This window comes from Panicum virgatum, chromosome 5K (assembly GCF_016808335.1).
Source record: "Panicum virgatum strain AP13 chromosome 5K, P.virgatum_v5, whole genome shotgun sequence".
NCBI classification, from domain to species: domain Eukaryota; kingdom Viridiplantae; phylum Streptophyta; class Magnoliopsida; order Poales; family Poaceae; genus Panicum; species Panicum virgatum.
In genome coordinates, this window is record NC_053140.1 from 51081750 (window position 1) to 51150220 (window position 68471).

Here is a 68471-nt window from a genome sequence, read left to right on the forward strand (position 1 = left end):
CTCATATTCACGCCGGTGAGTCTCGAAAAGTCTAGCCTTAACCTGAGGTGTGCCCTCGTGGTAGTTCTCAAGACACGTCCAAATCTTGTGGGCTTCCTGAAAACCCTGGACGCATGAAAACTCCACACGAGAAACGCCAGCGAATAAGGTATTGACAGCCTTGGCATTAGCCTCGTGCTCGGTCAATTGAAGAGGAGTGACCCGAACGGCAAGCACCTCGTAAGCCTGGTTCTTGGTTATATCCCAAACCTCGGCTCCCAAGCTCTTCAAGAAGGCCCGCATGCGAACCTTCCAGTAGGCATAGTCCTCGCCGGTAAACACAGTGATCTTACCAAGACTCATGGTCACCAAATGGTTTTCGAACCGGTTAGGGTAATGAAAACCTTAACCAAGCTCTGATACCAATTGAAGGACCGAGAATGCGACCAGAGGGGGGGTGATTGGGAGCAAATTAAAACTCAAAAATTCTCGCGGAAGCACAGTATATATCACCGGTTGATCCGACGAGGATACATTTGTTAACGTCGGTTCAATCGGTGAGACAGAGCTGGCAGCACAGAAGAACAACACAGTACGTATCACCAGTTGATCGGACGCGACTAATCTTGTCCACGTCAGTTCAACCGGTGAGACTAAACAGTCAGCATGAGAAAAACAACACACCGGTTAAACCGACAAAATCCAACCCAAACGCCGGTGCAGTTGTCCAGAGAGACCTAAAAACGACTCAACGAACACCGGTTAAACCGATAAAATCAAACTCCATCGCCGATGCAGTTGTCCAGAGAGACCCCAAAACGACACAACAAGCACCGGTTGATCCGATGATCAAAAGTCAGAAGCTCAATGCACCGGTGTATGCAAAAACATTATCACCGGTTGATCCGACGCAGTGAAAAGCGAAGATTCAAGAAATCAACCGGTGCACACGCAAGGAACCCTGTCACGCTGAGAAAACCCTGATCACCGGTTGATCATTGGCGAACGCCAGTTCAACCAGTGATAAGGAAAAATTCTGCCCGAGAAAAACTGTTCGATTTTCGGTTTGAGAAATCGATGATCGGATGATCAAACGAGGTCCGAAACCCACCAAATTTTGCAGGCACGATCACAAAGACCTTGTGAACATGTCCACCGAAGGAATTGAAGAATCACTCCATGAGAAAAGAGGAATCGAAGAAATACCGAGCAAGAACGGGGTTTTCTCAAGAACGCAAAAATCTCCAATTGAAGGGGCTCGTGATTCCGGGGATTTTAGCACTAGGCTAGATGGATTAGAAGCACCCCAATGAGTCACAAAATCATCTAGAAACTGCTCTCAATCTCATGCACAAAGAACAAAACGTGGAGAACCAAAACTCATCTCATGGAGGCCACAAAGTATGAAATTGATGCAAATTCAAAAGCCCGGAGGGCACAAGGAGATTAGGGCCTCCTTTCCCGACATTTCAATACAAAGTCTCAAAAATCCATTCACCAAAATCCTACTCTAAGGAAGAGAGGGAGGAAGAAGAGAGAGAGGGAGGAGGCGCACGGAGGAGAGGTCTCCAGAAAAGAAAAGCGCCCTCCTTGCTGCTGCCCTCCTCTCCCTTTTAATCTCCTAACCTCCCTGGCTAAAGACTAAACTACCCCTAAGAGCTGAAATTAAACTAGAAGGCCCGTAGGGGCAAAACCGGAAAAAAATACAAGGACTCATCCGACGGCCAAAATTTTTTCTTCGAGTCGAAGTCTTCTCCGCGATGTCCGCCCGTCTTTCTTGATCCAATCACACGTCCGGCGGGGCTCCCAGCAGGACACGCAGGACCATCGATGCATCTGTTTGTTGCACGTCTGCATGCTGAAGAATTTATTGCGGACGTAATACTGTCAGATGACCTGTAGCTTAGTCCAATCTCGACAGAATTTTCTTCCATTATTCTGAAATTATTAAGTTGCAATGCACTTATCCTTGGACACATGGAACTTGACGCAAGAAATTTATGCTCCAACAATCAATCCTCCACTCATATGGAGACTTCCTTACTTTATTGAATTGCATGCACCAATGGCACCAAAAAGTTTAAAGTAATGAAAAAAAACAGGTATTGTTTGCATCAACTGGAGCTTTGACTGTCTTATAGGCCACTGTTAAACATCCAATTGCCCCGTTTATAAAAGCTACTATATAAACTTGTCTTATTGGCCTCCTTAGCAATAGCATACTCCGTACTAGTTTAATCTTGGAGATGGAGACAACCAGGAGTCCAACACACAAGAATATCTTTGCTCTTGGTTCTTACCCGGCGTGCCTTGAGTTTCCATTGGCTGTTTGATCCGGTTGTCTCCTAGTCCGGGCACATCTTGGACGAGCATGCTGCGCAAGTTTAATTTCCCCTAATGATTACCGTTACCCTCACACGTCACGGCTTGACGGAATCGAAAAGGGAGATTATTAGACATGATCTGCTCAACAACAGATGGCGCAGGAGTAGTGGGCACTAAATCAAAAGGCGATCAGATCGCAGCGCACGGCACGATGGGGGGCGAGAGCACAGGCCAGGGCGTCCAAGGCGCCGGGGGACGATGCAGATGCCGGCCTTTCTGCGAGCACGCAAGCCATGGAAGCAACTCGTCGCCCGCGCGCCGTGTCGGCCGCGCGGTGCCGGCGTGCGGGCGCGCACGGGGAGCCCCTCCGAGGCGCCCTTGCTTGTTCAAGCTCGTCGCTTGCTGTTGATGCGATATTTCTAGGGGAAGAGGTGAAGATCCCGATGCTATGTGAACTGTTGCTGAATCCCATAGAAAATCCCGCACTTTTTGTAACTGCTGGAGGAAGCAAGAATGGCAGTTTGACCATCACCTTCTTTATTGTAGTATACTCGGCTACTCGCTACTTAGGCCATGTTTAGTTCTTTACATGTAAACGCAAAAAATCGTAAATGCATTAAAGTGAAATTTTTTTTTGCTAATTTGAAGTACTAAATGAAGTTTATTTACAAATTTTTTTGCATGGATGGGCTGTAAATCGCGAGACGATTCTAATGAGTCTACTTAATCCATGATTTGCAACAGTGGTGCTACAGTAACTATCCGATAATTATTAATTAATCATAGATTAATTAGTATCATTAGATTCGTCTCGCGATTTACAACCCATCTATGCAAAAAGTTTTGCAAATAGACTTCATTTAGTACTTCAAATGACCAATATTCCTTTGCAAAATTATTTTGCAAAATGAACTAAACATGCCCTTAGTGAACACTGAAGAGGTAATAAGCCGGTAAACGACCTTGTGTTTTCTTTGTCTAGCTAGCATCATCACACTGTAAAGCTTCATCGAGGAAGCGCACAATTTCATCGACCAGAATAAGAAAAAAAAAAGAAACGCACTGCTGAAATTAAAGCACGTTATCTTAAATACTACTCCCTTCAGTAAATGATAGCGATGAACAGATGGTATATATCTAACTTTGAAATCTTTTAATGGTACATATATATTTTTTCCATTTTATTTTGGAGAGCACGTCTGTACTAGCACTCCCTGTCTGTACTAGCACTCCCTCCGTATATGTTCTAGCGGTCGTTTTGAGAAGAAAGTTCGTGAAGCTGCGCAAAGGAAGACGCCGGTTGTTTAGAAAAACTAGCAATTTTGTCCAGTCATTAAGCAGTTTGTTTAGAAAAAACTCATGAATAATTAGGAAGTTTATAAGGTCATGTTTGAATCCACTCGAGATTGCGAAAAACATCCTGTACAATAGTCTTAGGTTGAGCCAAACAAGCAGATTGTGGGAACCAGAATACCGTAGACTAAACGGTTTTATTGCAAATCTAGAAAGTTCAGCTGAAAAAAACATATTACACCTATATTAAAAGAGCTTAGCAAGGAGAACTATATAAAACTATAAGTGAATCCAAACAGACATTCCCACAGAACAGCATTGCAATTATGCTCGCTACAAGTCCAGTATCAGGAGCCAGCAGTAGTCTGTAGTACTAACTGATGAGTAGGGCCAGCAGGCGACCTACTAACAGTAATTTGACTGCACTGCCCCTATCCTTCCCTCTATATAAGCCCGGCACAACCACATTTCTCTCGCACACAAAAACACGCCCACACTGCCCAGTGCTTAAGCTAAAGCACCAAATCACACGCCTCGTGTCGACCAGCGAACACCAGGGCAGGCACGAACTGCGCTAGCTAGCACGCCGTACGCACTGCAGTGCCATGCCGGAAGCGCCGTCCCCCAAGACAACCCCGCCGGCCTGCGGCTTCGCCCCGGGGGCTCACCGCGAGGCGCTCGAGTTCATCGAGCATGTCACGGCGAACGCCGGGCAGGTGCAGCGGCGCGTCCTCGCCGAGATACTGGCGCAGAACGCGCCGGCCGAGTACCTGCGCCGGCACGGCGTCTCCGGGGCCGCGGACGACACCGTCGAAGCCTTCCGCCGCCTCGTCCCGCTCGTCACCTACGAGGGCCTCCAGCCGGACATCCTCCGCATTGCCAACGGCGATACCTCGCCGATCCTCTCCGGCAAGCCCATCTCCGAGTTCCTCACAAGGTACGCATCCCACGATCGAAGCTGCTGCGCTTCCGAAATTTGGCGGACATGGAATGGAAACGTGTGTGCTGACGTTCTTGCAATTGATGGCGTGCACCAGCTCTGGCACGTCCGGAGGGGAGAGGAAGCTGATGCCGACCATCGCCGACGAGCTGGACAGGAGGTCGCTGTTGTATAGCCTGCAGATGCCGGTGATGAGCCAGTCGGTGCCCGGGCTCGACAAGGGCAAGACCATGTACCTGCTGTTCGTGAAGGCGGAGTCGTGCACGCCGGGCGGGCTCGTGGCGCGGCCGGTGCTGACTAGCTACTACCGGAGCCGGCAGTTTCTGGAGCGGCCGCATGACCCCTACACCGACTACACGAGCCCCAACGAGGCGATCCTGTGCGTGGACTCGTACCAGAGCATGTACGCGCAGCTGCTGTGCGGCCTCGTCCACCGCGCCGACGTGCTGCGCGTCGGCGCCGTGTTCGCCTCGGGCTTCCTCCGCGCCATCCGCTTCCTCGAGAAGCACTGGCCGCGCCTGTGCCGCGACATCCGCACGGGCGCCCTCGACCCGGAGATCACCGACCGCGCCGTGCGCGACGCCGTCGGGAGGGTGCTGCGCGCCGACCCGGCGCTCGCCGACGAGGTCGAAGACGAGTGCGGGAGGGCGTCGTGGGAGGGCATCATCCGGCGCCTGTGGCCCCGCACCAAGTACATCGACGTGATCGTGACCGGCGCCATGTCGCAGTACATCCCGACGCTGGAGTTCTACGGCGGCGGCCTGCCGCTCGCGTGCACCATGTACGCCTCCTCCGAGTGCTACTTCGGGCTCAACCTGAAGCCCATGTGCAAGCCGAGCGACGTGGCCTACACGCTCATCCCCACCATGTGCTACTTCGAGTTCCTTCCTCTCCGCTGCAGCAACGCCAAGCAGCAGGCCGACCCGAGTCACCGCGACCTGGTCGACCTCGTCGATGTGAAGCTTGGACACGAGTACGAGCTCGTGGTCACCACTTACTCCGGTATGTCTCGGGACTTAATTTGCTTGATGATCCAGCTAGCTACACGAGCACTTGTGGATCGTCGTTTAGCAGTAAGAGTAACATTTTTTTTTCTGCCATGGTGACAGGTTTGTGTCGGTATCGCGTGGGTGATGTGCTGCGGGTGGCGGGGTTCAAGAACGATGCGCCTATGTTCAGCTTCGTCCGGCGGCAGAACGTGGCGCTGAGCATCGACTCCGACAAGACCGACGAGACGGAGCTGCACGCGGCGGTGAGCGGCGCGGTGCAGCACCTGGCGCCGTTCGGCGCGTCGCTGGTGGAGTACACGAGCTACGCGGACGCGGCGACCATCCCGGGCCACTACGTGCTGTTCTGGGAGCTGCGCGCCGGCAGCACGGCCGTGCCGGCGTCCGTGTTCGAGGACTGCTGCCTGTCGGTGGAGGAGGCCCTGAACAGCGTGTACCGGCAGTGCCGGGCCTGCGACAGGTCCATCGGCCCCCTCGAGATACGCGTCGTCTCCGAGGGCACCTTCGACAAGCTCATGGACTACGCCATCAGCCGCGGCGCGTCCATCAACCAGTACAAGGCGCCGCGGTGCGTGCGCGCCGGCCCGGTGGTGGAGCTGCTCGACGCGAGGGTGCAGGGCAAGTACTTCAGCCCCAAGTGCCCCAAGTGGAGCCCCGGGAACAAGCTATGGAGCAACGCCAGGGAGGTGACCTCCAACGGGGACGCCTGCTGAATCCTGATGGTCGTGGTACCATCTGAATGTTCAGAGGCAGCGAGAGGATTAGCTATATGGAATGATGATGACTTAGGGTATCTGCTAAGATCATTTGATTTTTGGTTCCTTTTCTCTCCATCTTTGTAATATGTCTCGTGTAGTCGTGTTCCTTCAGCTCGTGTATTTTGCTATGCACTTTGTGCATGTCAATTACATATACTAAATTATTATTACTCTCTGCTAGTAGTATAGGGATCGGAATGGACTTCTATATGTCAACTATACTATACATGAGGATTAATCTCCAGTAGTTTTAATTTCCCTGTTAGATTTAGACATATCTTTCGAGAAGGTATGGATATATAAATTATTAAACTCTGTTGCAGCGGCCCACCACCATTGTTTGATCCCGGGAAACGTCGTCATGGAAATGGCATTGATGTACAGGAGAGATTCATACTATATTCTAAACGCACCACCAGGACAGGACATGTTCTAATCGGACTTATAGTACGCCTAATTCATTCCTGGGTGTATATAATTTTCAAGTGACCAAAAAACACTACCTCTTAGTTACTTTTTACTCATGCAATAAGCCTCTCTGACAGCTCTCATATAGATATATACTGCAAGTTTAAGCTACGTATAGTAATAATTTCAGGTGCCTTAAAGATAAAAGGAACCGAAAAGTGGAGAAGGTTGTTAATTCTCACTGTACTTTTGAGCCAGTAGGACTGTAAACAAATAGCCTATATGCAGCCTCATAAAGTAACCAACTAGTAGCTAAAATGAAGGATACTGCGTTAACCCCTTCCATAAGCATAAAATATAGTTACGATAAGTTCGTGATCAAGTCTAAAGTTAGTAATAAGTAAAAGATAAGTGGTTCCATATGTTTCATTCACTAGGGTCGAACCACGTCTTTTAGCTGCTGCCTACAACTATTTAAAAAAAAGTATTTTATACAAGTAATGCTATATTTCTACGCATTGGATGATAAAATCCTTCTTGCTAAATAATAGTAGTACAACATAGTATCTTACTATTACTAATTGGAGACTTCTTTTGAAGCCTTCAGGTGAAGCCACTTAAGATCCTAGGTGGACAGTCTGAAAAAAATAGAGAAATCCTATAAATTCTCACAAAAATCAGAAACATTCAGTCGTCAATTCGGCAACTCTAATCATAATAGCCATTAGATCTGTTATATTTTTCTAATAAATTACCAGCTTTGCCATTATAAAAATAGACTAAAGTAACCCCCTAAACATGTATCTAAATTACCCACCTCTGCCATTATAAAAAAATAATCTAAAGTAACCCCTAATTTTTATGTAAATTACCCACTTATGCCGTTATAAAATAATATCAAATAACTCCTTAAATTTTCATATATATTATTTAATAATATCATAATAAAAAGTTAAAATAAATCCCAAATTTGAATCAAAATTATATTATTATAATAAAATCTTAAAGCACGTCCATATAAAATTCTAAATTACTATTTCTATCATCATGAATATATTATTTATTTTATTATTTATATAGAAATACTAACCATATTGTGCGTGTTACCATATATTCATGTATAAGAGAAGAGATAAGAATACCAATTTTTATGTTGTTCACATAGCTGAAACAAAGTGTTCAATTAAATACATATCAAACATATATGGAGATGTGATGCAAAGTGAGAAAAAAATATTAGTAACTAAATCTATCACATTTATTACAATTATATAATGATAAATATATATTTTTACAGTACTGGATTAGAATATTTAATTAGTTAAAAAGAGTGTGAGATTGATAATTATTAGATATCTCTAACTAGCTCGTACGGGAGCACGAGTTGAAAGACTAGTACATGCAAACAAAGAAGCCTCTTCTCTTTTATTTCCAAGGACACACTTCTTTTTTTAGATTATGGAAAAAAAATCCGGTCAATCATTCACATGCGAATGACTACAGCTAAAAGAGTTATAAAAGAGTTCTTAGACTCTTAATTTACAGTACACTTTGTAAGTTATTAGAGTTCCAAGGACACACTGATACATACAATGTGGCTTTGCTCCTTTGTGTAAATTGTTAGAAGCATCAGGACGCTAGAGCTAGGGCTATCCATGGCATGAGCAAACTGCAAATCTCTGTTTGTTTTCACAGCACCTGTCCCACCACAAGGCACTGAAAAGAGTGCCCAACCAAGCAGCCCAAAAGCAACTTTATCCTGCTCCATACCCATCTCAGGCAGACGAACCTGAGACACGGCGTGATAGTAGGGGAACTGTTTCCCTGCAAAAACTTTGGTGGAAACATTTAAGCATGCATGATTCGTTCCTTCATCTTGCATGCCTGTGTTGCCTACAATTATGCCTAAATTATAGGGGTTTTTTGGATTCCTGCCATTACAATTCTCCGACTTTGGAAGAATGCCATTACTTTTCACGTTATTTGAAACTTGCCATTAAAATTTTGCAAACCTCACAGACCTGTCCTGATCTACGCTTGCTACGTCTCTGGGCCCATTGTCAGGGCGCGTTTTTGCGTATGCGGACCGTATTGCCCCTCCTCTTCTTCTCTAAAGCGTCCGGTCGGCTCGAGCCGACCCGACTCGCCTCGCCTCGCCTCCTCCTCCCCAGACTCGTCTTCTCCCTCCCGTTCCCCATCCCCGAGCAAACCACCAAAACCCTAACCCTAGAGATTGACGGCGGCGGCGTGATTCGCGGCGGTGATTGAAGGCTTCCTCGACAAGGGTTGGCGGCAACTGAGAGGAACCCTAACCTCGCATCAATCGGCGAGGATGGAGGCACCCTGATGGTGGGGAGCGCAGGCTAGGCGCCGCCATGCGCCTCCACTGGTGCTACGGCGATGGGGAACAGTGGTAGCAGGTACCCAATCTGCATTCTTCTATAGTCTAGTTGGCGATTTTGGCGTCTGATTTGCTTTGTGCATGTTGTGTTGATTTGGGGATGAATTTGACTTTACTTTTGCCTAGGGATGGGATGTTTGCGGTAGAGGTAAAAGTCGAAGGGTTCATGCTTAAAGACGCGAGTGGTAGAAAATCATACACAAAAGGGCGAGTTTTCAAGTGGGATGTTGAGTATGGGTCACTGACGTTAGACTTGCTGTTGAAACATCTGGCAACCGAGTTGAATCTATGCACTGACCAGTTACCCACTGTTTGGTATTATGACAAAAGATTGAATGAGGATACCAGACTAGCTGATGAGATACAAATGATTGATTTGTTTGAAATGTATAAGGAAGAGATGGCATGCCAGGTTGTAGTAGGTGTATTTGATAGATCTACTTGTCAAGGAATTCAAAGGACTTCATCTCCATGAGCTAGTTGACAGGATTAGAGAGCTCATAATGGAGAAAAGGTACCTAAGAAAGAAGCTGGCACAGAATTGGGGAGATGGAATCCTACCTGGTGTAATGAAGGACTTGAACCTCAAAAGCAATAACCTCAAAGTTGTTAAGGTTAAAGTCAGTGATGATGACTTCGTAGAGGTGACACTGCTGGATGATTGGAATAACCAGAAAAGACACATAGTTGATCTGAAAAACAAGAATTGTGGATGCAGGGAATGGCAGGTAACTGGCAAGCCATGCAAGCATGCCTTGGCATGGATACTGTCCAACAGAGGTCTGCAAATTGCTGATTTTGTGCATGAATATTACTCAGTTGCAAAGTTCAGAGCAGCTTATAAAGGTAGAGTTGTGGCAATGCCAGACAGATCCCAATGGCCAGAAGTTGATCTTGGATTTAAGGTTTACCCACCTTTGCTTGGAATAGCACCAGGAAGGCCGAAGGTTCAAAGGCAAAGGGGATGCCTAGAGAAAAGGGCCACCAAAAAGAAAGTCAAATGTTCAAGGTGTCGAGGTTTTTGTCACTTTGCCAAGACATGCAAACTTGAGATGGTTGGAGAGGATGGAGAAACAACACCAACAAAAAATAAAAGGTAATCCTTGCTCTAAATTATTTAGGATGGATTTTTTGCTATAAATCATGGGTTAAGTCATTGCTGTAAATCCTGTACAGGAAGAGGACTGAAGACACAGCTGGACCATCAATTGTCAAAAAGAAGAAGCCATCAAAGAGGGAGAAGACCCCTAAGAAGAAGAAAACACCTGCCAAGAAGAGACAGCAAAGGGATGCTGCTGCTCCTCCAGCCAAGGTAGTCAGAAGCTTGATGGACCTAATTTTTGGTGATGGACACTGAAGTTCATGGTGATGGACCTATTTGATTTTGGAACTGTGAATTGGAGCTGTGTGTGCCTATCATGGCCTGTAATGCTTGAAACCTAGAACAAGCTTGTAATGCTCCTAATGCTTTTGTGTGTGCCTGTCATGGCATGTGTTGCTTGTGAACTTGAACAAGCTATTTCCCTGAATTTCTGTATGCTATTGTCATGGCTTGTGAACTTGAAATTTGGTTTCAGATTGAATTATCTGTCAGTTTCAATTCGCGGTCCGGTTGAACTTGAAATTCTGTGTTGCTTGTTAACTTGAAATTCTATGTTGCTTGTTAGCATTCATTCAAGGGTTACCCTTCATTCAATATCTCTGTTCAAATTTTCATACAACTGCAAAGATAGAGGGCTACCTAATTGACTAGTTCCAGACTACCACTGTTTGCTAACAATATAACCCAAAGATACACCTAGACAAACTGCTTCTATCACAACAGTTTCCGATTTCAACCTCTGCATTTGCACCTTCAGATCCCACAACCCATCCACGGCACTGTCAACTTTCAGCTTCAGTGCATCTAGCTCTTGCTTCATCTCCAAAATGCGGCATCACAACCTGAAGCGTCCTCTCATAAGAGAAGACTTAAATGTGATACAAACATCAGTCCCAGGAGGCTGATGACACTTATTACATCAGATGGTTCATCACCGTACAGCTCTACGCGGTAATGGGCAGAGAAGCGCCACTATCGCGAGGATTACAACCCACACCCACACAACGGTATTAATTATAAAAAGGGGGTCATCAGAGTCTTGCACCATGCGGAATGTCCCGCGGGTGACCCTAATCCACAGGCAAGGGTGGGTGCAGGACGGTACCCTACTCGACGTCTTCTGGAACAAAGTCTGGATCTTCCCCTGAAAAATTAAGAAATGGGGTGAGTACAAATGTACTCAGCAAGTCCAATCACACCCATGGAGGAGGTATAAACAGAATATATTGCATAGGGTAAATCAAGGATAAGGCTAGGGTTTGTTTTGCGGAAAGCAATATTTTATGCAGGGGTTCATTTGAAAGAAAGCATTTTCCAAAACCATTTTTCTTGTACCGAGTAACACGAGGGGTTGATCCACACAGGATCCAAGTTTTAAGCTGCTACCGGACTCCTCATCCGCCGTAGCACACGTCACAACTGCCGGACACATTTCCAAAACAACTCACGCCAACCCATCCCACAATAAACACTAGTCATGTGACCACACCGTAACTCGCCCAGTACCGTGGGCACGGCTATTTGAATAGATTCTTAACTCTGCAGATGTGTGCAACTTTACCCACAAGCGGGGTACCACAACTCGATCACCTTAGTGTCGGTGCAGATCCCAACAAAGCCATTACCCACCTTAGCTAGACCTGACTAGCCATCACGGGATGTACCAAGGGGTCATTCACCTATCACAGAGGTTGTAACCGGGGCATAAGTCACACAGAGCTAATCCCTTCTCCTTGATCACCCATTGCTCTCAGCTCTCCTGATGGCTATCAGACTAACTAGTGGGGTTTATGCTAAGCCGTTGCCTATTCAACGGTCGAGTGGTTTGCACGATAGTGGAGTTAGGTGAGATGACACACCAACTCGGTCCTTAGTGGTGACAAGATGGATATCTCCCTTCCTTGCTCTGCCACACAGGCACAAGCACACCAAACGGCAAATCACACAGAAATGCCATCCATCCCGTCTAGCCTCATCTTTCGAAAATTTCCACTTTTACACACACACACACATTTTCTTTATAAAACAAGTTGTATTGAGTATGAGATCCTAAGCATTCTAGCAGTGATTAACATCCAAACAACACATTCAAACATTAACCTAGGTGGTCAAACAATGGTTATAACAAATCAAGGGGTGGCTATCCAACCGTGTTTTTAGCAGGCAAAACATATGCAATTTTGTAAAACAGGCCAATAGGTTGTGTTTATAAAAACTAGGACAAAATCATGAATCAAAGGATGAGATTGAACTTGCCGTCTTCGAAGCCTTCGGGGAGGTCCTGGTCGAAGCACTGTCCTTCGGGCTCGGGGTCGCGGAACTGGTCCTTGTTCGCTGGCTCGCAGTACTGCTCGTCAACAGGCTCTCCTTCATTCACACCATGGTCTACGACGCATACAAACAAACACACAATCAAGAAAAAGAAATAAAAGTTTTATCGTTGAGCTCGAATCGGAAATAATTAAGATATGGAGTTTGGAGTAATATTTTCAGGCGGTTTCCTAATGGCATGGACAAAACTATGTCATGAGAGGCGTGGAAAAGTTTTAGTTAGATCCGAGATCGTTTGGCACATGAAATGATAGGTTATATAGAGGTTTAGGGGTTAAATAAGGGTTCATGGCTCATTTGTAAATAGTTTTGGAATAGAAAAGGACTTAGTTGTAATTTCCAAAAATGTTCAGGGCATCTAAAAAGATGTAGGGGCTTATTTAGTATTAGGTTTATAGGGTGGAAGGGTTTAGTTGTGAATATAATGAAGGTTAGGGATTTCTTTGCAAAAGGGCCAAAGGTGGAAGGTCTCTTTAATAAATAAAAGAGAGGGGAGGGGGTTTTGGGCTAATATGCCCCCCTCTTCTTCCTTTCGACCGCAGAACAGGGGAGGGGGCCGTGCGGCGCCGGCGGCGGCCAATCCGGCCGTCCAGGGCCATGGCGGCGGCCGGGAGCGAGGGGGAAAGGAGGAGGGAGGTGCGGGGCCCCGATCCCTGACCGCAGCTGGGCCAGAGGCGGCCCGAGGTGGCCTGGCCGCGACGGTGCTGGGCCAGTGCTGCAGAGCTCGTCGGCGGCCAGGGAGTGGGAAGAAGGGTGAGGAGGAAGGGAGGAGCCCGGTGCGCCCCCTACCTTGGGCCGGGGCAACGCGGGGAGGCGGGACGACGGGAGCGGAGGCGGCGGGCTGCAGTGTGCGCGGCGGCGACGCTGCAAGCTAGAAGAGAGGGAGTTGGAGGTGGCGGAGGTGACTGTGAGGCGGAGGAGCGGCGCAGGGCAAGGCGGTGGAGCGGCGCGGGACAGGTGGCCGGCTAGCTAGCATCGCGGGGCGCCATTAATGGCGCTACGGCCACTTGCTCGTGTCGCGACGTAGCGGCGCGGCGAGGCAGGTGACGGGACACGTCGAGCAGCGGCGAGCGGCGCGGCGGGCGTCCGGGGCACGCGGAGCGTGTGGGTACGGCGCGCGGGCAGGGCTCGGGGGCGTGCATGCGGGCGAGCAGCGCGGCGTGCGCGGACCAGGGTGGCTCGACCAGGGAGGAGGAAGCGGGCGCGCGGGCGGTGCGGCGTCGCGGCTTGGCGCGCCGAGCGCCGCGTGCGCGCGTGCGCGTGTGGCGCGCAGAGGGGAGCGCGACGAGCGGGGCGTGCGGGGCAGGGGCAGGCCGGGAGCGGGGCGTGCGGGGCAGGGGCAGGCCGGGCTGAGCTGCGCTCGAAGGAGGAGAGAGGGAGGGAAGAAAGGAGAGGGAAAGAAAAGAGAAAGAGAGAAAAGAGAAAAAGGAAAAAGGAGAAAAGAACAGGAAAAAAGAAATGGAGAAAAAGAGAAGAAAAAATGGGAAAAGGAAAAAGGAAAAGGGAAAAAGGGGGCGAGCGCGTGCCGGCGGCGATCGCGGCCCCGGTCGGCCACGCGCGGCGTCGGTCACGCGTGCGCGGTTGTGCGCGACACGCGGGACGAGGGCGAACAGAGGGATGTGACCGCGGGGTTCAGATGTCAGGATCGGGTCATTCGAAAGATCGGGAGATCGGGCGGGAAAATGGTTCGAGCTCAACGACGAAAAACTTTTGAAACAATTTTAGCGCGTGATTTATTTCGGTGGATTTTGGGATGTTACACAACCACCACCAAGGTCTCCGAAGTTGGGAGGGATCGACTTCTTCCAATGAGCTGGAAGTTCCCCTCGGACATGATGACGCCGCAGGTTGTTGGGTCATCCTGCATCACATTCAACCCTAGCGGCATGAACACCAAACAAGAGACCTGAAATTGCACACAAATTGAACACAAAACGACTTACTTTAATGTTGTTAGGGCACTTCACGAAGCTTTGCCCATAAGTTTTCGGCTGCTTGCTGACGATCCGAACCAGCTCGATGCAGCAACCAGGGCAATCCACAAGTGCGGGCAGCGGCGGGCTTTGACCCGGCCTCTACGTCGAGCTGGAGCCGGTGGACGGCGGCCGCCAGATCTGCTTCGAACTCATCCTCGACTAAGCAGCCGCCAAATCTTGGAGGCCGTCGGTGGCGAACCCGGCGAGGGGAAGCAGTCCTCGACGGCAATGGCGTGCGGGAAAAGAAGGGAGAAGGGGAGAAGACGAGTCTGGGGAGGAGGAGGCGAGGCGAGTCGGGTCGGCTTGAGCCGACCGGACGGTTTAGAGAAGAAGAGGAGGGGCAATACGGTCCGCATACGCAAATACGCGCCCTGACAGTGGGCCCAGAGACGTACCAAGCGTAGATCAGGGCAGGTCTGTGAGGTTTGTAAAATTTTAATGGCAAGTTTCAAATAATGTGAAAAGTAATGGCATTCTTCCAAAGTCGGAGAATTGTAATGGCAGTAATCCAAAAAATCCTTTATTATACTCGCCACAAAAAATACTTTGTGAAGAAAGTATTTTTTAAAGATAAAATAATCTTGTTTCGCCATTGATGTTGTGAAATGTGAACGAGAGAAGTGACTAAAAACGGGGTCATTATATGCTCTCAACCTCATGAAAGATCAGCTTGGTCGTTAGGTGCATCCATTCTCCATTGATGCTGTTCCGCGATTGCTCTTGTTCCCCCTTAGAATCTTCTTGGGAAAATTTGCCATGGGACACTCTTCAAATGTGGTTTTTGCGACAAGACACTAAAAAATGTGGTATTTGCCCCAAAACACTAAAATTTTGTGGCCATTTACCACAGCACACTAAGAAGGATGGATGAATGGTCTTATTAACACCGTTAGCTACAGTAGTTGAAGGGCCCACCTGTCATCCTCTCCAACGATATCTTCCCCTTATCTTCCCAAGCAACGCAAGTGGCCGTGGCGACTGGTGCCTAACCGCATCTCCTTCCCCCGTCTCCACGCCTGAGCTTGCCGAGCTGCTGCCGCAGGGCCTCCGCCGCCCAGCTCCGTGCGAGCTCGGCGACGAGCGAGCGCACCGCGGGCCTGAGCCCCCTCCCCGTCGTTGAGTGCCCAGCTGCCGGCGGCCGCACCTGACTGGAGCCCCCACGCCCCGCCCGCACTGCTGGCAGGAGGAGGAAGGAGGAGGCACAGCAGCGGTGCGACGGCGCGGCGTCGTCAGGGAGGTGCGGCGCCGCCGTCAAGGAGGAGCTGCGGCAGCAGCGGGAAGGGGCGGCGGCGGGCGGCTCCTCACTGCCGGCAGCAGTCGCACCTGTGGGTGTCGCGAGCAGGAGGAAGAGTATGGAGGCACGACAGTGACGCGAGGGAGACGGAGGGCAACGGCGATGTGCTGTGGCAAATGGCCACAAAATTTCAGTGTCTCTGAACAAAGACCATATTTTTTAGTGTTCTAGAGCAAAAACCACCTTTGAAGAGTGTCCCCCAACAAATTTTCCCAATCTTCTTTGCCTGGCCATCTGCCTTCATCGGCTGGCCGCTCAACCGACTAGAGGCGTCACCGTGTGCAACCCAGCGCAGTCGACACTCGACGTAGCACTGGGCCTCCGAGAGTAGATGACAGCGATCGACCACGGGAACAAAGCCTGACGAAAAGTCCGGCCGTGACCTCGTCCTCCGGTCCGGCACCCTAGCGTAGCTCGCTGTCCCTTGTTCGAGAGAGCGCCGCGCCGCTTCAGATCTCGACGGCCGGATCACGGGAGCACGGTCACTTGGGCGCGAGCCGGCGATCGCCGGATGGAGAGCGGCAGAACACGGGCGGGCGGCACGGGCAGGCAGGCAAAGCCAGAGGCGTCGTGTGCAGCGGAAACAGGCGGGCGAGCTGACCACACCGTACACCACCAACAGCCGGAACCGCACGAGGCGGTCGTAGCGAACAGAGAGCCGAAAAGCTGGGGCGGCCATGTGGCCGGCACGGTACAGAGCGGACAGCGCGGTGGCGCGCCTTGGCGGTTGCGGGCGTGCGCGGCTCCTGCTGGAACGGGGCTGGCGCCTGTCGTGTGCCGGGCGGGGGGACCCCGGGGGGCCGAGCGCGGCCAAGCCAAGCGCAGCGCTCCTGTTCACTGGCCGTGCAGCTGCCTGCCGTGCCGATCATTGCTGGCTCCTCATCCATCCGGACTCCCTCGCCGTCCGACCGTTTGACCCGGTCGTCGTCGTCGTCGTGTCCGGTCCCGTCAGCAGAACACGTAGCCCAAGCCCGGCAGGTCTGGTCAACAACCAATCAAACCCATACGCTCTTGCGCTCAGTCAGATTACTGTTAGCTGCAATGGCTCACCCCGACTGTTCATTGCTCTGCCGCAATCAAAAAAACAAAAAAAAAACTTAACAAGCTGGGGTCTTGATAAAGATCCTGCTATAGAATAGGCTTATAAGCGTCAGTAGTTGGGGTTGGGTGGGCGTTAACACTAAAAGAAGCCGGGCACACGTGCAGCAGGGGGGGACATGTAGCCGGCCGCGCCGGCCCCATGCAGGGTTTGAAATTTCGGCGAAATTTCGCCGAATTTTGGTGAAATTTTTCGTTTCCGCTCGTACCGGGAAAAAATATTTCGGTATTTTCGGAAAATTTCGTTTTGAAAATTCAAAATTCAAAAAAATTCGTCCGAAATTCACCGAAATTCGTCGAAATTCACCGAAATTCCGGAACGGAATTCCGTTTCCGCCGATCACCGGGATTTCACCGGAAAATGAAATGGTTAACCCTGCCCCCATGCCACCGGGTTAGTGCCGGGGACGGTGGCGACGAGCCGGTGACGGGGGGCAGCCTGGTGGTGGCTGGTGCCCGTCTTGTCGCTGCTCGACGTGGCTCGCTCCGCGGCCGGCCCATGCATAACCCCGTCGCCACACCCTCCACGCTTGCCGTCGTCGCCGGCCGGAGGAAACGCGCGGCGCGTTCCCGGCTGCCTCCTCCCGGGTGCGGCCATTGATGGCCTGCCCCCATGCTGCCTCCCCCCGCGCCTTTGATGGCCGGCCCGGGCTACCAAAGGCATATTACGACGCCGGATCGGTGAACAGGGGGGCAGGAAGTCAGAGCGCCATTGAATCCCTTGTCTGGTAACGTCTGTTGCCACTCCGGCCAGCCGCCCCGGCCGGGGAGGGGAGGGAGAGGGGCCCGTTTGATTCCCAGACCCAGCAAGTACGCGCCAAAAAGGCTTCCCTTTCTTCCTCCTCGCTCGCTCGCGATGGAGCGATATAGTTGGACTGATAAATGGGCGCGGAAATCTGGTTGCCGCATTACTCCGCGCACAGCCAGCGATGGCTGATCACGGATGATGAGTCGGGGACGGCGAAGCCCGTCGAGTCGCCAGGCGCCGGGCGGGGGCATGCCATTGCCTGCCGCTGTGCGCCGACCGCGACGTGGCGACGTGGCTCAAGGCTTTTTTCCGGCATCGCTGGTGCGGTGCATCGGCCCGTGGGACGGCGACGAGGCCGGGGACATTCCCATCTACCGGCGGGGGCCCGGCCTCCATCTGGTCGCTATCCTACCGCACGCGCGCAGATGCGATGCCGGCGCGGTGTCTGGCGACCGCGAGCGGCCCAACCATCCGCACACCCCCGATCCAACTGTCGAGATCGCCCGCTGCTGTGTCGTGAGGCGCATGTGCACGAGGGCCAACAGTGGACGACGCGCTGGTGGTTGCGAATTGCGAGAAGTGTCTGGCCATTTCTCCCAAAGAAAAAGAAAGGACGGAACACCTTTTTGCTTCACCGGCGATGTGTTTTTGTTGTGCCGAGCATCTTCTTGTTTTTTCTCAGAGCTCACCTTGGGACTCCTCAGCTGTCTTTGTGCGTGTGTGCTCTAGCCTTCTAGGCCTTTAGGCCCAATATTGGAATATGGACTGGACGTTTGGCTACCACTTTCAACATGGGCTAGCAAAAGAGCAGACCATAACCTAGCGAGACAACACAACCTTTATTGAAGTGGATAGAACATGCAAGAACATACTAGACATGCAAAAATTAATCTTGAATGCAACCTTTTATACAGGGTGAAACAAAAAAAATCCTACATGATAAATTAGCCTCGCATGCACCTAGAATCCTACATGCTTGCATGTTGATTAGGTACTGCCATGTTTGATATCATGGTACCATTAAACCCATTAGTATCACTGGACTTCTAACCAGGGTGATGCCCTAAAGGTGCACGAAAAACTTCATGTATAAATAGATAGCTTTTGTATTCATCTACATATATGCAAAACTAGAGGCTGAACTAAGACTTGCGGAAGGAGATTCTGATCCGAAACCCCACTTCTATGCAAACTTTTTTTTTCTACTTGCTTAAGTTTTTATTCTAGCTCAAATTGTACATACACGATAGATAATTCCATGATCTATCTATTCATATTTTGGTTAGAATTTTACATGCAATTTGGTACACCACCCACCTTTTCTGTAACTTGGTCACTGTTAACAACCAAAGCAGACAATTTTCTGAAGCAAGCTTATATAGGAGAGTCACTAGATGCTGCAAGACTTGTATGTTCTTTTTTTTTAATAAATACTGTTCTTATTGGTTCTTTTTTTTGAACAAAAATAATGTTCTTATTGGTTCTCGAAGTTCATGGCAAGCTACCAATCTCTGTCAAGGTTTCTCAAACGATAGAACCATGGTAAAAGCGTGGCACATGATCAACTAGACGACTGTTGTGCCCCCATGTAGCGTAATCAAAATATTCAACAAAAAGAAAATCAAGAGAACCCGGCCTCCTCGGCGCCTACTCAGGCGACTTCGACATGCTCGTTGCGGCATTCCAGGTGAGGTGATCGCGTCTTCACATCCTGCCGTTATCGGAAGCGTGTAATCTTACAGCACACTCATCGTCGGAGTGCTGTGCAGGAACCCGGCCTCTCGGCCGCCCTTGATGTCATCCCGCTCATGGAGAAGTGCGGTCTTACCCCCGATGAGATGACTTTCAACACTCTGCTTGATGGGTTCAACAAAAAGTGTCGCTTTAATGATGCTGAGAAAGTCTGGGAGATGATGAAGGAGAGGAATGTTGAGCCGAACACAAAGAGCTATAACGCAAAGCTGCAGGGTCTGGTTGCCCAAGGGAGGATTGAGGATGCAGTCGCTGTAATTGAGATGATGCAGAAGGATGGGCCCAAACCTGATTCAGTGTCCTACAATGAGCTGATTCGAGGGTATTGCAAGGAAGGGAGGGTGAATGAGGCCAAGAAAGTATATGATGATCTGTTAAAGAATGAATGTGCTCCAAATAAGGGAACATTTAAAACTCTCGTGCCACGTCTTGTGGAAGCCGGAGAGCTTGATCTTGCTCTAAGTTGCTGCCATGAGATCTCTAGTAGCAAGTGCAGAGTGAAATGCTCATTGCTGCAGGGGGTAGTGACTGCATTGGTTGCTGCATCTAGAGTCGAGGAAGCTACCAGGATTGTTCAGCTTGGGTGGAAGAACAACTATCCTCAGAGGGGTCTGATGATGCCAGCACTTGCTGAAACAAACAAAGATGTAGAAGCTGAAACTGCCTGCGATGATTCAACACCGTATGAAGAGGGGAGCAAGGAATAAAAGGAGTTTACAATGGCCCTTTTCGTTTCAGCTTGCCTGTTTTGAAGGCTCGATTTTGGAAAATCCAAAAGTCAGATGACTCCAAGAATCGAGAATCCAAAATCCATTAACCTTTAAAATCGACTAGAACCTGAAATAAACGGGACCAAAGCACACAAAGTCCATAGTCTGCTTAGGTTGGATGATTCATGTTTGTGCACCGATGGACATTGGTGGCCCAGGCACAGGCACAGGCGCTGGCTGCAAGAAAATGGATGCGTGCTCTACGATAGGATTGCTGTCGAAGTATGGACAGACCATCATTTGCATACCAGGTCCATTTTCAGGCATCGTATCATGTTCTGAACCGGGAAAATTTTTGGAAGGCAAATGGGACTGAAAACCATGCTTGTTGCTCGGTGGGGAACAGCAACCATTCCCAATTTTTATTGCTGCTTGTAAGATTCAGCCAACATTTCCCTAAAAAAGAACAAAATTGCTTCCCTGAAGAAAAAAAAAAGATTTACCCAACAGATCTACAATGTCTTCAGAGTTTTTTTTAGGGTTCCCCTACTGTGAATTGGCAGAACACCTGGCTGAGCTTTTGCTAAAGAAAAACTGAAGGAGGCTGCCGTTGGGTAGGAAATGGGTCACCCGTACCCATACCCACTAATCAACCGCATCCAAATTATTCATCCCCAAATAACATTGATAATACCCGATGGGAATGGATAACCAGTGGGTAGACATATCAAACCTTGCCTCGTCCACTAAACATATCGAATACTCGTGGCTGGAGGAGAGCAAGCGCGCGGAGGAGATTCATGGCGCGCGTGGGTGAGCTGGCGCTGGCAAGACGGGGCAGAACGCGCGACAAAGCTCGTGGCTGAGGCGGAGGTGACAGTACGAGGCTGTCGGCGTGGGACAGACGAGCGGCATGGGCAAGCTCGTGGCTCTCCGTTGCGAGCCTTGGCGCGGCCGCGTGACAAGGGTGGAGGAAACCTGGAGCTCGACCCCGCCGCGGACGGATGGAGCTTGGCCTCGGCGCTGCCGCTGGCCGGCGTCAACAAAGCCGGGGTGAGGGGAGGGGAGGGTCGTGGTGGCTGGTGATCCGGGCGAGCTGAGGGGAGGCCGCGTGGTGGCCGGCGAGAGATCGATCCCCATGGCAAGCTTCTAGCGATGCGACGAGTGCCGGACTGGTGATTCGATTTGGGGGAAGAAGCTAGTGCGAGGGGCTTGATTATAAACGGGTGCGCGGTTAAATGGGTAATTACCTTCCAATATCCTACCCATACCCATTTATGTATAGTATGGGTAATGGATTTGGGTAAGAATAATGGTTAACCAGTGGCATCTTGAGGCCCTGAGATCCGGTCCACGTTGCGACGGGTAGGAAGGGCGCCAGAGAGGAAAGAGGTGCGAGTGGGCGGCGACGGCCGCCAGCCCGCCAACGGCCCGGGCAATCGTTCAGCCCTGCGGCCCCGGCGAAGCTGCCCTGCCAGTAATGGACCGGGAGGTCCAGCTGGGTTGAGCTGCTGGGCTCTAAATATTCCATCACGGCCGAAATAGGCTGGGCTGTTAATATTCCGCACGGCCCAAATAAGCTGCGCAGCAAAACCCTCTCCATTCTCCACCTCTCTCGCCGCCGTCTCGACGAAAACCCCACCCACGCCGCCGTCGCGTTGCGCCCCCATTTGCCATGGCCTCCGCCGCCGCCGCCTCCAGCGCGCGCCGCCTCTCCAGCATCTTCTCCTCGGCCAAACCACGCGCCCGACCACCCAAGTCCGCGCCCGCGCCCGCCGCGGCGCCTGCCCCGAAACCTGCCGCCGGCGAGGCGGAGGCGATACCCAAAAAGGGTCGCAACCGCGACATGCCCCTCGGCAAAGTCGTGCAGACCGTCATCCGGCAGCGCGATCCGGACAAGCTGGTGTCCCAGTTTGTCGCGGCGTCGGCCGCGTCCCAGAGATTCCGCGACAGGCACCGCGTGTACGAGGTGGCCGTGGCCCGCCTCGCTTCCTTCGGCCGCCAGGAGGCCGTCGCGGCCATCCTCGACGCCCAGAAGCCCTTCCTCGAGGCCTCCACCGAGGGATTCGCCACGCGCCTCGTCCGCCTCTACGGCCGCGCCTCCATGCCGTCCCACGCCGCCGCGACCTTCCACGACCTCCCGCCAAAGCACAAATCCGTCATGACCTTCAACGCCCTCCTCGCCGCCTACGTCCACGCTGGCGACTTCGATGCGCTCGCCACCGCGTTCCAGCAGATCCCGGCCTCGTACCCCACCATTGTCCCCACTGTACCCTCTTACAACATTCTCATCAGCGCGTTGTGCCAGAAGCCGGACCTCTCGGCCGCCCTCGACGTCATCGCGCTGATGGACAAGCGCGGTCTTACACCCGATGAGGTATCTTTCAACACTCTGCTTAATGGGTTTTACAACAGTGGTTGCTTTGATGATGCCGAGAAAGTCTGGGAGATGATGAAGGAGAGGAATGTTGAGCCGAACACAAAGAGCTATAACGCAAAGCTGCGGGGTCTGGTTGCCAAAGGGAGGATTGAGGATGCAGTCGCTGTAATTGAGATGATGCAGAAGGATGGGCCCAAACCTGATTCAGTCTCCTACAATGAACTCATTCGAGGGTATTGCAAAGAAGGGAGGTTGGATGAGGCCAAGAAAGTATATGTTGATCTGGTAAAGAATGAATGTGCACCAAATAGGGGCACATTTCATACCCTTGTGCCATGTTTTCTTGAGGCTGGGGAGCTTGATTGTGCTCTAACATGCTGCCATGAGATCTTTAGTAGGAAGTGCAAAGTGCAATTCTCGTTACTGCAGGGGGTAGTGACTGCATTGGTTGCTGCCTCAAGGGTGGAGGAGGCTAAGATGATTGTTGAGCGTGGGAGGAAGAACTCCTATCCTCGGAAGGGTTTGAGGATGCCACCACGTACTAGAGAAGACATGGGTTTGAAGATGCTACCTACCGGCGAAGACATTGATGCAGAAGCTGAAGCTGACTGGGAAGATTCTTCACCGGATGAAGAGGGGTCTGAGGAGGGAGGTGTGTCTAAAAATGCTTGATCAGGATATCCCATTTTAGGTTAGGCACTGATGTGCTATGGTGATGCAAACAGAAGCTGCACTACTGTTTTGCCTAGCAGGATATAGCGGAATTGCATGTACAATTGTTATCATGTACTACTTTAATAAGAAAGGGTTTCTTGCTTCTCTGCTGTAAATTGATCAGTAAGAATACCTCTGCTCATCTTACATGACATTTACATCAAACTTTTCTTCCTACATTTCTGGCTTTGGCTTGTTTGTCACATGGTATCAAAATTGTTTGTTATATTTGTTTAAATGCCTTTTTCTGTTGTAATCATTCCTGTGCAAGTTTTGCATATACTGGTCTTTGATAATGCCACTGTTTGCTTTTGCAAGCAAATAAATATATAACTCCTGACCTGTTAACTTGATTGGTTACGTCAAGTTTAAAATATGGAAATTTATATCTTATGGGAGATTTAATGTCAGTCTAGATCACAGCCTCCGTTTTCTTAGAGATAGTGTGTCAGGCTAGAAGTGGATAACTCCAGAGCAGTTTCGGCTTTGTAGTCATGTTTGCCTTTTGCCTACCTCATTGAATACATTATCTTGCTCGTCAGACAATTTACCAATAGAAAGTGAATTATCTAAAAGAAAAGATATTACAGGATAATGAACTAACAATTTGTAAAACTTCAGAGTTCTACTTTCAAGTATATGGTAGAGGTTGCTATGGCAGAAGGTGTCTTCTTTGATTCAGAATACGTGAACTTAAGTATCTAGCACTGGCAGGTTGACTGCAATGTACAATGGCTGGCTAAGCTTTGAGATGGTCTTCAGCGCTGTTTCGAGAGTTAAGATAGAATCAAGAATGAAGGCAAATGAGTCATTATCTGATGAACCAAAGGTCAAACGGATCAAAAGGGGAGGTCCCAAGATCACGAATGACAATGGCAGGCTTTTCTTTTTCATTCTTATTTTATTTTTGTTGCCAAATAAGTTTATAAATTTATGCCAAATCTGGTGTTTAAATGCCACAAGGAGACTACTTCGCTCTACATATCTACCAAAAACCAAGAAAACAAATTGAAGTTATTCCGTAATTCAATGCATCAAGTTTCATGATAATCGCCCTTCCCTGTTTACTAGTAAACACACGGCAGAATCTGAAGCTATTCAAGATTAATTCCTAGATTAAAAGCTGGCTTAAAACTCGTCTCAATCAGTATTTCCGCTAGCAATGCTTACCGTTTGTGTGTTGTGGGTGGTTAGAATTGCTATCATATATCTGACAATTACTTCGGATACCACTTCTGTGTCCATGCCAAGCACTGGAGATAAATTGGTGTCGGATCCAGAGTCTAGAGATAACCTGGGGTCTTTTGCTTTATCTATAGGATACTTTCAGTTTTCTTTACTTCTGGTTTCATATGCCACAGCTCAAGAACATCTTACATATGTTCAGACTGTTCATGGGAAGTCATTGGAAACTATGAGAACATCTCCGCAATTTCGTGACACAAGCCTTCAGGTGAGCTCCCTGATCTATCATGTCCAAAGCCTGTGTTCTAACTATTATTGTCTCATCCTGGGTAGTGTTTGTCATCTCGAATTGCCTGTCACAGATAAGCTGACATCCTTTGTCGGTTTAACTACGCATTGTTTTCTCTGTAGCATCTTAATATAATCCATTCATCTCTACAACTACATTATTTTGCTTTTGAATCCTCCTAGTTGCAGTGTGCAAGAATGATCATCAAACTTCTGGCCTGCTGTATTTGAAAAGATTAATCTTTAGCACGAAGCTTATGTCTAGATAAAGAACTCAACTAGAGATTTAGTCACTCCGCTTGCATGCCATGGCTCACTGTGTTCGGCTGGCTGGTGCTGATTTTTTGTGAGAGAAAAGTACTGCTGGCTGGCTGGTGCTGGTGACTGGTGCTGGTTTTGTGTGAGAGAGAAATACTATTGACTGAATGCAGCGAAGATGAAGCGAATAAAGTGGTTGTGGTTCCCGCAAAATAGAGGCGCGGAGGAACTGAAAGGGTCCGATTGGATACAGGGTGCTTGCGTCAAAACTGTAAGGATTCAGTTTAAGTTTTTGGATCAATTACCAAAATTGTAAGGTCAAAGCTGTTAAAACCTTAAAATTTACTAATTCAGTAGTCCAGTAACGGCACTGAGGCTAAGCTCATCTCTGCACCTGAAAACCCTCTAGACAAATGAGCACCAGCGGGCAGCCTGACTGCTACACGACGCAACAAAGCGCCGCCCTGCGTAGCCTGCCTCTGGTTCCTCGTTTGCCTTCACGGTGTCATACGTAATCAGCCGAAGCTTCCGCCGGTCAACAACAAGCAGTTAGGTAGGCACGTACTAGACGCGACTGAACAGAAACAAAGATTGCTATACTAAGGCCCTGCGAATGAATCTTCCCAATTTGAAGTACTAAATGAAGTCTATTTATAAAATTTTTTGCACAGATGGGTTGTAAATCGCGAGACGAATCTAATGATGCTAATTAATCCATGATTAATCAATAATTAGCGGATGGTTACTGTAGCATCACTGTTGCAAATCATGGATTAAGTAGGCTCATTAGATGCGTCTCGCGATTTACAGCCCAACCATGCAAAAAATTTTGTAAATAGACTTCATTTAGTACTTCAAATTAGCAAGATTCTTTTTCACTTTAATGTGTTTATGGCTTTTTTGCGTTTACGGGGTGGGATCTAAACACACCCTAAGTGAAGTTTATTTATAAAAATTTTTTACGAATGATTATAATTTTTCGCGATGAATCTAATGACGGTAATTAATTGATGATTGGCTACAGTGATGCTACAGTATCATCCTCTAATTACGGAGTCAAAAAAAACTTTATTAGATTCTTCAGATTTTCTAACTCAGGGGTTCTAAAGTTAATTTTATAAAACCAAACATGACCATTAACTCCGGCGCTTAGCACTAGGAAGTGTGTTAATACGGCGTCCGGTCAGACAGGTCCGTCGTTTCATGAGCCGGTAAAAAATTACTACTCAAATTTTTATACAGTACTACCAGACCCCGTGACGCTAAGGCAGGTTCCCGGTAACGTTCACGGTCATCATCCCGGCGGCAGGGGGCCCCGGAGGGCGATGGCAAGAGAGAACAGACAACCGGGGACCGAGCTGGGGGCGGTGTCTACAGCAGCGGCAGGCTCTAGGCTGGCGGCGAGGCTGCTCGCTGGCGGCGGTTTGAGCGGGGCGACGGGTCGTACCATTCACGAATTGCGCTCGCGCTGCAGGCTTGCGCCCGTCGCGGGAAAACGCGACGGGGGCCAGGCGGCCAGGCCCATCTTGACGCGCCAGGAACAGGAAGCCGGCGCGGCACCGGCGCCGCCGGGATCCGCCACTGTTGTCGCAGACGCCGAGACAAAAAGCGCATTGAATGTTCGGTTCAGGCAGCAGGTAGCCATCGATGCGACAACGACATGGCGTCGGCTCGCTGCCCGGTTTGCGCGCGCAGCACCACTCCGGCACTCCCTTGCTTGGCGACTGCCACGATAAAGATTCGCTGCCTGCTAGTGCTACCCACAGGGTTGAAATCGAAACACAAGCCAAACCAGGACAAAGTTTGAAACAAAAAGGTGTACGATGGCGCTACCAAGCGGCCATTCAAGAGGTAAATGAGAAGCGCATGAAGGCATTGCTAGTTCTACTTCTACCCTGCTACAAATGTTTAGACGCGAAACTGGAACAGGGCAGGCAGTACGCGGGGTGCTTGGTAGCTCTGAAGACGATGGTGAATAGGAAGGAGGCACATGAAGGCATGCACGTACCTACACTGAAACATGGGCAACCACCTCCGATCTGATCGATAGCGACGCTAGCTAGCTGCAAGCCTGCAACAAACGGCAACGAAGTGGCAACCGAGACGCACGACAGAGAGCAGAAGATATAAAAAAGAAAAAAAAAGAATGGCTAATTGCTAGTAGTACCCGCAAAAAAAAATTGCTAGTAGTAACTAGTAACAACGAGGTGTCCCAGCTCTCGAGCTCGTTTAGGCTACGGTTTGCAGATGACCACGAAGCACGGGAGCAGCGCCCTCGGGTTGAGCAGGTACAGCTCCTCGATGTTGGAGTAGGGCCCGACCTTGCCGGCGAGCGAGTCGAAGCCCGTCTGCCCCGCGAACTCCCTCAGGTTCTCCAGCGGCTTGTGCACCCGCCCCGCGATCACCCTGCACACCAGCAGCGCCTTGCGCGCCGCGGCGGCTTCCCCATCGTCGCCGTCGGCGGGAGGCGCCTCGATGGACTCGAACGCTCGGCCGCTGGTGGACGTGGTGAACACGCCCACGCCGACGCCGGCCTTGCCTTCCTTCCTGGCGGAGAAGCCGTGCCGGATGATGCGGCACACGGCGCACCTGTCGGAGGCGCAGAGGCTGCTGCTGCTGCCGCCGCCGCCGGAGCCGAGCGCGCACGAGAGCGTGGCGCCGTGGAAGCGCAGCAGCTCGTTGCCGTCGGCGAGGCAGCGCGGGTGCTTCTTGGGCAGCTTGCTGGCCTTGAGCTTCACGGCCTCGCGGTACTCCTCGAAGCGGGACAGCGTGCGCTGCGTGTTGTGCACCTTGAACACCCGATCGATCCGCACGCAGCTGCTCTCCGACTTGAGCAGGCTCGTCCGGCAGATGATCTCCACGATCTTCCGGGACGAGTCCCCTTCCACCAGCTCCGTCACTGCACACGCATCCAAAAAGAAGTAGCCTGGGTCAGAACTCGGAAGCTCCTGTTTTCTGAAGTTGAAGTTTTCATCAACAACAAAGGAAAAAATGAACAGCAGAAGAAAATGTTCTGAAAACATAATGAGCTTCTGGCTACTGCTTTGCAATTAAGAATCCTAGGAATGGCTCATGTACATCTTAATGGAGAAAAAGCATGGATGCTACGGAACGCAAAATCCAGCAGAATCTGATGCTACAGGCTCGCAGTTAGTATTCAAAAAGGCGCGCTTGGATGAACATGAACACGGAGGTGAAGCCCGGACTCTGTACCAGGGCCTTGTTTGGTTGGTGCTAGAAATCTAGCACCAATGAATAGTAAACAACTTTGACCGTTAATTATGGTGTCAAACAAAGTCAGTTTATAAAACCAACTTCAGAGTCCCCGCGCTAGTGACCTTGAAGAATCTAATGAGACCTTTGACCGCGTGATTAGAGGATGGTTACTGTAGTATCACTATAGCAAATCATCGATTAATTACCATCATTAGATTCGTCGCGAAAAGTTACACCCATCCCTAAAAAGTTTTTGCAATTTGACTTCATTTAGTACTTCATACATGCGAGATTCTTTTTTCGGGAAGTGTGCGTGCTAGAAAACTAGCATTGCCAAACAAGGCCCAGGTAGTTGCAAACTTTTTGGCTAAAGACGCGGCCGGCACTAACTAAAGTGCCACCGCCTACCGCCCGGACGGCGTGAGGATCCACGGGGGAGGGACTGTGTGTAGTACCACCACCGAAAGCTCAACATGCAAATGCGGGCGCAGGCAGATGCCAGCGGCGGCGGCCTCACCTGCATGCTTGGAGAGGTGGTGCGCCTCCAGCGCCTCCCACTTGCCGAACTGCTCGCCGCACCGGTGGCAGATCAGCCCGCCGGAGCCCTTGCCGGCTCCGGCCTTGGCGTTCTCCTCGCAGGACGCGCGGTGGCCGGCCGCCACGGAGCCGCCGTTCCGCTCCAGCAGCACGTTCGGGGACCTCGGCGGCGTGCAGCGCACGCCGCCGCCCCGCATGGAGCCGCTGTAGGGGAGGCCGTGGCCGGCCCACGCGGGGCCCGGGGTGCCCGGGCGGAGCGTGCCGACGAACGACGACACGACGGCGCCGTCGGCGTCGTGCGCGGCGGTCGTCCCGACGGCGCCGAGCCCCCCGCAGCCGCCGAAGCCGGTGATCTTGAGCTCGCAGCGGGAGTTGGTGCTGAGCACGACCTCGTGCGCGATGGGGTTGAGGAACTCGCTGCTGCCGATGGACCGCGGGCTGCAGCTGGGCGGCTGCCCCGGGTGGCGCTTGCTCCCGTGGATCACGTCCCGCAGGTTGGCGATGGAGCGCGAGCACCCCGACCGCGGGGCGGCGCGCGGCTTGGTGGCGATCGACGACAGGTGCCCGGCGCCCGCGGCCCTGGCCCGCGGCACGTGGACCTCCGACGGCTCCGAGCGGCAGTGCAGCGACCTCTTGAGCGCGAACCACACCGTCGGCGGCGGCCCCTTCCCAGGCGCCGCCGCGGCCTTCTCCTCCTCAGTAGCCCGCGCGACGCCACCTCCGGGGCCGGCGGCGGCAGCGGCAGCGGTCCCGCGCCGCCTCCTCTCGCCCATCGCGTCGCGCAGCCTCGTCGTCGGTGGCTCGGCGGGTCACTGCATTACCTGCGGCAGGGCGGCGGCATCCGACGCGAGGGAGCGAGGCTGGCGGAGGCAATTAAATCCTCCTCCCCCTTGCCTGCCTGGGGGTGTCGCTGGGCTGGGCGGCCGGCAGTAAAGGCGCGCCACCAAACCAAACCTGCTCGCGCTCGGCGCTGCGCTGCTGGCCTGCTAGCTGCTATACTGTCCTGGTGGTTTGGCTGGCGTGGTGCCCGCCGGGCCGAGCCCAGCTCAGCTCAAATAGTCGACGAGGGCGGTGGGTGCGCGCGGGCGGCGGCGACCTGTGACCCGGCGGGGGGTCGGTCACGCAGCTTGACAGCGAGGCTAGTTCCCGGAGCCAAGGCCAGCCGTACAAAAAACGAAGCGAAACGAAACGAAACGAAACGGAAACGGGTGCCGCGAGGGACGACGGGGACCAGGCCGACACGTAAGAACAAATCCGTGTGAGGTGAGGGACCGCGCAGTGGGGGGCTGGCCATCCCGTTCGGGGGCGCTCAGGACAGGGGACCCCCGGGCCGGCCGTGGTTGCGAGCACATGAGCGGCGACCGGTAACCGAACGAGATCGCCGAGGCCGTGGTCCGTGCCGCCGGGTACGGGAAACGGCGGCCAGAGGCTGTGGTCGCGTATGCTCGATTTGGTGGAGCTCGGTGATCAGCAGTGGCCGTTCCGAGCTCTCCCAGGGCCCTGCTCCCGTCTTCTTCGCCTTGCATGCCTCGCATGCGTGGCTGTTGAGCTACGTAGCCCCCGCGTACAATTAGCACTATCATTTGCAATGATTACAGTGTTGGCGCGGGAATAATGCAATCAGCAGCATGGGGGTTAGCGGTTTAGCTCCTGCGATTCTGCTTCAGATACTCCAGCCTAGCTCCACGCCACGGTGAATGCATGTCTATAAAAAGTTAAAAACTCTTGGGCACCGGTGAGTGTGAGAGATACGCTATACGCATACTCCGATCAGGGGTCGTGACAAAAACAAGGGCACGGAAAGTGCTGCCGGTGTACGAGTACGACCATGTATACTGCTCGTCTGAAAAGTCAGCAGCCTACCTGTGCAAGGGAAGATCAGATCAGGAGGAAGCCGTGCGAGGGGGCCATGCGTTTCTGTTGTAGTATCAGCGTAGCAGGATACGTACACGCGGCGTAGCTACAACAATACTACAATGGTACGGTCCCCATGGGCTGGGACGCCATCATTGTGTTGGCTGTAACGACAAGTGCTGCAGGTTCTCGCTTGTGCCATCCTCCTCCGTGCCCAACTGTTTGTCTTAACTCGCCGTGCAGTCTCGTACTACGGGTAAACAACCAGGCTCCCGTGGCCGTAGTGTATCCCCGGCAGCGCAACCGGGGAACCCGAGACGCATGCCTCACGCCGTTAACAGTTCTCACAAGTCACAACCAAGGTTAACCTAACCGGTGGGAACCGGTCCGGTTTGACCGGTTACCGGTCAAACCGGTCCGGTCCGGTTCCGGTTCCGGCCGGTACCCAACCGGCCAAAATTCAAATTTTAATTTGAATTCAAAAAATGAAAAATTCCCAAAAAATTCCTAAAAATACTTCAAGGTGTGATGAATCTAATGGTGTCAAATTTTCTCAAAAATTCATTCATTTAGTATAGTTTGTGGGAATTTAAAGTTAAATCAAAAAAGAAAAAGAAAAAAAATGGGCCGGCCCATGAAGGCCCACCGATCGAACCGGTCAAACCGGCCGGTAAACCGGTCAAACCGGTCGGTAAACCGGTAAAACCGGCCGGTAAACCGGTTGCACGGGAGCTTTTGAATTTCAAACCGGTCAAACCGACCGGTAAACCGGTAAAACCGGCCGGTAAACCGGTCAAACCGGCCGGTAAACCGGTCGGAACCGGTTGCACGGGAAAATTTGAATTTATTTGAATTTGGATTTGAATTCAACCGGTTTCCACCGGTAACCGGTCAAACCGGTCCGGTAAACCGGAACCGGAGCCCGGCGGTTACCGGAAACCGGTTGGGAAATAAAATCCTGGTCACAACCCGGGGGGTGGGGGACGGACAGGGGAAGATGGTGAGGTGCCAAACCACTTGAGACTGGGGCGGGCTCGTGTTCTTTTTTTTTTCTTTCAGGACAAGGGGGTGCCGGGATGTTAGCTAGGCCATTCATGCCGGGTTCAATGTGCTCGGTTTTCCCTGCCTGGCGCTGGTACTGCGCTGCGCTGCAGACACTTGGCACTGTTTGGAGGTTAATCATTCGTGAGTGCGAATGAATTGAAGGCCACGCGCACGGAACAGGCACTACTTCACTGGAAAGTGGAAACCGTCCTCGCTGAAGCAGTGCTGCGCCAGGAAGGGAGAAAGCCGATCGCCAGATGAAGGAATTGTAGTTTTTTCAAAAAAAAAAGATGGAGGAATTGTTCAGAGCTTGCACGGACTCCTCGCCAGGTCTGGGCATAGTCGATGACCCATCATAACCGTTCTAGTAGAGCCTAATCCGTCATCATTTGATGGAGTGCTGGAGACAAATTCGCTGAAATCTTTTTGGCCGGCGCTCGGAAAAGTCGAAATCTCCTGAATCAGTGCTCAAAAGCTGTTCCGTTTTTACGGGACAGCGGTTGCAGTATCAGTACGCGGCATCATTGTGCACGCAACTGCAGCTAAACCAAAGGAAGGTTTTGGGGCCGTGGAACGAAAATGCCACGGCGCCACGGTCAAAGACTCAAAGGTCGCCGCCGATGATAAAGTAGTAGTAGTACGGTTAGGACTAATCGACCACCTAAACCTAATGATGTAGTTCTCGCTGACAACAAAGTGGTAAACTCTGTCTGCTCATGCCCTTGTTTGGTTCCAGGGACTTTAGAACTTTTTAGTATTTAGAAGTATTAAATAAATATTAATTATAAAACTAACTACAGAATCTTGGGGCTAAACTGCGAGACGAATCTAATGAGGTATATTAATAGTGAATGATTACTGTAGCATCACTGTAGTAAATTATGAATTAATTAGGCTCATTAGATTCGCTTGCGAATTAGCACTCAGCTGTAAAAAAATATTTATAAACAGATTTTATTTAATATTTTAAAATAATAAAATTTTTTTTGATGTGATAGGGACTTATCAAAAAAGTCTAGGAGCCAAACAGGGCCTCCGAGTTGGGATCTGTACTGAAACGCAAACGATACCGTCATACCGACCATGTGACGCGGCATTCGAGACACGCTCGCCGGCTGGGCAAGCTTTTGCCGCGCAATGATGTGTGTACGTACGGCTTTCAGGTGGTGGAGGACGTAGATTTGCAAAGGCTGTGTTTAGTTCGGTAGGGTGTAAACACAAAAAAATTTTGCGTTTCGAATCTTTCCAATTTGAAGGACTAAATGAAATCTATTTATAAAACTTTTTATATAGATGGGTTGTAAATCGCGAGACGAATCTAATGATGCTAATTAATCCATGATTAATCAATAATTAGCGGATGGTTAATGTAGCATCACTGTTGCAAATCATGGATTAAGTAGGCTCATTAGATTCGTCTCGTGATTTACAGCCCATCCATGTAAAAAGTTTTATAAATAGACTTCATTTAGTACTTCAAATTAGCAAGATTCCTTTTCACTTTAATGCGTTTACGGCTTTTTTGTGTTTACGGGGTGGAACTAAACACACCCAAAAAAAAATCTGTTCGAGCGTTAAATTGTCGCGCGCCTTAAAGGGTCTGTTTAGTTTAAAAAAACCGTAAACGCATTAAAGTGAAAAGAAATCTTACTAATTTAAAGTACTAAATGAAGTCTATTTATAAAACTTTTTGCTTGGTTGGGTTGTAAATTACGAGACGAATCTAATTAGCATCATTAGATTCGTCTCGTGATTTACAAATCATCCATACAAAAAGTTTTATAAATAGACTTTATTTACTACATCAAATTAGAAAGATTCCGACACAACCTCACGAACTAAACACGGCCTAACTTTTCGAAACGCAGAAGTGACACCTCCTCGCATGACTACTGTCTGTCGCGATCCACAAGAGTTTGCTGCCGCAACTGTACGCCCGCCATGATAGGTTGCAGCTTTGGGCAGCCGCCAGCCGGGCAGGGAGGTTTGCTAGGGCAAAGGGCCAAGGCCGAGCTGAGCAAGCTCCAAGGCTACCACTGTTCGTCGGCACTCGGCAATGGTGCCCCGGTCCCGTCACGAGGATTTCGTTAGTTCTGGCCGTAGCTAAATGCCAGGACGCAGCGTCAGGTTAGTCTCCTATCCGAACGATGCAAACGTCGAAGTCCAATGCGGTGCCGCTCCGTTTCCGACTGTCCCCAGCGGCCCAGCGGGCCAGCGGAACATGTCCTGCAGAGCTCGGGCCTTATTTTCAAAATAAAAGAGCTCGGGCCCAGCCCAAATACAATCCAGTTCTCGGCCTGACCCATTTTCTGAGCACTGCTTGTGTAGAACCCGCCCGGACTAGAAAACGCCGCGGCAAAGGCCAGTGGATGTACATATGATATTTGATGAGAACAAAAGTATAGATAGACAAGTTTTTTATTGATTTTATGATGATTGGCATGAAGAGATTTTTTTAAAGTTCAATATAAGAAGGCACATGAACTTCTAGAGTAGTAACCATAAATTGAATATATGGTTAGTCAGCTCTCTACTTGTTAATATCGTAACATGCAACCGGCTGCTTGATTATGAGATAATGCATATGGATCAAGCTCAAACGACTACTTGCAACTTATTTTGTTCAACTGATTCATATAGTACTTATCTAATACAATTTTAGTTTTTTAGTGTCCACAATATTATCCTGTAGATGGATTGGGTATATGTAGCTGATGGCAGAAGAGTGTTCCTAAACAGAATTTAAAGAACTAAGAATGGTAGTCGACTTTCTGCTATTTGTTCGAGGCTAGAAAAGTGATAAAAATAGCTAATTGATCATATCTTGATAAATTTTAACAAAATGTAACCCTCTGGGGTGGATTGTTGGAGCAATAATGAACGCAAAATTCTTGGTGGCCCGGGTGAGCGCGACCCTATCCCCGTCCCTTGTTTGGTCGCCGGCACCGAGGCCGTAGGTCTAATTCGGAGTCGTAGTAAATATATGACTTAGTAATATTTGATTGATCACGATTAGGTACATTCCATTTATTATGAATGTTCATAAGGAATTCATTATAGAAGGGGCTTGGCCAGCTGCCAGCTATTGGTCGCCAGATTGACGACCACGATTTGTAGTCAACTTACTGCTATTTGTTCGAGGCTAGAACAGTGCTAAAAACAGCTACTTTATCATATCTTAATAAATTTTAAGAAAATGTAACCCTTTGGGGTGGATCGTTGGAGCAATAACGAACGCAAAATTCTTAGTAGCCCAGATCAGCGCGACCCTATCCCCATCCCTTGTTTGGTCGCCGGCGCCGAGATTTGCAGGTCTAACCTGGAGCGGTAGTAAATATCATGACTTAGCAATATTTGTTTGATCACAATTAGGTATATTCCATTTATTATGGAGGTTACTAAGGAAATAGAATTGTTTCCAATAAAAATGGTTTGCCCTACATATCAAAACCAAAAATTAATTTTGCGGATAAATATAATTTGGAATAATCCTGGTGGGAACCTCCAATGGCCTGCTTGCGGTAATATCTCTGATGTTAAGTATGTGCATTGGGAGCTAATCATCCGTAAAAAACAACATTTGTATTAATGATGCATGCTTACATGTTCTTAATAATTTTTGATTGCATCGTCAATTGATTTTAGATTTGCACAACAACCTTTGTAGCTCTTTGAACCAACTGCAAGATATTTGAATTATTGTTGGCCATGGGAGCTGGAAGCCACGCACAAGTCCTGTGGTCCACTGAACATGGCCCACATCATCAGATTTTCGGAGTAAAAATCAGATTTTCAGAGTAAAAAATGGCACGCATCTGGTTTCCTTTTTCCAGTCGCCTCCTGAACCATCCAGAGTCTGTTCTTATCCACCGCACCACACTTTCTTTTCCCCATCTGCTCCCTCTAGCTTCCCATCGATCCAGAACTCAGGCTCCCATCGATCTGGTCCTGCGTCGGTGTGTTCCATGGCTGCAGGAGCCCGAGGCAAGTTCCATGGAGGCAGGGTTGCAGGCGGCCCTGTGTCCGACGATCCTGCGAGCAGATCCGTGGAGGACGGAAGCCAGGAGGCCGCGGCGGCGGCAATGTCGGCGAGGGCGGCAGGCGCGCGCGGAGATCGGATCGAGCGAGGAGATGATTGGATTGTTGTGCGCGGCCACCGAATCGGACGCGGTGGCTTGTGCATCAACAACCAGGGCCATGTTTATGTCCCAGACTCAGTCATCTTCTTCTCTCTTTCTTCTCTCACAACGTCGGCCGGCAAAACGTCGAGGCCCCTTCCTCCTTCCCTCTCTCTTGGTGTAGTCTGCAACAATGGTGATCGGCAGCCTCCATCTCAGCCTCGGCGCCGCCTTGGCCTTCATCTCTGCTAGCACCCTTGGTGGTCGGGGTTGGAGCTCGCGCGAGCCCAGCCTGTGCCAGGGTTGGAGCTCGCCCACACCGCCCTGTGGGCCATACCGCAGTGGCTGGAGTTTGCCTGCGACGAGCCCGCTCTGCCGACGTTGTACTTCGTTTGATCTGGGGCGGCGTCGCCGGATGCCGGGCGAGGGCCTCTCTGTGGGCCGGCGCAACCCCACTGCCCGAGCCCGCAACCTGCGTCGCCTCCGGCCTCAAGGGTGGGGATCCTGGTGGCCGCCGGCTCCATCCCCGGGCGGGCGTGGGCGCGAGGAGCAGCACGGCCCCAGTCGCTGGCAGACTCGAGGGAGAAGCACGCGGCCGCTGTCCTCTTGTCCGCGTGCGCGAGGAGTGTCGGCCCGGCGCTGCGAGGAGCCGGCGCGGGGTGGCCTCGGCCAGCGGGCAGTGGCCGCGAGCGGTGCTGCGAGGAGCCGGCACGGGGTGGCCTCGGCCAGCGGGTAGTGGCCGCGGGGAGGAGGGGCTTGGCCAGCCGCCGGCTGTTGGTCGCCAGATCGACGGCCACGATTTTTCTAGATGACGTGGCATGATGTGGTGCCTTCTTTTGATCCGCGAATCGTATATAGAGACTAGAAAGGCACGCGGCTTTGCCGCGTAGGACTTGTATTTTATGTCGTAGTATTGTAGTTGGTAAAGATTTTAGATCATGCGCAGAGTAGCAATTATGGTATATAAGTAAATGTACAACATTTTGAAGTAACGTAGACAAATGCATCATTTCACTATTTTCGCATAGATGTCATGATGTACAGTCCGTTGTTGCACTTGATATATATTTTGGGCACCCTAATGTGGTGCCAATATTATTTAAGTAATATATTATTTTAGGTATCAAAATGGAACTATGATATTTTTTACTATATTTATTGTGGTGAAAGAAGGAGTAAAGTTATTTATTAGGGAGGGCATGCAGTCTAAAAATGCATATAATTCTACTTTGAATCATAAGATTTAGATGTGATGGCATTTTCTTTAAGGAAGTAGTGATTATTACATTAAAAAAATGATGTGTTGTTGTGGAGGTACCATAAGAAACCATAGAGAAATGGTGCTACGATATTATGGTTTTAGTGAAGTAGGATCTTTGCAATGTCCCGTTAGAAACTCTATATGTGCTCATATTTTCTCCCTATTAATTTTAAGCTTGCACTACATTTTATAATTTAGGTGTCTGAGTTTTTTAGTGTTATTCAGGCAATAGTTAATTTTTTCATTGTTTGGCTATATAAAAAATATAATTTGTCTCTTATGGGTGATTTATCCTCTTAATTGTATTTGTATTAGACTGTTGTCGACATTAACTTTGAATTTAGGTAACTGAAGTACAACACAACTCAGCGGAACTCACTCCACTTGTTAGAGAAGAACCGAAAACTGAACTGGAAGTATATTTTCCATTTTTTAACAAACGTGAACCTAGGTAAATCAACAACTTAGTTGCGGAATGAAGCTGAAATTTTTAGCACAATCAAGCATCACGTGAATAGCCTATTATAAAACTTTCATAGTAATTGGAGCAAGATAAGTGCAGATATGTGAGTAAAGATACGAATTTCACACTAAAAATTTAAATCATAGCCAAGCACCTACAACAAAAACTTTCTACTAAAACATGTCATATGATGTGATTATTGCATAGATCTACATTTGTGGAGCTCAACAAGACAGAATTTATCATTTTTTTAAGGGTAAAGTCCATTTTTGACCATCCAACTATCGACTGCGTCCGGATTTGGCAATGCAACTCTAAAACCGGACATCCGCAGCCATCCAACTCTCAAAACCGTTCATGTTTGGCCATCGAGCTGTTTTGCTAGGTGGTTTTGCTGAGTTGGACGCCACGTGGCGGTGGGACCCACCTGTCAGCCCCTCCTCTCCCTCCTCTCTCCTCTTTCTCTTTCTCTCTCCCTCTACCTCTCCTCTCTCCTATCCAACTCTGCTGACCCTGCGTCGGCCGCCGCCCTTCCCGCGCATGCCTCTCCAGCTCACCCGGCCGGCAGCTCTGGCTCATGGCGGAGCTCGCCCGGCGTGTTCCCGCCGGCGGCGAGCCGTACGGCGGCGGCGGGGAGATGGGCACTTACGATGACGGCCTGCTCCGCCCGGTCTCCGTCCACAGCGTCGCCTGGGTCCGCGCCGAGATCCGCCCGCCGCGCCGCCAGGGGGCCGCAACCGAGCTCCGTGCGAGGGGCCGCGGCGCCTCCTGGTGCCGCGTCAAGCTCCACCTGCCGGCAGAGGGAGCAGAGCTGCGGCGCGACGTCGAGGAGGGAGCTGCGGCGCGGCGAGGTGATCCGGCGGCGGCACCCCAAGGGGACGAGGACAGAAGAGGAAGGAGGGAGGCCCGCGGAGCTCGCCGTCGCCGCCGAGTCTCCACGGAGCTCGACCGCCAAGGGAGGCGCGGTGGAGCTCGAGCTCCTGATCTGCCGCAGCAGGAGGGGCGGCCCGGCGGGGGAGGATGGCCCGACGAACGGCCGTCCCGCGGCACCGCGCGCGCTCGCCGCGGCCGCGCCACTCACTCGACGCCGAGCCGCGCACTCGCCGCCGTCCCGCGGGCCCTCGCGCGCGCCGTGCTCCGCCTACTCCCTCCCGCGGCTGTGTTCCGCCCGCGCTCGCCGGCGCCGCGGCCACACAGAGCAAGGCGAGGCCGGTGGAGTGGGGGCCCTGTAGGCCCTCGCCACGCTCGCCTCGCCCGCCACTCGCCGCCGTCCGCATCCTCGACCAGGGGACCCGCCGCCGCCGCCTACAGAGGGAGCGAAGGGCCGCCGCCGCTCGCCAGTCGCCTCCGTTCAACCACGCGGCTGCCGGGGCGCGTTCGCTGTGCTCTCGCCAGACCGCCGGGGCCGCGGCCGCGCCCCGCCACCCCTGCAGCTGAGTTGGGGAGGAGGCCCACCAGCAGAGCTCCCCTGCCCACGGGCCGCGGCGGCGCGGAGCTCCCCCGCCCGCGGGCTTCTGCTCCACGCGCGATGGCCTTGGAGAGAGAGGTGGGGACGGGCAGGGAGCCAGGGAGGGCGGCGCCGCCGGGGAGAGAGAGCGGGGAAGAGAGAGAGCGGGGAAGAAAGAGAGAAACAAGAGAGAGAGAAAAATTAAGCTGACATGTGGGCCCCACCGCCACGTGGTGTCCACATCAGCAAAACCACTCACCAAAACCGTCCGATGGCTAAAAATGAACGGTTTTGAGAGTTGAGTGGTCAAGGATACCCGGTTTTGGAGTTCGATGGCCAAAACCAAACTCGGGCAATAGTTCGATGGCCAAAAATGGACTTTACTCTTTTTTTAATTTATCTACGAACCCTGAACTTCTAAAAGAAAAAGAATTTATCAATTTATCAAATTTCAGCCCATTTAAGAATCAAAAGAAAAACAACACTAAAGACAGAGACTTTGCAACTGGAACCCTGAACTTCTAATGAATTAACCTGCAGCACATGAGCACTATTTATCGAAGTCTAGATCTTTGCATTGGGAACCCTGGAGACTTCCCAAATCATTTTTTCTTTCCCTTTCTTCTCCCTCAGGAACAGAGAGGGGGGCAGGCTTAGCGGAGCTGATACTGGGCGGCCGCCGGCCGCGCTGGCGGCAAGGGGTAGCGCTGGGGTTAGCCACGTTTAGCTTGCTCCCATGGAGGGGCGAATCGAGTGCCTAGGGGACTTGTAGGCCCTCAGCCATGAGCAATGGCAGTCTGGATGGCGAGCACGAGCAGGCTCCAATGGTGTCGATCTTGGCCGCGGAAGGCCACGGCAGCGGCGGCTGGCCGGCCGGCTGTCGAGCTGCTTCGGGCTTGCGCTATCCCGAGGCCGAGCATAGCTTGGGAGGCGGGCCGTAGTCTGCTGGCCATGTGCGCTGGCCCTGCTACAGCGGCGCAACATGGCTGTGACTGCAGCATGGCCGCGCGACGACCACGAGGATGGCGAGAGGGAGGGCGCGCCGGCGACATGGCCGCGTGATGACGGCGAGGACCGGGTGGTGCAGGAGTTGTCCGCTATCGGGTTCGCGAGGATTCGCGATGGCTCGGATCGAAGATGAAGCGGGTGGGAGACCCGTGCCAAACCGCATTGGACGGACAAGATTGCCTGATCGCTTCATCCGACGGTTAATGGGTTATCGGGCGACGTGTCTTGATGGTTTGCCTGCTTTTGGTGTGTGAATCGTAGTAAGAGATATGGAGACAACCCGCGCGAGGCCCACAAATACGAGTGCAGTGCGCGCGCCTCCGGGCGCGTAAAATTTTCCTTTGATTCCGTTTGGAAATATATATTTATTTTCATGTGTCTAAATTCAGTTGAAGCGAAGGTATTTAAAGAGTATAGTATAGTTAAGCAAAGATAGTACAGGATATGAAATTTAATTTAGTTTACAGGAAATGTAAGTTTATGACACAGTACGTATTTTCATGGAGATTAATATACCATCATGCTTAGGGAAAGAATTACAGAAAAATGGTAATTGATTATATTGGTTGGCACCTGGCAATCAACGAATGTCACCACCGCCAGGTGCTTGCTGTGAATAAGCAAAAACAAAATTTTCTCAAAATATGCTATTTTTGCCTTTCTATTTAATTAGAAGCTAAACAACATGGCATAGAATGTAACATCACCTTGTATTTAGCCAATGGAGCTAACAGAAGCATGTACAAATCTACTAAAAGCAGATGGACAGCAAATATATATCCTTGAAAGTATGCCACACACATATATATATAGCTTGATTCGACCGATCTTGTCGCCACTGTGAAACTTGTGCCCATAACCTATAAAGCATTTTTGCATAATAGTTAATAAACACAGTTCTCCAATAAGAATATACTAAGAAGCATTCACATGTATAAAGAAACCGCGAGACGAATCTTTTGAGACCTTTGACCGCATCACTAGCACAAGTGGGTTACTGTAGCACTATATATATCTAATCATGCACTAATTAGGCTCAAAAGATTCATCTCGCCGTGTACATCCAAACTGTGCAATTAGTTTTGTTGTTTAACTACATTTAGTACTCCATACATGTGTCCAAAGGGAGAGACACAAATTTCAAGGTGAAATTTTTTTGGGAACTAAACGCGCCCTAAATCATTGAACGGACGGTGAAAATTATTTACAACAATGTGGACGGCCTGGCCGGCCGCCGATCTTCGGGACATTGTTATATAGGCTGTGTTTAGTTGTAAAAAAGTATGCGAAAAGTGTTTGCGAAAAATATTGTAACACTTTTCGTTTGTATGTGGTAAATATTGTCCTACCATAGGCTAACTAGGCTAAAAAAAATTCGTCTCGCAACGTACATCAAAACTATGCAATTAGTTTTTTATTTACTTACATTTAGTACTCCATGCATGAGTTATTTGCTATATTTAATGTTTCGATGTGATGAAAAATTTAGAAAGTTTAGAGGAGTTAGGGTCACTAAACACAGCCATAGAAATAGGTCAGGAACCTCGAACTACCCGTACAGAAACCTCGGCAGGTCCAAGGCCCACAAATGGAGGTACAGGTTCAAGCACGACGGCATCAAGCGCGTGGCGTGCAGCCTCTCGACGACCTCCTCCGGGGAGACGATGGTGAATTGGCGAATGGTGATGCATGGCGTCCCCGATCACTAGTGGTTCCGGCGGCGTGCGCAGGGGAGAGTGGACTCGGCGGCGTACGTAGTTTCTCCCGAGTTCAAATGCAGTAGCACTGGAAAGAATCGAAGACGGCATACATGACTTCAACACTTGTCTCATCACCCTGGGAACCGGAGTGCTTGGCTGCCGTTGAATGACAGTAAGGCCCTACACAACGTAGTAGTAGTGCTTGAAATTTTTTTCAGGTCCACGTAGATTGGTTGGAAATTAGTATCATACTTTGTAGTTGCAAGCACCACTCATGGCCCCACAAACGAAATAAGAAAAAAAAAATCCTATCTGCGACCTGCATGCTAGCTACCGCGATGCTAATTCTACCCTTGCCCGTGACTTTCCTTCCCACCGGTCGATTCAGCCAACGCCACCCACATGGTGGGACCCACGCCTTTATCCCACCACTCATTCATTTTCTTCTTCGTCTCTATCTCTTTCTCCTTCGTCTCCTCCATCCCGAACTCCTCCCCCCGGCGCCCGTTTGCTCCATGAGAGGTCCTTTTCTTCCTCCATCCCGGACTTCCCCCACCCCTCTGCTCCATGGGAGGCGCGACGCGCGGCGAAGGGGAGGAGCGGCACGCCGGCGGCGAAGGGGAGGAGCGGCGTGGCGCGGCGTAGTTGGCGGCGGCGGCGGCGGCGTGGAGCAGGGGCGAGGATGGCGGCGCTGCGGGGCCGGCGGCGGGGAGGGGCTGCGCGGCGCGGCGGGCCGACGGCGGGGGAGGGGCTGCGCGGCTCGCCGGTTGGGAGGGGGCGAGTCCCAGGTCAATTTTTTTCTTTTTTTTTGCTTTTCTTTTACAAAAAGTTTTTACCCGATTTTTTTTGGTTTTGGAATGCAAAAGTTTTTTCACTTGAGTTTTTTTATTTTGGATGAAAAAAATTCTTCAAAATTTTTATCAAAATTTTCCTTTCAAATTTTTTCTCATCAAAACTTTTTCCTCTCTCTGAAAAATTTCTCTGAAAAACTTTATCAAAAAATGACAAAATAATTACCAAAAACAAAAAAATATTTTATTTGGTCGAAAAATTGACCGTACGGACGCCAACTCACGGGCGCCCGTAAATTAGTTGGCCCCACTAGCTACTAAGATAGAAGACCAATAGAAAGCCCAACTGTTACTTTTCCTATTTGTTTAGTCCGCAGGCACCGGCGGCATCGCTCTCAAAATTTTTGGCATTGCCAGTTGGCATCACTGGCCACAGTGTAGAGGGTGGTGCTTCATCCTCTCTCATCTCCTGGCATCATTTAAGATACACACTGTAGAGGGCCTAAGGAGATACCAATCTCACTCAACGAAGACTTTAGAACACACCAAAGATACCCAGCTCTCCATACATACCACACACACCATCATAATCTAATTAATTACGCACGCAAATTAAGCAGACGAAACGTGCACGTGATGACGTGACGCGATGATATCTCGTCGAAGACCTCTCCCCGGTTCCTTCACAGGGCTAGAAGCATGAGCCCGCCGAGAGCGGCCAGCGCCCCCGCGACATCGCCCCTCGCCGCTCGCGGCAAGGCAGGCCCGCCCGACGACGTTGCCGCCGGCGGCGGTGGCGGGGTCGAGGCCATCGGCGCGACCTCCGCGAACGGGAAAAGAGATTCCACGGCCTGCACCGTGGGGGGCCGTGCCGGCGCCACCAGGGGTCCGGGCGCGCAGTACGCCCGCTTCTTCCTGTGCTGCTTCTTGTGCCCCGCCCCCGCGTGCCTCGGCGGCGCATCCGCGGGCGCCGGCGCTGGAGCCCAAGGCACGGGCGCCGGCGCGGGCCGCCTCTCCACGTCGCGCGCTGCCGCTGAAGGTGGTGGCGGCGGCGGCGAGCTGGGCGTGGCGGGCGCGGGGCGGTCGGCGACCTGCACCTCCATCTTCATGCCGCCCAGGCAGTGCCCCGGCGCGCCGCAGATGAAGTAGCGCGTGCCCGGCATGGTGAGCACCACGGTGGTGCTCCCGCTGTTGTCGAAGGAGATCGGGTTGGCCGTCGTGCACGCGTCGAAGGCGTCCTTGGTCACCTCGAGGACGTTGTGGTACGTGTTGTCCTTGAAGGCTGCAATGCCACGCGCACACACGGTGTGTTGCATGTGCGTAAGAAAGAACACGATAACAAGTTTAAGGAGAACGATCGGGCTATGCTACCATGCTACATTGTACTTACTCAGGGTGTCTCCTGGGGCGAACGTTTGAGCTGCAGCCCAGGACTTGTAGTCGGTCCTCCCGTCCCACCCGCCGCCCGGGTCGCCGACGACGTAATCGGCGGCCGTCGCGGCGTGGATCAGCGACAGCGCCACCGCGACGCATGCCAGTGCCCCGCTGATCTCCGCCATGTTCAATGCCGCAAAGGGCATGATCTAGTTGGTGTGCCTGAGGTTGGCGTAACAAGTAACAATGGTGCAGTCTCTGATCCTGCAATATATACACAGACGGCTCGCTAGCACGCCTGTGCTACTGTGACAGTCAGACACGCACCCTACATGCATGCGCGGGGCGCACACCCTGCAGTGGAATTTCGTTGTGACAGAACCTGGTACACGGAAGCATCCAAGGAGTTGGTAGGCAGAACACACTTGGGAGAGTGTAGATCGACCTTTCCCTTTACAACAGTTAACACTGCTGTACATTCGCCCGTTTCCTGTAACGGTAAGTTTCTATAAGGATGTACCTTCTGATGGACGCCCATGTGCAGGTCTGTCCAGGCGAAGGGTACATTCCCTGGGCACGCGTGCCGAACTCCGCGTGGCGCGCGGCCGCTCCCTGACAAACGTATCCGGCCGCCAGGAACGCCTGCAGCCGCGCGCACCGGCGATCCCACCGCAGAAGTTCCCACCACCTACGTGCCTGGCCCCGGCGGCGTGAGCACATGGAAGGGCTCGGCGCCTCGGCCCCGCCCGGCGAACCCGGCCGCGCGGCGTCTCTTTTGCTGCCCGTCGCGCCGCTGTCCGGGAACGCTCCCAGCGGGAGCGCACCATGCCGCCAAGCGCTCAGGGACCGAGGCGAGAGACATTCCGTTCCCAAAGGGACGTGGAATGGAATCTGCCGGCGCGGGATACGGCCGGGCGGACCCGTCCATGGGCGTAGGGACAGCGCCTGCGGCGAGGAGAGCGCTCGGCCGCCGGGGCGGGCCTGCAGCGCATGTGCGACAGGGCCAGCGGGCGCAACCGCAACGGCCGGCGAGCAAGCTCCCGTGCGGTGCGATGCGCGGCGCTAGCCCGGGGGTGAGATGGTGCCAAAGGGGCAGTGCCTGCCGCTGATCCCAAGCGCACCCGAAAAGCGACCGGGGAACACGGCGAGGCTGGGCTCGCTTTTTGGCAAAAGCTGATCGGACGGAGGAGGGCACGCGCACGCCGCACGCCCCATCGGGGCAACGCACGGCGGCGGCGCCGGTGCCCACTCGTGCGCGGATCCAGCACGGCGCCGGAGGGGCCGCCAGGTCACGTTACAGAGTCGGTGTACTCCGCGCATACACGGGCCGTTGGCCCGCCCCCTCTCTTCAGCATGGCAGCTTCAAGCCCATGTAATCAATATCCAAGGGAAACTGGGAATTGAATAATTTTATAATTAGTTGCCTAATCCTCTCTTCCACTTCCCTTACACACCTCCTTGAATGTTGATTCGGTGGTTCAGATTGAAGTTTGCACAATTTACATGAACAGATTGTTTTGCACCTGATATGTTCTCCTAATTATAATGGTCAATATATATGTTATCTTTTTCAATAAATTACACATCTATGGTATTATAAAAATAGACTAAAATAACTCCCTAAACATCGTATATCTAAATTACCCACCTCCACCATTATATAAAATCTAAAATAACCCATAATCTTCGTGTAAATTACCCTTCTATGCCGTTATAAAAATAATTTGCATATAAATTATCTAATTATATCATTATTAAAAGTTAAAGTAACCCTTAAATTTGAATCTAAATTATGTAATTATAAAAAAGTTAAAACACATCAATATAAAATTCTAAATTACTATTTCTATCATTATTAATATATTATTTATTTTATTACTTGTATAAAAATACAACCTACTATATGTAGCATCGTGTATTCATGTATGATAGAAGAGATAAAAATGACAATTCACAAAAAATGGTTCAATCGAATATATATATATATATATATATATATATATATATATATATATATATATATATATATATATATTAAACACACGTTGAGGTGTGATGTAAAAAATCTATTACAACTAGATAATAATAAATATGTATTCTAGAATTTGTGTTAGAATATTTAATAGAAGAAACAGGATGTGAAATAAATAATTATAATTATTAGCTATAAACTTTATTTTATATTAATACTAATTAGACTGTGCAGTAGTGCGAGTTGATAGGCTAGTCAGCACTAACAGATCAAATAGAGAGTTAAAGACTAATTATTTCGAAATGTATGGTCCTACTTTTGGAGGCACTCGAATACGGAAGAAAGAGAGCCTACTCAAGACGCCTGTTAGCAGAGCAGCTGACGGAAAGAAGTCTGCCGGCAACGCGTGCAGCCTGCTCTTCGATGAAACAGGCTGTATCGCAAGGCGAGATTTTGTGTCGGAGTCGCAAAATTCTGTTTCTTCCGGTGCTTGATGATCGGTCGTGCAATGGGCGCGGTACCTCGTCAAGTACTATCAGCTGGAACAGTGGCTGGCAGCCACTAGCCCAGCGAGCCGAACAGGCTATCACCGTTCCAGCTGATAGTTACTGTTCCATCCGAACAATCAGCAACAACCAGTCCAGCCACCACCAGCCTAGCCAGACCAGACAACCCATCCGAACAGGGTTTTTTCGGTGCACGTCTGCCAGGGAGGCGCCGGTGACCAAGAACCTCGAGAGCACGGCCGCCGTCCTGGGACTGGCCCCCGCGACGGCGCATTGGATCGCGATTGTGAGTAACCAGCTCAAGTTACCCCGACTAATCGAGTCATCGTCCATTAATCAATTTGATTAGAGGAAACCAACCCCAGTAGTCCTTGGAATGTGTCATGAGCACCGTCTGAATTTAAACACACTCCCCGAGCACAATAGTAACACCATTACATAGCCACGTCCAACCAGGGTTCCCCTTACCGGTGGGAACCGGTCCGGTTTGGGCCGGTACCAAACCGGTCCAAATTCAAAATTTGAATTTGAATTCAAAAAAATGAAAAATTCTCAAAAAATTCCTAAAAATGCTTCAAGGTGCAACGAATCTAATGGTGTCAATTTTTCTCAAAAATTCGTTCGTTTAACATACTTTTCGGGCATTTAAAGTTAAAACAAAAAAGAAAAAGAAAAAAATGAGACGGCCCATTAAGGCCCACTTGATAAACCGGTCAAACCGGCCGGTAAACCGGTCTAACCGGCCGGTATACCGGTCCAAACCGGTTACACATGCGATTTTAAATTTGGATTTGAATTCAAACCGGTCAAACCGACCGGTAAACCGGTCAGGTCTAACCGGTCGGTATACCGGTACGAACCGGTTGAACTGAGTTTTTTGAATTCAAATTTGAATTTGACCGGTTTCTACCGGTAACCGGTCAAACCGGTCCGGTTTACCAGAACCGGAGTGCTCCGGTTTGGGGTGTCCGGTTGGGAAAAAAACCTGCGTCCAACACACGAGGTTATATTACAAAGCGGTTTAAAATTTAATACAACAAGTCTTTAGAGTTTTTGCAGCGGAAAGTTCTACTACTAGCACTCCATATATATCGCAAAATAAGAAGGTAACACTATATGCAGATAATGCTCTTCACATAGCCACCGGCCATCTACTCCTCACCCACACCTCCGTCCACGGGGTAGAAGTAACCGAACACGGCCTCCGGTGGCGCATCACTTGCATCAACTTAACGGCAGCACCGTGAGTACAAAGGGTACTCGCGGGACTTATCCAATATGGGTATATAATATCCCGACCTCAAGGAGAATGCATTTGGTTAGTAGCAAGGATAGATACGGTATTTAACTTTTGCATAAAAGCATCTAACTTTGATCAAGTTGATCTCTAGAGCATGCATCAAACAATTCCATAAGTAAAGTGTTCATAAATCATAAGCTCAATATTCCATGAACTTCCTCGGTAACTCTCCGTTAAAGTCAAAGTACAAGAGCGTGCTCAATGTCCGAGATCGCGGCTATTGCAATAGATTGAAAACCCTGCAGGGGTGTACAACTTTTCCCACACGAGAACAAGACCAACGACCATACCCACGGCCAAGGATAAGTGTTGATTCATGCCTCAACCCTTCGCACAAACACAACCGACTATGAGCAAACGGTAGAGAAGGACAAGTGCACCGGAAATGCCGATCGCACTCCATCACAACTCGCACTGAATCCGATCAAGGCAAGGTGTGACTTATGTTAGTTGGCTTACCGTACCATTATATAGTATGTGGTTTGTACGGAAAGGTGCTCAAGTATCAAAGTGATTACGCATCGGTTTTTAATCAACTCAAGCAAAACTAACCATGTGAGCTCCATCCCAACATGGCCGTAACATACTTGCCCAAGTCCGAATCATCCTTCATATTTGCTCAACTTTTATCCATTCTTGACTAATCATGTAAATTAATCAAACATCCTATAACTCGCGAGTGGTGGTGACCTTGCCACCTCTCGTCTTGTACCGTAACTAAGCATGGCTAAGCATATAGTTCGTGACACCTATTCAAGCATACTCATCTAAAGATGATATCCTAATCAAGTTTGATAATGCATCAAATAGGTTCTACGCAATCAATAATATATATAATAACTCATGCGCAAACAAGACACATATACTTCATTGATCCAAAATAGGGTGTAAGAAATGTTTAGGGGCCTGCCTTGAGTCTCGACGGGAGTAGAGTCTCCAACGATCTCCGGTTTAAGCTCCTCTTGCTCCGGCGTCACGGTCTCTACACGAGTGCAATGATACATAATAAATAATATGCCATGAATGATTGACATGGTATGCAAATGGTATGAGAAGGTATGATTTAACATTGCAAACTATGATAAAAGAGGCTAGACATATAGTACATATGTGAAAAATCATAGCTAAGTGTAAGGGTAAAACAACTAAATGCGGACCGTCCGGCTTGGGAGAAGCGGACCGTCCGGCTATAAACGGCAGACCATTTGGCGGACCGCCCGCCGGTCAGGTGCGGACCGTGTTGGGTGAAAACATGATCTCTGACTAAATCGCGGACCGTCCGTGTGGAATGAGCGGACTGTCCGGTCTGAACGGCGGACCGAGTGGCGGACCGTCCACGGTCAGTCGCGGACCGTGCTGGGTGGAAAACATGCTCTCTGACTAATCGCGGACTGTCCGGTTGGGTTAAGCGGACCGTCCGCCTCTCAATTTGTGAAAGGCTAAGAATCGTGCAGAGACTCTGTTGATTTGGTCAGGAGCTGGCGGACCGTCCAGCCATGTCGGGCGGACTGTCCGCGACACGGCCGAGGCTCACCGGCGAGTTCGCCGCCGGCGATTCCGGCCACGGTTTGGGGTGGGGTTTGTTCCTAGAGGTGCCTGGGAGTTTAGAGAGTTCACTTTGGTAACTGAATCGCACATGTATTAGGATTTCGAAGCTCTAGGTCATCAATGGTGATTGGGCTCTAGGTGAGTTTCTTGGCTTCAATCCTAGGACAATGGGGAATGGATCGAGGAGGGGAAACACTCACCGGCGTCGAGTAGGATACCGACAAGGGCTTCAAGTCGTCGAGGAAGGCTTGGAGTAGCTCGGGGTCGTCCTCCTTGCTTGGGGCTTGAAGGAGAAGATGAAGTGGAAGAAGAACTCGTTGGAGAAGCTCCTCCCCAAGGAAGAAGGTGAAGATCGGGGTGGTGCAGCTAGTCGGTGTCGTTCTCCAGCGTCCTCCGGTGGTGCTCCGGCGAGGTGGAGGGGCTTCAAAGGTGGGGAAGATCGGGGAGCTCCTCCATGGCTTGAGCTTGAGAGAGAAGGTGAGGGGAGTGAATGGGATGAGGGAGAGAGAGCACGGGGTGCTCTGGTGGAAGAGGGGGCGTGGCTGACGCGTGGGGTCGAGGTGCGACGTGGCGCCCAGACTTTGTGCGTGTGACACGCATCGGAGATGCACTAGCAGACTGTTCGCGAGTGAGGCGCGGACTGTCCGCGTGTAGGGTGACGTGGCAGGGAAGTCGATGCATTTGAGGTTGACTATGGTCGGCCACGTGGCAGAACCGCGGACCGTCCGCTGTATAGTGGCGGACTGTCCGCCACGGCCAAAAACCGTGTATTAACCTAAGATTTAACTCTTTCTCCTTAAGGGGTGAGCTGATTATGCTTAAAGCTTAATGATACACATGATGCCATATTTAATTAGCTAATTAAGATAGGGCTGTTACAGCGATGTACACAGCGAGCCCCCGCCGCTGCCGCCGCGCTGGAGATGGCCGCTGCTAGGAAGGAGAGCACGCACGCGAGAACGTTAGCGAGGTCTCCATCAGCTGCGATGTCCATTGGGACAGGTACGCCGAAGAGTTAGTCGCTGCTGCAGCAGAGACGAGGAGCAGCATCGAGCAGTTCGTCATCTTCTTGTCAGTGTTTCTGATGCGACCTGGAGAATTCGCCGTGTTTGGTTTGGCGTGAAAACGTTTGCATGGAAACTTTTGATGCTTTGATCACTAATTACGGGTATTAAATAAAGTCTAATTATAAAATTACCTCCACAACTATGATACTGTAGCAGTTACTTTAGCTAATGAGGCCTTTGACCGCACGTTTAGAGGATGATTGGGTGTGGCTACTGTAGCATCACTGTAGCCAATCATGATGAAACTTGGCTCATTAAATTCGTCTCGAAAAGTTACACTCATTTCTAAAAATTTTTTACAAATAGACTTCATTTAGTACTACATGCAGACATTCGTTTTTTTGTAAAATTTTGATGTGACCCTCAACCAAACATTGCCCTTCTTTGCTTTGATATACAGTACGCAGGTAGGCGTTAGCTTTGCCTCTGCATATAGACATAATAATTATGTGAATCCATGTGTTCCTTTGGTGCTCTCGAAAGAGAAGAATCCACGTGTCCCCGCGACGTGGAAGGTTCTTATTGTATCTCTGTTACTCTAAAGGTTTCTGGATGCAGGAACAAGAGTTGCTGACGGTGTTAACAGACAGCTCGGTTGATGCCTACAATCCGTAGAACTTTTTTGTATTGTCCCAAGATCATGCCTGGCTTGCTCGTATTAGCCCTAACAAAATCAATGACCATGCCTTTTCAAGAGTAGCACACCTAACCTAAGGATAAGTTGCTGATGTAGACCTGATGACAAATATTCCAGTGATGGCGGTCAAGTGACCAGCAAGTTCTTCCAAAATAAAGAGCTGGCAACAAATTGAAACCTACCCTGTCGACCTCTTTTGTTTGCACGTTCATATAAATATCCTTTTGGACAGCTCAAAACGTTCATGTATGCCATATACCCTTTTGGCCAACAAGTGCACACTGAAAAGAATGATTTGGCTTTTATAGTATGTCGTTTTAGATTTTTTTAGATTTATAGTATTTGCTATGTACCTAAATATTACGTATGTCTAGATGCATAGTAAAATCTAATAATTTAGAAAAGTCAAATCGACCTACATTTAAAATAAAGAGAGTACTACATACAGCCATACAGGACCTTAGCTTTTAGTAAGTCTATACAACCAGTGTCCAGAATCATTCCTTCCCAGGAAGCTCACGGGTAGGAAAATTATTTCAGCAAGCCCCCAAACTAGCCATTACAATATCAAGAGCAAAATCTTCCCTCAGAAAGCCCAAAGGCCGAGCCAAAATGCGCCGACAACGTGTCCCGGTGAAGATGTCAGCAGGGCAGCTTGAATCCCATGTACGCTCCGCTGGTGAACTGCATCCAGACATCCTGCGCGCCGAAGCAGGTGACGATCACCGTGCTGAGCGCCATGATGGCGGTGACCAGGAACACGATCAGCGAGACGCGCCCGGACTTCCTGACGGCGCGCTCGATCACGACGGCCCCGACGACCGACGCGACGAAGCAAATCCCCGCGTACACGGAGGCCTGCCCGATGCCCTTCACGCCCAACAGGATGAACTGAACCATGGACATGGACGCGCAGAACAGGACCATGAACGAAGACGTCGCCGCTGCAGTCTGCAGACAAAGATTTTTTTTTGCAAGACTGAAAGTATGAGCGAAAGCTGTAATTCAACTGTAATCTACTGATGCATTGGCAAGAATGGGGAACAGTATAACTGGGAAAAAAATCCCGGTATCATGTATACCTGCGGATCGATTCCGATCTGGAGAAGAACAGGGTTGAGAAGCAGTCCCCCTCCAATGCCGAAGAGGCCACCCAGAGCCCCGGTGACGAAAGCCGCCAGCGGGAATGTGAGTGACGGCAGGGTCGACTCCATTGTAGCTCCAACGAGATCTGCCTGCTTTGGCCATGTCATGCTCAGTCCAAGTTGCTTTGAGCTTTGCCACAAGCCCACAACAATAATATTCAGATAAAATAAAATTGGCCGGGCGACCTACCTTGCCATCCTCTTGGCTATGAACATCGCGTTTCTTCCGCTTGTCGTACATGATATACACCGTGAAAGCCACGGCGGCAGGTAGCTGGAACAGGGTGATAAGCCAGTAGGCCACGCCGCAGGGTTTTATCTTGATGACACCCTGCGCAGATAAGATTGAGTTCATGATGTTCTCTGCTGGACTGAAATGTCTGAAAGAGGGGGAGTGCATCTGCTTTCTGCTGTGACTGTCATGACTTCATAAATTTTTTTAAGAAATGATGGCGGCCCTCAACTTGCACTAACATTTTCAGGGCTCTGAATTCGTATACCGTGGAAGTGGAGAAACACGATCTGCTACTAGATTCTGACCATTCAGTTCACCAGATAGTGGCTGGACAAGACAGAGTTTTCAAGAAGCCATGGACCTGGACATAAGCTGCCACAAACAGCCACTATCAGTTCACCAGATAGTGGCTGGACAATTCGGGTTTAGCAACCTGCTCGTGCTAAGTATAAAATTCTTAGTTTCTTTCCAGAACGGGCAAAATTGTTCAAGTCGAGTACGATCTGGACACGATCTAGCTAGCAGGTGTGTTGAGGCAACGTGGCAAGAAAAAAAAGAAAAAAAAACGAGGGCACCGTGTGTTGAGGCGCGATAGGGCCGGTGTTACTGTCCAGTACAAACGACCGAGACGTTCCACTAGCAAGGGAAGAAATGCAACGGATAGGAGCAAGCCCTACTTCCCACTATGGCGAAAAAAAAGGCGAATAATTCACAACGTAAAATGACAAGCGAAAAGAAGCGGCCTAGATGGCTAGATTACGAAAGGCACACTACTTTCTCTCTCGCTTTGTGCGACGCCACCCCATCGATCCGTCTCCCAGATACTGGTTCTGTGCTCATGCTGATCAAGTGATCATCATGCCGTACGGGAGGAGGTGGGGAGCTGATGGATGAGACATGAGAGACGAGCCGTACGCACCTTGCCGTGCTTATCTCCAATGAGGACATGGAGCGCGAAGAAGCAGAGCCACACCATGACCAGCAGCGCCACGTCCTTCCACGGGAACCCGGCGCCATTGCCGTCCTCGGCGTCGCTGGTGTCGCAGGGCAGCAGCAGAGGCTCCTCCGTGCTGGGGTGAGCGCGCCGCGCGGCCCCGGCTCTGGCGCCGCCGCGGTCCGACTCGGAGCGCCAGATCTTGAGCCCGGCGCGGCACGTCTTGGCGGTGCAGCAGACGAGGAACAGGGAGAAGAGCACGGTGATGAGCCACTCGGGGAACATGACGTTGCACACCACCCCGATGCTCACGCCCAGGAGCAGGCACGGCTGGAACAGCAGCGCGATGTCGTAGTCGATCAGCTGCCCGCCGCCGCCCGTGCACGCCAGGTTGTACAGCACGTTCGACGCCGCGCCGCCCGTCACCATGAAGGACGAGTAGGCCGTGGCGCGCTTCAGGCTCAGCCCCGCCACCAGGTTCAGGATGGGCAGGAACAGCGACCCGCCGCCCACGCCGCCGGCGCTCGACACGGACGCGGCGAGGAAGGAGAGCACCCACGCGGCCACGGTGTTGGGCCGGACGCCAGGCGCCGACCCGGAGCCCGGGCGCGAGGACGGGTCGGCCAGGTGGCGTTCCCGCCATCGCCACACTTGGGCGAGGAGGCCTTGGAGGCGGCCGGGGTGTGACGAGGTGGTGGTGTTGGACGCTGCCGCCGCCGCGGCGGACAAGGAAACGGCGATGGCGGCGACGAGGAGAGGGAGGAGTTGAGGAGTCCTCGTCATCGTCGCCTCTGTTTGCTTCTTTGAGAGAGTGAGGAGAGATGTCTGCGACTAGGGTCTTTCTGGTCGATGATTCTTGTGCGTGACAAAAGGCTGGGTTGAGAAAAGGTTTTGAAGCGTTGCAGAGGTAGAGAAACTGGGAAAGGGACAAGTTTCCTAGAGAAATTCGAATTGACATCATTTTGCCTTAATAAAATTTGAAAAGGACATTCTAAGTTATTCTACTATTATTCATCCAGCATTTCTAATGGTGAAGACATTTGTTTTTTAAGAAAAATAATATTTTTGAGAAATTCAACTGCTGAAAACGAAATAATTGAAGGTAAGAAGTTGACAATAGCAAGTCAGGTATGTTCTGGAATAAATGTCCCATGTATCTCAGCTTTTGGTACCAATTCGTACATCAATTTATTTTCCTGGTCAATTTATGCAATTAGTTACTCAATCTATATACATATAATTTTTGCTATGTATCTAGACATAGAGTTCATCTAAATGCAAAGCAAAATTTATGTATCTAAATTTGCCAAAACGATCTACAATTTGAAACAGAGTGAGTACTCCAAACTTGTCTGGATAAACCTATTACCTTACAATCCATATGGACTGGAGCAAAAAAATTTGTCCTCAATATTCTCCTTATACGTGTATATGGGTTGGAGGGGATTCTTTGGTTGCCAAACGAGGCATCTCTAAATAGATGAAGATCGCTAAAACTGAAAGATGTTCCATAGGAAAATTGAAAGTATTACAAAAATGGAGTAAATGGATTATCTGAATGACATCCTCAGATCATCGAGTTGCAAGGTACAGAAGAAATCAGCATATCTGAACTGGTGGAAGATCTCTCGCAGCTGAGAGCCTGAGACTGTAGAGTTTCAGATATTCACAGATTACGTGCTATTATTGAAATTGCAATGAACAATCATGTTATGTACAAATTGTTGTAAGATAGAAACCCCAACTCACTTCACCAAAGCTTCCACCCATAGGGCGATAATTCAACCTCCCTTTCTATCTTTTTCCCTTGGTAAAATTTCCATGAATGCCTATGAATAGAACTATAGAAGAGAGGTAAAAGAACTCCGGATGGAGAAATGAAAGAATTCAGCTACACACGCACAATGAAGACTTCAGCGAGTAAAGAGGCTCCTCCATCACATCGACCATCTGCAAACCATGTTGAGAGCTCATGACCATGAGGGGCACCAACGTGCAAACAAAATCTAGGCATGTGTCTGCAAGCGCGTGTTAAAAAATAACAAATATGCTAAAACACTGACCTTGACAGAGTCAATATCACAAGTCTGGGAGTTGCTCTTCATCTTCACCATCCTCTTTGCTATGTACAAATCCGAGCTGGGCCTCTGACTTAAGGCTCCCGGTATTATTTACAAGCTCGGCATGGAGTTTAACACTTGGATTGTTATTTACAGCAGCACTGCTATCATCTACTACATATTTACTGAAACCGCCTTCATCAGAGCTTTTGGGCCCTTCAGACATGCAGTCCAAAGAACTACAACTGCTTCTGCGAGAGAGTCTATCATCTTCTGAAATCCCAGACTTCTGTCGCTGAAGCAATCCATACCTGTTGTTATCAGGAGTGTTCAACCTAGAGGGTAAAAGTACATTAGTCAGCACGGCTGCACGGGAGAAATCTAATCAGAAAAAAGTACCAGCAGCAATTTCCCATTTCCTGATGAAGGTCTGAATTATCTTTTAAAAATTATCCAGCCTTTATCAACCGAATAGATGAAACACATTATTTAGCTGTATTAGCTTTACATCAATCACTAACAAGAAGTGCTCGAGAAATGTAAGCTTCAAACATACCTTGTTTGTTGAAACCTTGATGTATGAAGGGAGTCAAAGACTGGTATGAGATTCTTTGACCTTGATTCTATGTTATGGGTCTTTATTTTTTCTACTTCAACTTCCCCTGAACTTATATCGAGATTGTCTGCTTCTAAAGTTTCACCCTCCATAACTCGAAAGTGTATCTGGCATCAGTCAATAAGCAGGTATTACAATAAGTCCCAGCATGTCAATGAAATAGAGAAGATATATGCTCAATGGAAAGGGAAAAGGTGCAAGGAAATACCCCAGATCTAGACCAAAGTGGAGTTTGCATAACATGAGTCTGCAGCTCACTCTGAGAAATATAGAAATTACGATTTTCATCGGCACCAAGCTTTGGTCTTTCAACAGCAGCACAATCAAATGGATAGTTACTAGTTCCTTTCTTCATAACTTTCTGGAAAAGCTTATTATTTTCTCCATTCTCAAAATCACTATAAGCAAAACTCTCAGCACTGTCTCTTCTATTTCTTTTATGACAAACATCCCACTTCTGAAGAGCTTCAATAACAAATTTTGTATCAGTTTCTCTTTCTGATCCATAAGAAATGGGGCCCATGGGGAAATCAAATCCAGAATCCTGTTCAGCTGAGAGATGGAGAACATATTGTATGATGCTTCCTGATGGAGAAAATACTAGTAAATAATACTTCATGCGTGAACTGCCATCTGAATTATGGTCAGCACCCTTGCAATTGTGAAATGTTGAAGCAATAGCACCAGAAATTGGACTGGAAGCACCAGTTGCAAATGCTGCAGCACCGTGGACAGCACCCTTGAACAAGTTACTCCCATTTCTTATCCTACTAACAACAGACAATGTGAGAGGAGGTCCAGATATGAAAAGTGTCTTCTGACTGAGACTCAAAGAGGGCGCTGACTTCTGTGACCAACGTGCAGTATGATTAACTGATGACGAATCCACCATGTAATCATTTTCTGCAGGGTTGTTATCACTGTAACGGAATCTTGTTGATCCACTATATGGAGATATTGAAAACAGATGACTAGTTCCTCTTGAAGAGCTAATCATTATCCACTCACTATCATCACTAAAGCTGATGTCTTTTATGACCTACAAGAAAAGTGATACTTAGTCAACCACATTACAAACAATCAGCAAGAAATAGGTATGCCAGCTTACCGCATTGGTTATGCCTCTTTGCAATTTGTATAGATGAACATAGGTTCCAATTTGACCTGCTTCTGATGTCCCATGTGGAGGGGGTATAATGCGGAAAACATTGATGTTTTGGCCATGAACAGATGCTGTCACCAGCAAAGTTCCACTTGGATCAAAGCAAAGTGCTGAAATGGGACTAGTGTGCGCCCTGAACTGAACTATCAATAACTTAGAGACAATATCTCGAACAATGACCTGCCAAAGGGGAACAAACTACAGGTCAACATTCTGTGAAGTCGGAAAAGACATGGCATAATCATATTAATGGACTGTAATTGCAAAAATAAAAGAACAATTGTTTACATTAAATACTTGTTAATCACAGGGGTAAGGGGGGAAATCAATCCACCCAAATCCATTGGGGTACTCTTTTTTTTTTAATTCCATCCAGACCAAAGAATAATCTATCCACATTTCTTGCTGCACCGTATGGTCTAGTATTTAGGGTAATATTGTTCATACTTTATTCACCAAAATCAAACAACTCAATAAAATCCCTGCTTTACTTTATTCACTAAAGTGAAGTGGTAAACAATCTACACAAGCATATTTACGTAGCATCATCAGATAGTTATCCAACTGGTCAGGTGGGTTCCGAGGTCCCTACCGTCCTTAAAGTTATTTGACTGTTACTATTACCAGTCACATGATAAAGCCAGCAACAGTGTCAAGCAATTTCCTACTCAACATTGAAGATATCAGAATTAACCATGACAAATATCTACTGTGTAAGAAGTATGTACCGTTCCAGCATATTCACTGTCAATGAGGTGCCCATTTGTTGCTCCATTTACTTTGTAGCCGGAACTCCTTTGCTTTACGATACCATTACCATTCGGAATGAAATCTGCACAATACTTCGATATCTTCTTGTATCCAACATCACCGAGTGTTACAATGCCGGCAGCCAGTTGTTTGCTTGACTCTTTTGCATAGTACGCCACCACACTACCATTCGAACCAGGGGGTGGAACAAAGGGAGACAGACTAAGAAGCTGAGGGCTAACACGTCCTGTACCTGGAACAGGAACTGGAATTCCAGAGTATGCAATCCATCTGGGGCCCAGTCCAAGTGGCCCATAACCTGAAATTTGTGCAGCTGTAGGACTGGTGAGAACAGTGTATTCTCTCTCCATTGTCGCAGCATCAAAACAATGTATCTGCAAAACATATTCTTTCCCAATTAGGATCACTCATGACCCCCCCCCCCCAAAAAAAAAAGAGGATTCAGAAGAGTGAAAATTGCATACCTGAGTAGCCTGTGAAATAGCTACAACTCCTGGACTGCACCTTATTGAATAAACAGCTGATCTGAACCTCAATGTATGCACATATTCATGGGTCCTCAATGAATAAAATCGAATGACAGTAGGAAGATTTTCACTGCCTACATTATGGAAAGCACCATTTGTTCCATCAAAAATAGGAACATTAGTGTCATGGTTGTTTCCACTTCCAGTGTAAGTTCCTTCACAAGCAAGAGCTAGCAATGGCCGTGCATCTGCAAATCTGTCTTCAGATTTTGTTGTGAAAATTTGGTCCTTCAGAAGCTGTATGAAAGAAACGGCGCCGTCGTGTCTGGATTCCAGCTGCCGCACATCATCAGCATGTTCCACATCCCATACTTGGAAGCCAGACTTGTAAGCTAATAACAAGACTTGTCGTAGCATCCCACCCCCACATTCGAGTTTATCAAAGCCAGCCCATTGTACCTGAAGATCATAAAACACATAAGAAGAGTGTTGGTGTCTTAGTATATGGAAGTACTGCCTACAAGGATTACAGAATATAACATACTCCAAAGATGAAAATTACAAGCATAGGCACGAATATGCATCTTGCATGACTGATAGCTAAAAATATATGACATTTAGGACAAGCTAAATGCCATATATTCAGAAACAGAGGGAGTATATAACCATGCCCTTTCTTTAATACTAGTTATGCAATGTTAGTGGTTAATTGTCAATATGAAAAATATAGCTCACAAAAATTTATAACAAATTCATGTGTACGAAAAACAAAAATATAAGGAACCTATACGTATTATTTCGTCTATACTGTATAATTTTACTATACTGTATGGGCCATGGTGAAAGTCAAGTTTAATTTCCATGTCAAAATGGCAATCATTAATAAATCAGAGTATAACTTCCTTTCCTAATATTGTAATTAGGATTATGCATAACTTATCATTGGAACAAATAGGCTGTAGAATATAAGGTGGCATAATGTCCAGACCAAACAGGACTTCTGATCCATAGAATCACAAGCAGGACTTCCAAGCTAACTTGTCTAGCAGTGCTAGATCTGTGGTTTCCATATCTGCAGCTTGGCATGTCTGATAACACCCAAATCATCTCAGAACTTTGCAAAATGCTGAACAAGTAGCAGTGCCTACTGCAACACACAACTAAAAGTGTTTGCAGTTCAAACATCGCAGTGGGACTACACTAATGGTCAAAATATTTAATGCATGGAAAACAAACTGGCATAAATAAAAATCGTGCTGCAAATATTGGGGGCACCAACAGAATAGGAAGTGTCATAAATACACTTTTTGCAAGTTTTAACGGACGCACACGTGAACCAACTAAAAGGTGCCTCAGTTTCCAATTATTAGCGGGGCTAAACTAAAGCACGCAGAGATAGAGCAGTTTTAAGGCTTGAAGCAAGCAAACGAACCTGGTCACGGCTCCCGTCCTCCTCGTGGCTGGCGATCGAGTTCACCAGCGAGGCCCCCGCCGAGCGCAGCGTGGAGGCGGCCGTGGACGCCCCCGACGACACGATCCGCATGTAGTTGGAGAGCGAGCGCGCGGAGAAGAAGCCCCCGCCGCCGCGAGGAGCCTGCGCGGCGTCCCGCATGAAGCCGGCAACGAAGACCACCCGTGCACGCTACCACCACCGCCCCCCGCCTCCTCAGATGCAAACCGAACCGAGCAAGCGCAGACTTAGCTTCCAAGCTAGAGGAGGAGGAGGAGGAAGCCGAAGCCGAGACGGAGCCACCAATCAGACCGAACCAAGCCTCTCCCAACCGATCGCTGAAGCCCCCGGGCTGTTTCTGTGGGGACTCGGGGGGACTCTCGCAGAGAAACAGCCCGCTGACCGTATCTCAGGTGCTCGCCATGGCCGCGCGCGGGGAGGGGAGCTCGATTTGGGGAGAAATCTGCACGGGCGGGCGAGAGGCCTAGATCATCCGGCGCGGGCGCGGAGGGGAGGAGGGGACTGGTGGTGGGGAGCGGCCGAGCCGGCGGTGGGTCGCACGGGGGCGAGCAATTCGATCGGAGAAAGCGAGGGTTTGCTTGCGGTTTCGTTTTTTTTCTCTCCACTTTTTTTTTTCCCCTTCCTTCTTTCCTTTCCCTGGACGAGACGAAGGGGGGGAGAGGAGAGGGGGATTTGGTGAAATAGAATAGGAGGTAAAGCGCGGCTTGGCCCCTGCTTTCGCCGGAAAATTAATGGAGCCTCCGATGCTAATTCCAAACGGTTGGCGCTCGGAGACGAAGCGGGGAAGGGATAAGCTGCGCAGCGACGGATTTGGAATCGGTTGCCGCTTCGTGCTTGCTTTGCCTTGCTCGGGGTTCGCGTGCGAGATTACGGGAGGCGAGCGGAGATGGCCAGATGGGCGGATGGGGTGAAGGAAGGAAGCTGCTTGCGCCGGTGGTTGGCTTGGCTGCGGAGACAACCACACCAAACCCAAACCGAGCAAGGCGTTGCCTCGCCGTCTACGATTGCTGTTCCGGTCGGGGTACCCTACGCCTGACGTGTGGCCCTCGCGTCGCTTGCTGCCGTCTAATTTTATTTCTGGACGGCGGGGGTGTCAGAGCGGCGCCGCGCAGACAGATCTGGCGACCTGACCTCTCGACGGACTTTCATGGCCTCGCCGTACATGTCCCGTTTGAAACAACAGGGACGGGAGCACGGACGGATGCAGCGTGCGCCGTGGCAGCCTGGCAGGAATCTTGGTTTCCAAGGCACCGGGGGAGAGAAATTTTTGTTTGGATACAGGAAAGTCCAAATTGGGGATCTTAGTTTTCCTATCGCCAAGATAGGTGTGGTCCGGAGGATGGCGCTCCCTCCCTCCCCCGTCCCCTCTCGCGCTGCGCTCCCGGCGCTCTCCCCGGTTACTCTCGCCGGCCATGGCGCCTAGGAGGCAGCCGTCCCTCTGCCTCCGACGGTCCCGACGACGATGCCTCTGCCCACCCTCCCTTTCTCTCGTAGCTCCCCTCCTTCTCCTCGGCATGGCTTCTTCTTTACCTCCAGCGTGCCCTCCTTTCCATCCTTACCAAGCTTTCTTGCTGCTTCCAAGCCAGGTATTCTCTTCCAGAATTACGTCCTCTCAAACTTCTTCACCAAAGTCACATCACCTCTTGCGCTTACCGCCTCTGCTTTGGAGCTTCGCTCTTCCTTCTGGATTACGGTGGATCCATGTCCCCCCTCCTGTTCTGTTGTTTCTGACTTTCTGAACTTTTGGATGGGTTCTGAATCTGACTCTTTCGTTGTTCACCTTGAGCGCCCTGGCATCTTTCGTTCTTCTGTGTCTTCACCGTCCGTCCTCTCCTTGATTCTTCGACTGCAAGGTCTCTCCCATGGTGGATTGCTGTTCTTCTTCCATGCTTCTACACTTCTTGCTGGTGCGGCCCTCCCAATTTCGAAGATCTCTAGTTCGATCCCAGCTTCGCCATCGCTCGCCGACTCAACCCTGACGAGCTCTGCGTGTCCAGATCCCAACGTGTTTCCGCTTCCAACGTTTGACTGCGCCGCCACTGCGAGCAACCTGCCCCCGAACTCTGCTTCGGCTTCCGATCTGTTTTCAAACTCCACTTCGGTTCATGCACTGAGTAATGATCCAGCCGCCAAAGATTCACCCAGCGTGCATTCGTGTCCCCTTGCTGTCCCTCCCATTAACTGCCTCTCCTCCTCTGTGGTGCCGGGCTCCCCGGCCACTCCGGGTGACACTTGCACACCTTCCCATGGAGCGCGTCGACGACCTTTCTGCGTCTCGTTTCTCTTGCACGACGGCCTTCTTCCTCGGCCACCGTTCCCTCCTCCGTTTTTGCAACCACCTTCAATTCCCCTGCCGCAACCGCCCTCCTCTACCGCTGATTCGCCCTTCTCCTCCTCTGTGGTGCCGCATTCATCCGCCTCCCCCTCCCCCGATGCTTCTGCTGTGACCATGTTGTTTGCTGCCGTTGCAGCCTCCCCTTCTAAGCCTCCTCGACTCCCTTTAAAAACCCTCCCTCCTCCCATTGACATCTCCAACAGATGCTTCCGCTGTCTTGCTCGTGACCACCGACGTGCTGTGTGCAGAGACCCCATCCGGTGTCGTCGCTGCTGGACGTTGGGTCACATCGCGCGGCAGTGTAAGTCGACCCTTCCACCCTTTGGTTCTGCTGCTTCTGTGCCACCTCCTCTAACCGGTGCTTCTGGTTCTCCTCCCCTGTGTTTCTTCATAGCTTTCTCCTTCGGCGGCCATGGAGGATTCTGGCAATGCTCCCATCCCCACTCAGGGTGACGCCAGCCGCGACTCAAGCGGTTCGTTGGCTGCTGGTGCTGTCACCGAGGTTGCATCTATACCTCCCCTCGTTTCCTCCTCACGTACCTTCTTCGACATTATCGGGGAAGCCGTTGGCGTCGCGGATGAGCTTCCTCCCGTCGACTCCAATCCCACACCACCCGCGCCGGCTCCTGTTGGCCCTGATGATCAGGTACCCGAATACGATCCAGAGGATCCGTACCTCCTGCTTGATGCTGAAGACCTTGAGATTCCAAACCGTCCAGACTTTATAGATGTTTTCATGCCTCCTGTAGACATGTCTAGAGTAGGTCACCTTGCTTTCGCCTACCCTTACCCCCTGCAGACCCAGCAAAAATTATTAGAGGTTTCTTTCGCCAATATGCTGGTAATCCTAGGGTCAATCTGATCACTGGCCCTCGCGGTGCCAAGCTTGTCTGCTTTGATGACAAAATGCGTCGTGACGACGTTGTCGAGAGATCCCCCTTCTATGGAAGCTACAATACCTATCTTGCACTCGACAAAGTAGAAACCACAGATAACCGTTTCCAATTTGAGCATGAAGCCCTTGCCTCCCTGGCCATTGATGATTACCCCCTTGAACATTGGACGCGTGAACACATTGCCATTTCTACTGTTCCTTTTGCCAATATTCATTTCATTGACCCAATCTGCATCACGGGCTATGATTATTCCAATGTGTTCATTACTGTAAAAGCTGAAGAGCTTGTTGACATTCCGGGCGAAATGCGCATTAAGAACTATGATGGCATGGGCTCTATCAGCCCGGTTCACATCGTCAGTTCTGACCCTCTTCCTAGCCAGCCTCCTTCCAGTGATGGTGGGTCTAGGGGGGATCAGGCGATGGTGACGGCTCTTCTGATGGGGATGACGACAGCCCTCCTCATCTCAGTGACACTGGGTCGGATCCCGGTGGTGCCGACCCTGCTGCAGGTGGCTCTTCTGGCTCTGGAGGGGCTGGATCCGGCTCTGAACTCGGCCCAGTTGGCGCGTCGAGCTTGGGCGCTAGTGTCCCTGTTCCTGCTGCGTTGGTGGCCCAACTGTCAGGCATTGGTGCTCTCTGCCCTGTGCCTTTTGGGCCTCTTGCTGGGCAGATCGTTCCTCCAACCGCGATGGGAGGACCAATCACCTCACGCCCCTCGCGGGTAGAATTCAAACTGATGCCGGGTTTCGTGGAAATCAATGTGCAAGGTGCCAAGGATGAACCTGCTTTCTTCAAAGTTCCTTTGCAGCCATGGAGGCATTCTGGTGCGCAAGGCCTTATTGTGGTTGATCTTCTCAAGTGCTCTGTTGGCGTTATCGATGATCGGTTCACTGTCGGACCACAAAAGCTCCTTGGCTTCTCTGTGGCACTTGCGGCTTCCAGCAACTCCTCCCTTATCCAGGAGATTTCTTTTTCTGAAGCTGCGGGATTGATTACTTCTCCACCGCCCAAGCTGGGGGAGTCCGTCGTGCAGGCGGCCGCTAGCCTGGGGGCGTCCATTGCCGGGCAGATTGATGCTAGCGTGGGTGTTACACCCACGTTGCCCTGCCTGGCTTCCATGGACGTCGCCCCAGCTCCTTCACCTGATGCCCTGCCCAGGGTGCCACCAGCACCTGCTGCAACTGCTCAGGCTCCTGCACCGGCTCCTGTTGTCCAGGGGCGTAGGCAGAGCCCGCAAATTGCAGGCAATGAAGATCCCAACTATGTGCCTATGGTGGACAAAGCAACTGCACTTAAGCGTCGCAAGCTGGAGGGTGCAGGAAAGAAGGCCGCCACCGCTGCTGTCCCCGTTCATGCACCGCGTGATGCACAGGGTCGCCCTTCTGGCACTCTGCCAGCAGAACTGGTCGAGCTAGCGAAAGGCGCAACCAAGCCAATGGTGATCAATGACGCTGTGGACCTCGCCGCTGCTTGCGGGGTGGATGGCAAGCTGCTCCAAGCTGAAGAAATGGTGGCCGAACATGAAGCTTAATGTGGTTGCGAACTGATGTACGCGCTCCTACTTTTCCCTTTGCCTTGCCTGCGTGCAAGCTTATCAGTTTTTTCTATGCTCATTTCTATACCTCTTTTCTGAATTTGTGAACCAGCTGAACTTGGCTCGTTTTCCTTTTATTTGGTGGTTTCTCTTGAACAATGTCAGTTAATTGTCGTTCTCTTAGAATCGCCTCCTGGAATGTTAGGGGTTTAGGCCGAAAAGAAAAATGCCGTGATGTCAAGCGTGCTCTTTCCTCCTGTAATGTGGATGTGGCTGCCTTGCAGGAAACTAAGCTACCTGATGTGTCTCACTTCAAAGCCTTAACTTTCCTCCCACAAAATTTAGTTAATCATTCTTTTAAACCATCTCTTGGGGCCTCGGGAGGAATTATTTCTGCTTGGCTTGATTCCACTCTTGAACTTCAGTCTTCCTCAGTTGGCCCTTTTTCGTACACTCAACTTTCTCCCACTTATTAATGGATATCTCTTTCTGTGTTACTAATGTTTATGACCCCTGTGAACATGGAAGCAAACAGTGCTTCCTCGACTCCCTGAAGAATATTGCTGATTCAGTTCATGGACCCTGGGTTATCTTGGGTGATTTTAACCTTATTCGTTTCCCACATGAAAAGTCGAATGACAATTTTAACATGCAGGAAGCTGATTGGTTCAATGATTTCATTAATGATATCTGTCTACAAGATATCCCTCTTCTTGATAGACTGTTTACTTGGTCTAACAACCAAGATTTGCCCACCCTCTGCCGCCTTGACCGCGCTCTTGTCAACTTAGGTTGGAGCAGCTTTTTCCCTGACACTACTCTCTCGTCTAGCACTAGAGTTACTTCAGACCATGTGCCTATTGTCTTACATGCTTCCACCTCTATTCCTAAACCATCCGTTTTTCGCTTCAATAACCACTGGCTTGGCTCTTCCGCCTTCCCTCCTATCGTTGTTCAGAATTGGGGAAGTGTTCTGCAACATGATAACAACGCCGCTGCCTCTATCTGTCTCCGCCTCAAGAGGGTGCGCAATGCTGCGAAAAAATGGGATAAAAGTTGTAAAAAACCAAGCGTCTTGGTCACAAACTGTAATATTGTGATTGATCTTTTGGATAAGATTGAAGAATTCCGGCCCCTTGGGAGCTTGGAACTACGTCTCAGGTTTCTAGTTAAGCAATCTTTGAGCACAAATACTTCTCTCTTAGCTGACTATTGGAGACAACGTGGAAAAGTGAAAGATTGTGTCTTGGGAGATGACAACACAAAATACTTTCAGATGTGTGCCACTATACGTCTTAGGAAAAATCAAATTCGAGTCCTTGACGTGGGGGATACTACTGTCCACTCTCATTCTGGAAAAGAGAAGATTCTTCACGACTTCTACCATAACCTGCTTGGAGTTTCCTCCCCAACGCATATCCTTGACAACCTAGGTTCCTTGCTAGCCCCCACTGCACTTGACTCCTTCCAGAGCTCGTCACTCGCTACACAGTTCACCACCTCTGAAATTAAAAACGCCTTGTGGACGATGAAGAATGATTCTAGTCCTGGACCTGATGGCTTCGGCCCTGCTTTTTTCAAACATTTCTGGGGTGTTGTAAGTCCTTCCATTTCCAGCCTCTTCGATGAATTCTACACAAACAAAGCCAATCTATGCAGAATTAACAAGTCCTATATTGTCCTTTTGCCAAAAAAAAGTTGGTGTTACTCGGCCTGATCAATTCCGGCCCATCTCCAAGGGTGTCCACTGAAACCGATAGCTAAAGTGTTAACCACTAGGCTGCAGCCCTTAGTCCCTCAGCTCGTTCATCCTAATCAGACTGGTTTCATCAAGGGCAGGAGTATTTCTGAAAATTTTATCTATGCTGCTGAACTCCTGCAAACTTGCTACAAGCGTCGTATTCCTGCTGTTGCTTTGAAGCTTGATTTCAGAAAAGCATTTGACTCTATCGAATGGTCGGCACTACATCGTGTGTTGAGTGCTAAAAACTTCCCAGTTAAATGGCAAGAATGGATTGGATCCATTTTGGCTACAGGACAGGCTGCTGTGCTCCTCAATGGCTCTCCTGGTAAATGGATAAATTGCAAGAAAGGTCTGAGACAAGGCGATCCCCTTTCTCCCTATCTTTTCATTCTGGTGGCCGATGTCCTTCAACAATTGCTAACCAGTGCTACTGCCAATGGTGCTTTGGAGCATCCTATTACTCCTGGTGCTCCTTGTCCCGTCCTACAGTACGCGGATGACACTCTAATTATTCTCAAAGCCGATGCAGATCAACTTCTTGCTTTGAAAGAAATGCTTCAAACTTTCTCCGCAGCTACTGGGCTGCATATAAACTTCGAGAAGAGTACTTTCCTCCCTATTTGTGTTGATACAGAATATGCCAATCACCTCGCCTCCATCTTTGATTGCCCGGTCTCCTCTTTTCCACAACCCTATCTTGGCCTTCCTCTTTCCACAACAAAATTATGCACCAGGGATTTCTTGCCTATGATTGCCGCCTCTGATAAATACCTCGCTGGTTGGAAAGGGAATCTTTTAAATGAAATGGGTAGAACCACCCTTGTTACCTCAGTGCTTGCCTCAGCGTCAGTCTACCACATGAGGTCGCTTCTCCTCTTTAAAGGCACTACTGAAACTTTAGTCCAGAAACAGCGTGCTTTCTTATGGACCGGTGAAAATAAATGCCATGGAAGTCAATGTAAAGTTGCTTGGGATGATGTTTCCCTCCCCAAAGAAAAAGGTGGTCTTGGTGTGCCGAACTTGGCAAATAAAAACAAGAGCCTCCTAAAAAAGTTTCTCTTCAAATTTCATTATGCACCATCCGCTCCATGGATTGATTGGCTCAGAAGTGCTTATGGTTGGAATGATCGCTTCGACTTCGGCGATGATATTCATTCGATGACCCCGATTTGGAAAGACATCTATGACTTGCTTCCCTCCTTCAGGAAAGAAACTAAAGTTCTCCTTGGCAATGGTCTTATGACGGCTTTCTGGGTTGACTTGTGGTTTGGATCAGACACTTGCAGATATGTTCCCAGCTCTGTTTTCGCATACTTTGCGTCCTAATGCCTCTGTTACGCGAGTCTTTTCCATCACCACACTAAAGCTCTCCCTCCGCCCGCGCCTAACTGCAGCAGCAGCCCAAGAGTTGATGGAACTTTCGGCGCTGATGGCGTCTGTGCAGCTCAATGAATCCGTCAATGACCAGCGTGTACTGCGTAGCAACAGCAAGACCCCCACGTCAAGAGACCATTACCTCATCTCCTTTCAGGAAGTGCCAGATGATCCCTTCGCTCCTGCTATCTGGCGAAGCTACTCTCCTCAGAAGTGCAAGTTCTTCCTCTGGTTGCTGCACAGGAATAGGTTAAGTACGCGATCTCGGCTTCTTCGCTGTAATGTTCATAGTGATGGACAATGTCCTTTTTGCCCCCTAGAAGAAGATTGTTTCCATCTTTTCATTGCTTGTCCTCGTAGTAGAAGTTTCTGGGCTTTCATTGGAATAGATGTCACATCGCTCCCTGCTTCTCTCGGAACGGACTAGCTTTGGACTGAGAGTCTTCTCTTAGAAAATAATCCCAGGGTTTGCAGTACGGTCCTCACTTGTGTTCTTTGGAATATTTGGAAGTGTAGAAATGCAAAGATTTTTCGACATGAGGATGAAACCAACCTGACGATCTCAAGGCGTTGCAGTGAAGATCTCTCACTTTGGTCAAATAGGTGCTCATCCCCGGTGGACCGGTTAAAGCTGGAAACCTGGAGTGGTTTTTTCCCTGTTTATATGTAGTGTATTCTTGTCTTAGCTTTTAGGTAGATGGTTTTGTCACCTTCTTCTCTTTTTCTCCTGTCTCCAGGGCCTTGGTGCCCCCTGCAAATCTTCTTGTATTTTTGTCTTCTTAATGCAATAAAGTTCAGGCAACCTCCCAAGGGTTGCCGTAGATTTCCTCAAAAAAAAAAAAGTCCAAAGTGGAAAAAGCAAGCCTAGATGAGCTGAACACAGGCTGGCGGGGAGATTGAGTAACCCATTACGATGATTTATCCCTAATCGCCTC

General features: G+C 49.9%; 6 protein-coding genes and 1 long non-coding RNA gene across 8 annotated transcripts; 2 read left to right on the top strand and 5 right to left on the bottom strand.

The window, feature by feature from the left end:
* The first annotated feature begins 4072 nt into the window (after positions 1–4072).
* LOC120708304 (probable indole-3-acetic acid-amido synthetase GH3.1) lies at positions 4073–6472 on the top strand. Its single transcript, XM_039993507.1, has 3 exons — positions 4073–4534; positions 4635–5539; positions 5647–6472. Exons 1-3 carry the CDS (start codon positions 4203–4205, stop codon positions 6255–6257), a joined length of 1848 nt encoding a protein of 615 aa, XP_039849441.1. The 5' UTR covers positions 4073–4202; the 3' UTR covers positions 6258–6472.
* A 15239-nt stretch (positions 6473–21711) lies between these two features.
* Positions 21712–23447, top strand: LOC120708305 (pentatricopeptide repeat-containing protein At3g13160, mitochondrial-like). 2 transcript variants are annotated; one of them, XM_039993509.1, is made up of 2 exons: positions 21712–22499; positions 22581–23447. In XM_039993509.1, exons 1-2 carry the CDS (start codon positions 21798–21800, stop codon positions 23172–23174), a joined length of 1296 nt encoding a protein of 431 aa, XP_039849443.1. In that variant the 5' UTR covers positions 21712–21797; the 3' UTR covers positions 23175–23447. The 2 variants fall into 2 exon arrangements, with proteins under 2 accessions (XP_039849443.1, XP_039849442.1); XM_039993508.1 differs by having other exon boundaries at positions 21713–23173; positions 23212–23447.
* Positions 23448–26987: 3540 nt separating this feature from the next.
* On the bottom strand, positions 26988–29724 carry LOC120708306. Its single transcript, XM_039993510.1, has 2 exons — positions 28681–29724; positions 26988–27846 (listed from the first exon to the last, which is right to left on the bottom strand). Exons 1-2 carry the CDS (start codon positions 29471–29473, stop codon positions 27182–27184), a joined length of 1458 nt encoding a protein of 485 aa, XP_039849444.1. The 5' UTR covers positions 29474–29724; the 3' UTR covers positions 26988–27181.
* Positions 29725–40314: 10590 nt separating this feature from the next.
* LOC120710766 lies at positions 40315–40823 on the bottom strand. The gene is made up of 2 exons (XR_005690005.1): positions 40603–40823; positions 40315–40505 (listed from the first exon to the last, which is right to left on the bottom strand). It is a non-coding gene; the product is annotated as an uncharacterized LOC120710766 (long non-coding RNA).
* Positions 40824–42824: 2001 nt separating this feature from the next.
* LOC120708307 (blue copper protein-like) lies at positions 42825–44083 on the bottom strand. Its single transcript, XM_039993511.1, has 2 exons — positions 43777–44083; positions 42825–43668 (listed from the first exon to the last, which is right to left on the bottom strand). Exons 1-2 carry the CDS (start codon positions 43964–43966, stop codon positions 43070–43072), a joined length of 789 nt encoding a protein of 262 aa, XP_039849445.1. The 5' UTR covers positions 43967–44083; the 3' UTR covers positions 42825–43069.
* Positions 44084–51179: 7096 nt separating this feature from the next.
* Positions 51180–53990, bottom strand: LOC120708309 (sulfite exporter TauE/SafE family protein 5-like). Its single transcript, XM_039993513.1, has 4 exons — positions 53090–53990; positions 52126–52266; positions 51873–52025; positions 51180–51741 (listed from the first exon to the last, which is right to left on the bottom strand). Exons 1-4 carry the CDS (start codon positions 53885–53887, stop codon positions 51433–51435), a joined length of 1401 nt encoding a protein of 466 aa, XP_039849447.1. The 5' UTR covers positions 53888–53990; the 3' UTR covers positions 51180–51432.
* A 770-nt stretch (positions 53991–54760) lies between these two features.
* LOC120708308 (autophagy-related protein 18f-like) lies at positions 54761–60639 on the bottom strand. Its single transcript, XM_039993512.1, has 8 exons — positions 59613–60639; positions 58178–58639; positions 57671–58087; positions 56889–57122; positions 55989–56819; positions 55721–55887; positions 55168–55499; positions 54761–55054 (listed from the first exon to the last, which is right to left on the bottom strand). The coding sequence occupies exons 1-7, from the start codon at positions 59790–59792 to the stop codon at positions 55184–55186; spliced, it is 2607 nt and encodes an 868-aa protein (XP_039849446.1). The 5' UTR covers positions 59793–60639; the 3' UTR covers positions 54761–55054; positions 55168–55183.
* Positions 60640–68471: the final 7832 nt, after the last annotated feature.

Bases quoted from the DNA above. Each gene is read 5' to 3' on its own strand.
- LOC120708304 (XM_039993507.1), top strand. From the start codon at position 4,203: ATGCCGGAAGCGCCGTCCCCCAAGACAACCCCGCCGGCCTGCGGCTTC. The intron at 4,535-4,634 runs GTACGCATCCCA...GGCGTGCACCAG, and splicing joins ATCTCCGAGTTCCTCACAAG to CTCTGGCACGTCCGGAGGGG. The intron at 5,540-5,646 runs GTATGTCTCGGG...CCATGGTGACAG, and splicing joins CGTGGTCACCACTTACTCCG to GTTTGTGTCGGTATCGCGTG.
- LOC120708305 (XM_039993508.1), top strand. From the start codon at position 21,798: ATGGCCTCCGCCGCCGCCGCCTCCAGCGCGCGCCGCCTCTCCAGCATC.
- LOC120708306 (XM_039993510.1), bottom strand. From the start codon at position 29,473: ATGGGCGAGAGGAGGCGGCGCGGGACCGCTGCCGCTGCCGCCGCCGGC. The intron at 27,847-28,680 runs GTGAGGCCGCCG...ATGCGTGTGCAG, and splicing joins CCACCTCTCCAAGCATGCAG to TGACGGAGCTGGTGGAAGGG.
- LOC120708307 (XM_039993511.1), bottom strand. From the start codon at position 43,966: ATGCCCTTTGCGGCATTGAACATGGCGGAGATCAGCGGGGCACTGGCA. The intron at 43,669-43,776 runs GTAAGTACAATG...GTGGCATTGCAG, and splicing joins CGCCCCAGGAGACACCCTGA to CCTTCAAGGACAACACGTAC.
- LOC120708309 (XM_039993513.1), bottom strand. From the start codon at position 53,887: ATGACGAGGACTCCTCAACTCCTCCCTCTCCTCGTCGCCGCCATCGCC. The intron at 52,026-52,125 runs GTAGGTCGCCCG...TGGCCAAAGCAG, and splicing joins ATAGCCAAGAGGATGGCAAG to GCAGATCTCGTTGGAGCTAC. The intron at 51,742-51,872 runs GTATACATGATA...CTTTGTCTGCAG, and splicing joins AGATCGGAATCGATCCGCAG to ACTGCAGCGGCGACGTCTTC.
- LOC120708308 (XM_039993512.1), bottom strand. From the start codon at position 59,792: ATGCGGGACGCCGCGCAGGCTCCTCGCGGCGGCGGGGGCTTCTTCTCC. The intron at 57,123-57,670 runs GTACATACTTCT...CCCCTTTGGCAG, and splicing joins ACAGTGAATATGCTGGAACG to GTCATTGTTCGAGATATTGT. The intron at 55,500-55,720 runs GTATGTTTGAAG...TTTACCCTCTAG, and splicing joins TCAAGGTTTCAACAAACAAG to GTTGAACACTCCTGATAACA.